A 53635-nucleotide genomic window follows, 5' to 3' on the forward strand; every position below is an offset into this window, starting at 1 on the left:
CTCCCACGATCCCACACCACTTCCCGACACGCCTCCTTGTAGTCAGTGAAAAGGCCACGGCACCACACACCTACAGAGGGAAGGAACCAGCACTTTTAATATTTGTTGTCAGCACCAGGAAGTATTTTGTCATTTACATAATCATTTTTGTCCTTTGGATGCTCTTATTTTATTATCTTTGTTTACACTGTACACACAACATCTATTGCATGTCCTCGAATTTGTCAAATGTATTGAACTGGTGATCACAGTTTGACAGCTATAGGCCTACAGCTTTCATGTTCGGAAGCGATTCACAATCAGCCCAGCTGTAGAGAAGACCCTCTCAGCTGGAACGGAGGTTGCGGGTATAGCATGTATATATAAGTTTAATTTGGCATAGTTTGCACTCTACACCGCACTCACTAACCTGGTCGAAATATTTCCACACATTACTCCTTTTTGACGCCATGTCTGTTGTGTAGGACTCTTCTTAGAGTGTAAATAATTACCGGACTATGACTGGTAAAATATGTTGAATGCCGGCAAAGCTAAATCTCTCCTGTCAAAATATCTATGTACTTTGCCGCCACACACGGTTGCCAAGCAGCGCTTATGTTATTTAGGCTGGCCACTCATGTGTCGCGAGTGTTGATAGGGGGCGGGGGAGGACGCTCATGAACTGTTAGCGCCGGAACCTCGCAACGGCTGCGGAGCGCATTTGCGCCACATTTGGGCCTAAGATGAGGTTTGAGTCTGCGTGATCTGTGTGTAGGGAGGGGCAGCAGCCATATCATTAGCTAGATCTGATGGATGTGGACATAAATGCGAGGTGAAGTATAACCGGACGCGACGAGAGAGATCAGCACCTGCAGCTCTGCCCGCTGTGAGGGACCGGTGAGCGGAGCAAAACACACCTTTAGACGTCACCTAACACCAGAGTTCCCGTTAGAATATTTTTTCGCCGGTCAACATGTCCGTTAAAGTTTAAATCTTCCGGACTAAATGAGAAAAGTGCCGGTCAAAGGTCCTTCTTTGTTATTTATTGTGCTTTAAAACAAATTGATATGATTCGATATTAAACAAACTAATTATAGTAGATTAACTACATTATTCAAAAGTTAACAGTAACTTACAATAACACGGGAATAATAAACGGAGCCGCTCTCTCCCTCTCCTGACAACCCGTCAGTATCAGCTCGCGGATCAGTAATGAGTGACCCGACAGTAAAACTAAACATATCTATAACTAGTTACGGTAGTTGAGAGGTAATTAAAAATAGCTACGTGTGATATTCTAACCTGAAGTGTGTGTTTTGTCCGCTCACCGCTGCATGTGATTATGCAGAGCTGCGTGTCGACTCGTCAGCAGCAGCTGATCTCTCTCTCCAGTCAGATTAGACTTCACTCGCGTTTATGTCCATATCGATCAGATCTAGCTAGTTCTAGCTAATGATAGGACTACCTGCTTATTAAAAGACACCTAAACAATAAGCGTCGCTATGCAACCGGGTGAGGCCGCAAAGTATAGCGCAGCATTATGCATTTGTTTACATGCCCACCGGAACCCCGAGGCATTACCAACAGATCAACGCACAATCAACCCATACAGGACATCTCTTTCTCCACATTAAGTGTTAGACATTAGAATTGACTATTCTTGTCTGTCACATACTCTTTTGTCTGTCACATAAGTGGCGCAAGTTGCGCAACTGATGTGGTATTGCGCTAAACGGAAATGATTTTGAACGGACACTTTGACCGGAGAGATTTAGATTTGCTGGTCTTCAGCATATTTTACCGGTCGTAGTCCGGTAATTACCGGCTAACGGGAACTCTGCCTAACACATTTAGCTATGGCACTATCGTATACATTGAATTATTCAATTTGATGTAGTCAACTTAGGCATCCCTTCCAAAAAAAAAAGAAAACAAATTAATAAAAATATTAATAACTCATATTCGAATACCTGAATAATTATTCGAATACCTGAATCATTTTGTATATTCAAATATTGGATTAATCGTTCCCATCCCTACTCCGGTGATTGCCAAATCTGGGTGATGCCTTCTGATATGATTTAGCATGTTTGGGGTGTGTTACCATTAGCATACCGCACCGCTGTTGGACAACGCAGCCACACCGTCCTTGTCCGATCCACCACCCGAAATGTTCCCACGGAAGCAGGTGGTTCTTCTAGCTGCTGTGTGTTATCTGAACTCGCCATACTAACTTTTCTTCTTGTATTTTGTTCGTTTTGTTATGTTTTGTTTTCTTCTTCTTCTTCATTTGTTGTTTAAGGGCGGCTGGCAAACAGCTTTTAGGCGCAATACCGCCCCCTGGATTATATATACAGGGTTCCTGCAGGTATCGCCAACTCAAATTTAAGACTTTTTAAGACCACTTTGAATAGAATTTAAGACCTATTTCACAGCAATAAAGTATGATGGAAAATTGCTATGAAAGAAGAAATACGTCCCATAATTACTTACAAACTAAATGTATTCATGTTCAACATAAGAACAATGACTGAACATAACAGCATAACAGTACAGAACTTTTTTAGCCAAAAAGTGTGTATGTGTGTTAGGGCTGAGCAATTAATCGTGTTTTAATTTTGGCCTGCCACAATTACGAAAACAACATAATCGAAAAAAACTATTATTTAGATTTGCTAGGTTGTGACAGTGCACTAGAACATATTTGATCTAATTCCTTTTAGTCTAATTTATTTTTACTTATCATATTTATATATGTTTAGTAGCTTGTGGAAATGCCCTCCAAAATATTTGTTGATCTTGTTTATTGGTATTTATTATTTGGATATTATTTATTTAAATGTTCATTTATTTAATTAATTTTTGTATTGGTCTTTGAGTTGAATTATACGTTCAGGGTAATCAACAGTTAAAAAGATACTGTTCAAATGATACACATTATGTTTTAAAGTTCAATAAATGGATGTTTTCAAAGTCAATGAATAATCGTGATATCAATTATTGACCAAAAATAATCGTGATTATGATTTTTGTCATAATCGAGCAGCCCGTGTGTGTGTGTGTGTGTGTGTGTGTGTGTGTGTGTGTGTGTGTGTGTGTGTGTGTGTGTGTGTGTGTGTGTGTGTGTGTGTGTGTGTGTGTGTGTGTGTGTGTGTGTGTGTGTGAGTGAGAGAGTGAAAAGAGCTATTGTTTGTTTGTAGCCTTTGTTTAACCAGGTGAAAGCCCCTTGAGATCAAAAGATCTCTTTTTCAAGGGTGACCTGCTATATTCAGAGCTCTGCTGCCTTGGCTACAATCTTTCATCGTTGCCGTTGTATGATTGGTGTTTAGCTACGGTATTTAGCGTCTACAGCACCTCCGCTTTTAGGGTTGACGTAGACCCAAACGTCGCCCGGAGGTCCCCCGGTGTTGTTGCGGGAGCTGCTCGGAGCTGCTGCACTAGCTAACGCTAAACTAGCTAACGCTACATTAGCAAAACAAACGCCAATTTATTTTGCAAAAGGTGCAGCGGGCTTCAAACACCTTCCCCTCCACTGGTTTCAACCAAGCACTAAATTTGATGTTTTCCAACCAAATACGGTTGAACTGACACTTCCCCATATTTATTTGTAAGTAGATTTGAAGATACCTGAGTTTCTGACAGAGAAACAGAAACAGACTGCCACTAGCTGAAGCTTGGTTGCTAGGTTAATAGCTGGGTGATCTCCAATAAGGGGCCGGGGGAAACAAAGTTAATGATTACTGGTTCCATGTTGATTTATTTCAATACAAATTGTTGGGGGGAACTGAAAGGCTATTACCGTCCTGGTTACTTTGCAGCCCGGACATTTTCCCCAAAACACGTTTAGACGCGATCGCAACAAAGAAGTACCTTTCAAATCCTATCATTTTTAAGAACTTTCTTATTTTTTTGGTCATATTTAAGACCTTTTTTAAGGCCTTAAATTCAGATTATCAAATGTAAGACTTTTTAAGACCCAGCGGGAACCCTGTATATAGTGTAGTGGATACTGCCCTGAATGACAGACTTTTTTCCCAATCGTAAAAAAAAAGAAGGTGTATTCGTCGTGTGATTGCATGCACCAAACCGTGACGGTACGGGATACCGTTACACCCCTACTAAATAGTGAAATAAGAAGAGCCTTGGTGTACTCAACACACACACCACAATAAGGGATTGGGTAGCATCAGCGCTTTGTATTTTAAGTAGGGGTCGACCGATTATCGAGGCCGATATTCCGCATTTTACAGATTATCGGTATCGGTCTTTTTTTTTATCAAATTGCCGATACAACTTTGGCTCTGACGCGGCCGTTTCTCTGGCTGCAGTCACCACTAGGGATGTAACGATACCAAAAACTCACGGTAAGATAATATCGCGATAACAAGTCCACGGTACGGTATTTATCGCGATATTGACTAATAAAGGGAAGAAGAAGAAAAATTCTGAATTTTTTTTTTCAATAAAACATTTTTTTACTCGGAAAATGTTTTTTTATTACATAATAAATCTGATTTTTACAGCATTTTTGTAGGATAGCAGTATTTTAAAGTGTCAAAAACAAAGTGACTAACAGACTGGAACAAGAAAACCAGTGTTTTTGTACCTACTAGTACTACCAAACAAAGTAAGCATTTTCTTTATGCCACTGCATCTCACAAATAAACAAGGACATTTAATAATCAGACCCTGCAATAAAATAAATCAAGTTTCACTTTAGTTTTTCAAGTAACTCAACTCAAACTCACTAGTCACTCACTCAGCATCATCAGACAGGTTTTTAGGCATATGAGAATGTCCACATTTCCAGGTATTTATAAGCTGGGATGTTTGGGCATTTACAATATCCCCTGCTCTGGAAAAAACTCTCTCGCTTGGTACTGATGTTGCTGGGACACCAGTGGTCGCGTTAACCGAATATTTTATTTAACAATGACGGAAAAATCTGAAAGCAGTCTGTCATTTTGACAGATTAGAACAAACTCGGAACAGCGCCAACGTTTCCCCGCAGCCAGGCTCTGGTGTTATGCCGTGTTATGCATGCCCTCCAAAAGGAAATTATATAGTTTCCAAACCGTACTTTGCCGTACAGATCAATACATGTCTGGGAGGTCTTGCTTTACGCTGTGCGCGTCCCGCGAGGTGCATGCACACACGGCATAACACCGCCCCCCCCCCCCCCCCCCCCCCCGCGTTGACAGTTCACGAGCATGCTCTATCGTGAACTTTTCAGACCCGATGGGTAATAAGGGATTATGACGGATATTTTACGATCCTGTCTGTCGAAATGACGGACAGCGAAAAAGTCTAACGCCAGGCTTATTGACAGGGCGAGATATAAATATATGGTTGGTACTTGTCAATGTCTCTAGGTGTGTAAATGTAGCCCTGTAAATACGATGTCCTTTTGTGTTATCTGTCGTTTTATTTTTCCATGTTGTAACCTACTTGCTGCCATGTTAGACAGGTCTCTCTTGAAAAAGAGATCAATGATCTCAATGGGACCACCTGGTTAAATAAAGGTTTAAAAAAAATAAAAAAATAAAAATCTTTTTTTTTTTTTTTTAAATCGCGGTAGATTTTGTCAGTCTCACGACGGTATTGGGAAGTTTATTTACCGCGGTACCGCGATATTCGGTATATCGTTACATCCCTAGTCACCACTGTTCACGAGCAATGTCCCGCCCACAGCACTATCTGATAGGCTAGGGGTGTGTAGCGTCTCGCAGCGGAGAAACTGTGACGCGCTGGGACGACTGCTAGTGGAGCCTTTTGCACCACAATCTGGTGCTGCTGAATTGGGACTACTAAATGAGTGAGACTCAAATATCAGAAGTTCAGAACAAGTTTTAGTAGTTTTTATTTTTAACTTAATTTACTTTACTCAGGGTCACAGAGAGGAAACCAGTTTTGAGATGTTGAAAAGTTCATTGAACATAAAAAGGCATTTCAAAGAAGTTGTGTTATTCTACATTTTGACACCAACATTTTCAGATTTTACTGCAAATGTATATCGGTTCCAAATATCGGTTATTGGTCTCCTTGATTACTAATAATTGGTATCGGCCTTGAAAAAGCCATATCGGTCGATCCCTAATTTGAATTACTTCATGGAAAAGTATAAAGTATAACATTCAGGATTGTCCTTTAAATCCAACAGTATATTACAAAAAAATAGACTTTAGGTGTCAGTGCTCAACGACAACTGTTTCGCCCAGGATTACAAGTCTATATATGGCTATGTTTATTATTAATGTCACGTTTTCAACAAGGATGCGGTGTCCCTCAAAAGGTTTCTCAGCATCCTCTGTGATGGAGGAGCTAATCATTAACTACTAAAATATATTTTATATTTGATAAGGCAAGATGTAATGATTGTTCAGTGGACCGAAGCTATGCAAACACTATCAGCTGCTGTGTGGTGTGATAACAGCCAAGGCATGACTAGTAAAAGCGACACTATGTCAAACATATTTCAGCTAGCATCTGCAGATGTTAGTTTATATGTGCTAGTTAAAATGGCATCTAAAACACATGACAAAACCTGTCTTGTGGTGTGTCGCTTCTCAAAACACATGACAAGTGAACTGTGTAGTATGGAATATAACTTTAAACTGTACATCGAGAGATACCTAGTGGTGTCCCCATCACCTTAACGTTGAATTAACCTTAAGCTTACATTACACTCGCTAACGTTCCAATAGCTAGCATTAGCATATTGATTTTCTCACCAACTTTATTCTTCTTCAGTCTCTCCCATCTGCTGCCGGGGACCGGAGCCGCTGCTGCCTCCGCCGCCGTGCACAGCGTCCTCCTCAATACACGCCACGAAGCCATTCCAGATTAATTCAGTCCCGAGTGCAGTCAGTCACCTTCAGGCAGAGCAAACATGCTGATAGTCAGGAAGACAGCTCACATGCCGGAGCCAAAATGGCGCCCCTCGCGGTGATTCATTTTCATCTTCCGACAGAAAACTCTACCTCGCAAACGTTCCGCTTTCTGTCACCAAAGGCTTTCATATTTTTAATAGATCGTGCAATTGTGTTAGAAACAAACGTTGATTGATATTTTATTGAATCTAATATGTCACTCAACTACACAGTATTATATATTTAAATCAACAAACCTCCTTTTAGAAAGACTCAAATGGCTCACGTGACAGCTTTGTTTACGTAGTGACGTGTACCGGAAGTTAACAGACTGACTGTAAACTCGCTACAAAGACAGATGCTAGCAGTGTGTGGTTATTTTCTGTCCGTTTATTTAACCTACGTGTACTGGGGTTGATATATTTGATTTGGCTTCTGTAAAATCTTCAAACAAATGAGAAACATAAGTGTTGTGTGAATGTAGCCCAGCGTTAGCCCGGATCAGCTGTCACACAGGTCATCCTGCTGCCGAGGAGCACAGGTGGGTTTAACCTGTTCTCAGCACAAAGCCAAGGAACAATTATAATTTAAACATTATTTCTTAACATTCGAATCTATACTTTAAAGAGATTGCTTGGTAAGGTTGAAGATTGGCTAATGGACAGATGATTGATGTATAATACCATATTTTTGACTGACAGAAAGGAATCCCTAGTATGTAAACGTGTCTTACCTGTGTCTTCTCCTAGTTCTTGCATGAGGTTGCTGTTTGATCACTGAAGCAATGGCCAGTCCTAATGATCTGCAATTCCAAGGTAAAGGCTGAAATTTAAATTAATCTTACTCAGATTGGCACATGTATGCAGGGACGTGCAGTGTTTCCCCTAGGTTTACTGCCTTGGCAGGGTGCTGTTCGAAAACAAATGTCGGGGCGCCCACATTTTTGTTATCCTCTGGAGCAGAGAGGAGCTGTGAATTATTGTTATCGATATCGTACAGTAACAAATGTATTTGGACATTAAAAAGTAATACAGTACAGTGTTACACTATACTGTATTACTTTAATTTAAACTGTATTCCCTTCTTATCATGTTGTCTACACTTCTTCCTTTCATTGATACATTTAAATCACCTGACTACAGCATATAACATACCTGCTGCAACCCTGTGCTGCTGCTGCTTCTCTCTGCCTCATCCTCTATTGCTGGAGGCAGCTCCACCTCATCTGATCTCTGATATGAAAGCAATCGTGTTATGATCATATTGAGCTATTGGTGTTAGTGTAACATTAAACAAGCAGTCTACTTGTCATACATTGCTGACGATACATTTTAAGTGGCAATTTGTTGAGTCACTGCCGCTAAATGCCGGTAGCATCAAGCTAGCAAGTCCTGCATTAGCCTCACATCAACAGGTGTAGACAGAACATCCAATTATCCTGAGCTAATTTACTGAATAAACCAACTCACATCTCAATACTGTAGTTCAAAACCGGGTTACCTGCTCCATCCGTGAGCTATTTTTAGAATGCGCACGCTACGTTCGTTGTCGCGTTCGCGCGCGTCCACCTGGGCAGGCTGTGTGTGTCCTTCTCCCGTGACGATAACGGCTTGCGGTTAAAAAATAATAATAAACGAATTTGAAACTTGGGGGGGACACAAACGGGCAGACAGCAGAGCTCGTGCCAATAAAGTAGATTTGTTTGACTTTTTTACACTTTGTTGTTCTCCTCCTTTCCTCCGCTCTTGTCTCTGATTGTGAGCGCGAGTGTGTGCATTCGTGTGTGTGTGTGTGTGTGTGTGAGCCCCGCCCTTCAGAAACAGAGCGGAGGGAGAATGTGAATACGCAAAGCAGTGTACACTGAAACATGAACACATTGGATAAATAACATGGCGTTTAGTTTATTTAATAAAAGAGCACATGTTCAATGGGAAAAGTGACCGTAGATAGATGACTTCAGTTGAAATTTGGTGCTATATATATTTATTTTTAAAGAAAAAACTAAATAAAAACAGCTTGAATTTCAGGCAGGGCGCGGGGCTCCGTTGGCAGGGCGCAGCGCCCCGCCAAGACAATGGTAGGGGAAACACTGACATTGCATAGACATTTTGGGGGGCGGGAGCAAGTGAGAAAAAGGGCACTTCCCATAATCATTTATAATTAAAAAAAATGTAAATCAAAAAGTTAAATATAGTTGCACATCTCTGACTTAGTGACCAATTTATTTTAATACCATCACACTCACGCAATTGTTTAATACTCAACAGAATTCTACAAAATAATCAGCTAACACAGAGACAATGGCCTTCTTTAGTATTCACTACGCACAATAGCAGACAACAAACTAGTCAAATTAATAGTTATTAAATGAGCAGCCAACATTCAAAATTATGAAGTTACTGTTTAAGGACATTATCGGCAAAAATATCGTTTTTTCATGTACTTGCACACTTTGTTATTTTGGTCTATTTTGCTTCCATGTTTTCTTTCACTCTAATGGAAAGAAAAGTTAAAAAAAACATATAAATAGTGTTTGCTTTACTACCATGTCTGTATTAATCTATAGCCTAGATTTAAAGCTAATCTGCATATTTAAACTAAAATAACATTTCAGGGGGAAATACTGACTTGACGTAAGTAACTATCTGGGGAAGTTGTGAGGTGATATGTTTTTTGTTTTATCCTTTTCACCTGCAATGCCTTGGTAACTGCATGCAAATTAGTGCATTTCAATTAAGATAAGAGATAAGATAGTAGACTACTTTATTACTAGTGTAGGCTACTAATTAACGTGAATTTGCATATCAATGTGGCAATTGTGATGACGTTATTAGATACACATTTTACTGTATTCACCTGTAGTGTCTCCTCTTAAGTACAGTAGGCTACATTATCCTGAATACCCATGATAAATTGCCTTAGCTAAACCTTGAGTTAACTTATCCATTAGCTAGTAGCCTACCTTAGTTAACTATATTTGTTTTTGTCTTTTGGCTAATTAGCTGTAAACTTGAGGCACTGGCAGTTTAGTAATTTGTTCATCACCACTCTTCCAACAAGCCAATAAAAGCCGGCATAACATGGCACAGTAAAGTGGGAGGTGCTGCTACCTGTCTTTCTGAAGTGACAGTTAGGGTGGAGGTGCCGCTACCTGTCTGTCTGAAGTGACTGCCGATGTCCGCACCGCTGTGCGCGAGACGTGGAGGGAGGGTAGAGAGAGCATTGGAACTTCACAGTCTAATCTCCTGACCTGATATTTTTATTTTGTATTCCATCAATATCTTTTTGGAAAGGGAAACTGTGCGCAAACAGCAGTAGGCTAGATATATATTCATTTATTGGAGAAAAAAAAGCACCCCATAAAAAGGGCAATTTCTCAGGAGGAAGAAAAAGGGCAAGGGGCTATGTGTGCACGTGCCTGCATGTATGGCTTTGCTATTATAATCCTTCCTAATGCAACCTTTAAACCAAGCTTGCCTCCCAACATTTTAAGGAATGTTTGGGGGCAATTTTGTTAAGTATGCATTTCTTAAATGAAAACAAATCTTGTACCAAATGCACAAAGAACAGTGTCATCATATGACTGAATGGAAATTAGTTGACAATGTGTTTCTTAACTATAGGCTCTCTCTGGATGTAATTCATGATAATGGGTAAATTAGATAACAAGTTTAAAAGAAGGAAACATCAATTAGATAAAAAATGAAAGTTATTTATGTTCCAAAAAAGTTACATTTTCCTGGTGTAAAACAGAAGTGAAATGTCAAAACAACGGGCTAAAATGCAGAGTCCAATCTTTAACAGATTAACAATAAAGGACTGTGTTTTGCTGAAAAAGACTCCGGCTAAGGGGGGGTCATCTCCTCTGAACAGTCAGGGGCGCAGTGAGACATACACAAGAAGCAAGGACACATGATTTGAATTAGAAGCACCTCAGTTCTGCAGTGGATTTATTGTCACCCTTTTTTTGTTTTTTACCCTGCACAATTTGCGCATAGTGTGCTCAAACCGACTCTCTGCCATTCAAATCTTTATTAAAAAAAATACAGCAACTTATTTGCACATGTTTGTTTATAAATATATACATTTTTAGTAGATTGTGCTATTGAAGACTACTAATTATTATGTATTAGTAATAATTATGTGTATTGTATGTGTGTATTATTTAGATAGTCCATAGATATAAATATTTTCTACTGTTTATTTTTAATTTTTTTATTATTGGCAAGAAAATCTACAATAGATTGTACAGTGCAATCAGAGACATACAGTATGTCCACGTTTTTGAGCAAGTCCACGAATCCATTATTTGTCAAGTCTGTCACCACCTTCGTGCAGCTGCTGGCGCCACTTCGTCCGGTCCTCCGCCAGCCTCTCCCAGTTGTCCGTCGCAATGTCCAGGGCCTTCATGTCACGTTTTACGACATCCTTGAAGCGCAGCAGTGGTCGTCCTCTGCCTCTGGAACCAGCGCTCAGCTCGCTGCGCGAATATATGTTTTCACATTTTTTAAATGTTCCCATTTTAAATGTTTTGTCATATTTTTAACTTGTGTGTTATACCTTAAACACACTTAAAATGCTCCTTAATGTAACATGTAATCCAATCGAATCAGTTACAGTGAACTCTAGTGGCACATTGGTCATATCTAACATTTATTTGACTGCTTAAGAACTCCAATTTACATTATCCATTTCCCAAATAGTTTGGACTATTTTTTAAATTAGATTAGTAATGTGTACCCTCACAAGTATCACTCAATACCTGTGTGTTGATGCATGTTTGTAGAGTTTGACGAAGCAGCAGAGCTGTTGTCTGCAGACCCCGGGGCCTCCACCCTCAGTATGTCTGCCTCAAACACCAGCACTACAGCAGCAGGAGGGGGAGGAGGAGGAAGAGGAGGAGGGGAGGATGTGAAGCTTGACCTCTCAGAGGAGGAGGGTGAGGAGGAGAGTTCAGAGGTGAGTAAAGTTTCCGTTGAGTCATGACACGATGACATGGGCTGCTGCAGATATTTGATGTTCGATGTCTTGATGTGCTTCCAGCTGTTAGGAGGACAGAAACCAACGGGTGGCTTCTGGACCTTTGAGTACTATCAGTCCTTCTTCAATGTTGACACAGTGCAGGTATGAGACCCACCTCTCTGCAAAAACACTCGCATGTCTATGATTATGGTGATTTTGTCAAGGTAAACCAAGATTAACTAAAAACATGTACATATTCTATCATAAAAATAACTTTTGTTTTGCTTTACGTCCTATCATGTGATGTAGGTCCTGGACAGAGTGAAGGGGTCACTGATGCCATTACCTGGAAGAAACTTTATAAAACACAACCTTAGGAGCAACCCAGATCTGTATGGTAATGTGTTATTTTATATTTCTCTTTTATAATTCTTTAAGATGTCTGGACTATGAAGGCCCTGTTTTAGATGTTTTTTTGCTATTTTAATAGTCATAGGCTACAATGATTGAGGTTAGGAGTGACACTATTTCAAATAAAAAATGGATAAAAGTTATTTTTGATTTCAAACCTTGGAATGACTCTGTACTGTTGCAGGTTAAAAGAAAAAAGACTGACAACGACACTGCATAGTTGCTGCAGCTCAAAGACAACACAGTGTAGTTTACCGTGAGCATACAGCTCAAAGACAACACAGTGTAGTTTGCTGTTAGCATACAGCTCAGAAAAAACACTTGAAGTTTATCGTTAGCATACAGCTCAAATAAATCATAGTGTAGTTTACCATTTAGCAAATAGCTCAAGTACAACACAATGTAGTTTACCATTAGCATACTGCTCAAGCACAACCATGTGTAGTATACCGTTAGCATACACCTCAAAGTCAACACTGTAGTTTACCGTTAGCATACAGCTCAAAGACCACACAGTGTAGTTTACCATTAGACTATAGCTCAAAGACCACCCAGTGTAGTTTTCTGTTGGCATACAGCTCAAAGACCATATAGTGTAGTTTACCATTAACATACAGCTCAAAGAAACCATAGTGTAGTTTACCATTAGCATATTGCTCAAGCACAACTATATGTAGTATACCGTTAGCATACACCTCAAAGATAACACTTCAGTTTAACGTTAACAAATAGCTCAAAGACCACACAGTGTAGTTTACCGTTAGCATACAGCTCAAAGACCACACAGTGTAGTTTACCATTAGCATATAGCTCAAAGATGAAACGGTGTAGTTCACCGTTAGCATACAACTCAGAGACAACATAACAGTTTATCGTTAGCATATATTATATATTGGCAAGAAAATCTACAAGAGATTGTACAGTGCAATCAGAGACATACAGTATGTCCACGTTTTTGAGCAAGTCCACAAATCCAGTCTTTGTCAAGTCGGTCACCACCTTCGCGCAGCTGCTGGCACCACTTCGTCCGGTCCTCCGCCAGCCTCTCCCAGTTATCCGTCGCAATGTCCAGGGCCTTCATGTCACGCTTTACGACATACTTGAAGAGCAGCAGTGGTCGTCCTCTGCCTCTGGAACCAGCGCTCAGCTCGCTGTATACGATGTCCTTTGGCAGGCGGCCATCTGGCAGTCTGCGAAGGTGACCGAGCTACCGCAGCCTCCTGACCTTCAGTGTTTGGAATATTGACTTGCTGCCCGTGCGCGCCAGCACAGCCTCGTTCGTGACCTTGTCCCGCCATGTGATCCCGAGGATGTTGCGCAGGCACCGCATGTGAAAAGCATTTAGCTCTCTTTCGTCCCGCGCGTAAGTTGACCACGCCTCGGAACCATACAGCAGGACGCTGACCACGCAACATTGGTAGATACGTGTCTTAGTGCGCTCTGTGAGGTATTTGTTGCTCCAGGCTCTGTTGCGCAAACGACTGAAAGACGTTGCGGCTTTGCCGATACGAGTCTGGATCTCCTTAGCTAACGACCGGTCACTGCTGATTGTTGAACGAAGATACGTGAACTGGTCAACAGTCTGCAGCACATGCTCGTTCACCATTACCGGCGACGCTGCTCTTCCCGCTTGGTGCATAACAACTGTCTTTTTTTATGTTGATGTTCAGTAAAAGAGCATGCTGCACTGAATCTGTCAATCAGGCGATGTAGACCAGCATCGCCTGTGAGACACCAGAGCTGCGTCGTCCGCGAATAAGAGCTCACGAACTAGCACCTTCCGTAACTTGCTTTTCACGCGCAGTCGGGGCAGGTTAAACCCATCTGACCGCGTTTGCAGGAAAACGCCGTCTTCGTCCACGTGATCGTTGAATGCATGATGCAGCACAACAGAGAAGAAGATGCCGAAGAGCATGGGTGCTAACACGCAGCCTTGCTTGACTCCACTGCGAACGGCGAAGCTGTCTGAAGTAGATCCTTCAAAGAAAACCGTTGCTGACATGTCCTCGTGAAGCAATTTGACCAGCCCGAGCAGTGTCGGTGGGCAGCCCAGTTTCTGCAAGATGGCGAACAGTCCTTACCGACTCACCATGTTGAACGCCTTCGTCAGGTCGACAAATGCCATGTGAAGTGGTTTGTTTTGCTCTCTGCACTTTTCTTGCACCTGGCGCACCGTGAAGACCATGTCTGTTGTAGATCGGCCACTTCGAAACCAGCACTGTGACTCTGGGTATACGTGAGCGGCCAGTTTCTGGAGCTGCACCAGCAGAATTCTGGAGAAGAACTTGCCAAGCATGCTCAGTAGCGAAATGCCACGGTAGTTGTTACAGTCCCCTTTGTTGTTTGTTCTTGTAAAGCGTGATTATCTTGGCGTCCGATGGGAAAGCGCCTGCTTGCCAGCATTGACAGAGCAGCTTGTGCATGTGTGGCAGTAAGCAGCTGTCACATTTGAGCAGGTCAGCCGGGATGCTGTCCGTGCCCGCAGCTTTGCCCTTAGCAGTGTGCTTCAGCGCGTTCACTAGCCCTGCCATGGTTGGCAAGTTGTCCAGCACAGCATTGATGTCAAAGCTGGGGGTTGAGGCCAAAGCCACGTCGCTGATGCTCCTTGGTTTGCCATAGAGCTCAGAGTAGTGCTCAACCCATCGTGACATCTGCTGCCCTGTGTCAGTGATCAGTGCTCCTTCTGCAGACTTCAGCGGACACACCTTCTTTGCTCTCGGCCCAATAGCCTTCTTCAGGCCCCTGTACAGTTCCCGCAGGTTACCAGTGTCTGAAGCCTGTCATGTCATTGCAGAGCTTTTTCCAGTACTGGTTAGCACAGGATCGAGCTGTCCTCTGAAGTTCACGCTGCACATCCTTGAGTGCAGTGAGAGAACTCCGTGTTTCCCGTTGCTTGTACACTTTGTGCGCCTTGTTCTTGGCAGTAAACAGCGAAGTTCTGGAGCATCTGACTAGGCCAATGTCCCGTCTTCTGACCAAAGCTAAGTCTAGCTGGTGCCAGTGCTTGGACTGTGGATGCATCCATGTCACCCGCCGACATTGCTTCTGCTGGAACCAAGTGTTTGCGATGCAGAGCCCATGTTGACTGCACAGCTCGAGAACTCGCTGTCCGTTTTCGTTGATTTTCCCGACACCAAAGCGACCAATTTCATCCGGCCATGCCATATAATCGGTACCGACGCGAGCATTGAAATCGCTGAGCAGCATCACGCAGTCCTCGGGGGGGAATCTTGTTCAAGACGCCTGCCAGGCTGTCGTAGAACTGGTCCTTGACCGCAGCTTCACTTGGCAGTGTGGGGGCGTAGGCACATATCAGATGTATTGGGCTGGCTGATTGCTTGAGCGTTAGGGAAATGATCCTTTCTGACACACCGACAGGGGTGTCAAACCCTTGCACCAGCTTGTTGGACACTGCAAAGCCTACGCCGTGTGTGCGGTGTTCATCTTTGGCTTTTCCCATCCAGAAGAAAGTGTAGTTTTGCTCTTTGATAGAACCAGACTCGGCGAGGTACGAACATTCCACCTTCCCAGCCGGAGATATACATTTGAAATTTCAGACATTGCAGTTAGGGTTGGGAACCGAAACTCGGTTCCAGATGAGAACCGATAAGAAAATGCCAGGTACCGGGTACCCAGGGGCGCCGCCAGGGATTTTGGGCCCCATGAAAATATATCACATTGGGCCCCAACACCAGGCAAAGGCCACGCCAACCAAGCACAATTGCTGTAACCACACCTCCAGAACCCAACCGACTCATTTATGCTTTAAATAACTCTACCTGTACAGGCTTGCATCTATCTTGTAGTCCAATACTAACCGCACAATATTTACTGACACTGAGCGGTGAAAATATAACTGCAGACTGCAAATTCTACTGCACCATTCCACTATTTGATATAACACTAACATTCCTGGACTGGGACAATAAGTCAGGCCGGGAATTATACACCCAGCCAGGCCACTACCAGTTTTCTTTTGTGCCATTTTCTTGGATTTATTTGTCAATATTTACAGCGTTGCTGCCCATAGTGATAGCCCTAAACTTTAAATCTACTACCCCAGAATAAACATATGGACATGGGTTACTATTTAAAAAAAATGTGCAAATCTATTTCGGAACCTATCCATGTGCACATATTTTAAGTGGAGGTGGACCTCAAATCCTCTAGGGGGGTCCGGGGGCATGCTCCCCCGGTAAGGTTTTTTTTTTTTAAATGTTGGCAGGGCCGTGGGAAGTAGGGGTGCTGAGGGTGCTGCAGCACCCTCTGGTGGAGGACAGGGGATCTGCACTTCCACAAGATATAATAAAAAAAAAACGAATTTTCAGCCTTGATGTAACAACATTCATAATTAAGTAAAGATAACACCCTTTTCACCCCGGTTACATTTTCCATTTGCCCTGTACGATGGGCGCTGTAAGTGATGAAAGTGGGGGATGTTGGCTTAGCAGGCTCCCGCAGCTCACAGCCAAAGTGAGAGAGATAGAGAGAGGGGATACCGCGGTACCGGCGGGGATTGTTGTTAGCTTCTGCTGCGCTAACGGATATAAGAAGCTGTTTCTACAATAATGTGGAGGGAGAGTCCTCTCCTGTCAGACTGAGAGGCTCAGTGAGGTAAAGGACTCTGAGGGCTTAGATAGTTCACTTTAGTCGAAGTTATCTCAGTGGGTCTCAAACGTTTTGATCACAATTTATGTCAACAAATATTTCCAAGGCACACCTTTATAGTTATTAGGATAAATAAAAACAGGTTTGAAATCATTCCAATGTATACTATAGGACAGTAAACCAAAAATATTGTTTAAAACTGGAGAGATTTTAAAATATACATAAATAAATAAATGTTAACTGGTAAAATAATATATGAATGAACAACACAAATAAAATAAGTTACATGTATTTGTTATTGGCTAAGGTAGGTTATTGGAAATGTTCACATACCTACTTATTTGATTAATAAAATGCAAACCGATCTTTTTCATATGGGTGTTTAGAGTTGTACCCCCTAGATCAGTCTCTAATTGGGCGCTCAAAGTGCACCAAATTGAAGCATTTTACTTTAAAATGTTAAAAAAATCTTCCCGGGGGGATACCCCCGGACCCCCCGAGAGGATGTGAAGTTCACCCCCCCAATTAAAACATGTTATAATATATAATAAATTTGAAGCCTTGTTATATAAGCTGTGCACCATGTCAATATATTTCTCTTTTTGCAGTGTATTGGTCTTTTGTAGAGGTTTTTCATTGCCAGCTAAAATCTTGCCTAGCAGCACATTGGTCAGAACCAGCCCTGGTGTCATCCCCACAGCACCCCCCATTTGAAACATGTTCCCACGGCTATGAATGTTGGAATTAAATACATCAATCTGGTGCACTTTGAGGGGGAAATAAAGAGACTGCACCCATATGAAACAGAACTGTATACATTTAAATAATCATAAAATTCATAAGTACATGGCCATAACCAATAACACACCATATCCAATATGAAAAAACATTGAAACTTGTTTATTTATTTGTTTTTGGTTCATTTATAGTTGTGAGTGTGTCTGGGCTCCTGAACCAGCCTCACCCGTCTCCCTCCTCTCCCCCTGCTCCTCTTTGAGGCAGCAGCAAAGACTACTTTTAGCTCTCAACAAGTTTTTAAAGTTTATCTTACCTTTTTTCACCTAGTTAAAACATTTTTTTTATTATTCATGCATATTTTACCAATCACTCCCCCCTCAAATGGAAATATGTGTTTACATAAAGGGTGACCAAACCGTTTGAGACCCACAGAGAACTTAGACTAAGTTAATTATTGATGATTGATGAAAGGATACTTAAACATTTTTTCTTAATGTTCTAAAAATGTTTGGGGCCCCTGTCAGTCACGGGCCCTTAGAATCGTCCTAACTTTTCACCCCCTTATGGCGCCCCTGTGGGTACCCATACAAAATACACACTTTCGGTTCTGCTTAACGGTTCCAAAACGCGGTAGACTCTCTATTCCACCGGGTCCGTCTGCGCCGCGGCGACCCGGTGTATTACAGCCAGGGTAAGGGAGAACTGGCCATATGTGTGTTCTGGAGAATCACAGAACGGCCGGCAGACAGCGGGCCGCTAACGGCCGGCTCGGTACGCTGACGGTCGGCACCGCCCTTCATTTTTTTTCAAACGGTTTAAGCTATTGTGCAATACATTTGTATTGCATGTATATTTTTTATTTGTAAAAATGTCAGTTAAAGCTTAGAAAAATAAAGATATTTCTCTTTCTTTTACAATTTTGGATTCGAAACGGGGAATCCATAAGAACCGGAATTGATAAGCAGAACCGGAATCGGAATCGATACATTTCAAACGATATCGATCCCTAATTGCAGTACCCATAAGGAGCCGTACACATGCCGCAGTTTTTGCGTGGCTGTGTCTTTAGTTGAAAGCCCAGTGGCGATCTGTTCATCTGTCATACTAATCGTACAATCAATAACTTTGTTGTTATTAGCCTCTGGTTAGCTAGCTATGCTAACGAATATAAGAAGCTTTTTCTACAACCAGTGAGGTAAAGGGACATCTTTATATGATCATTATAGTTATAAAAAAATAAGAGAATAAAGTAAACAGGTATAAAATACTATATAACAGTAAAAGAAAGTTGTTATTAAAAAAACAAGAATACAGTTTGAAAGGGGAGTGATTTCTAAAATATCCATAAAGAAAAATAAATCTGCTTACAGTTCAGTTTCATATGGGTGTTAAGAGATGTATCCATAGATCTCCTAATGTTGTGCTCTCAAAGTGCACCAGATTGATGCTTTTACCTCTTAAGCTCCACGGACCCGGTTCCGGGGCCAAAATCGTGTCATTTGCAGGAAACAACGTCTAAGGAACCTTAATATTTAATAAACTATGAATATTTTATATCCATATAACGGGGAAAAACTCATTTAACTGATCTTTTTCATTTTTCTTTTAAAAAAAACACACAATGCTAACAGTGAGCCTTTGAATTAGCTCAGAGCGAAAAATGCTAACCTATTACTGCACCGAAAATCACTCCTAGCTCCCTTATTACTTATCCTAGCTGCACATCCAACACATCGTTTATGATCGTAAAGACACATAATCTAACAGTGCCCACCTTAACACTGAAAGATACAAACTCGCTACGTTATCAACAAAAACGTACATCAAAACATGTGGCGCTAGGTAGCCTACAACACTAACATGGCTTACCTTGGTTATGTCTGGTCAAAACTGGTTTTCAATGGCATTAAAACGATAACAACGATGCTGTAGTTAATCCAAAGGTTAATATCCAATGTGGCTGTGTCCCCTTTGAAATGTTCTGATAATCTATAAGAAATAAAACTGCAATTCCGTTTTCAAACATCAGAGCAGGCCATTCCTACGCTCTGTAGAAAGATTGAATGCGCGAAGACGCCACTTTTTTTTTTAAACATGAGTGTGTTCTAGTGATGGGTTGTTCGCGAACGATTCGTTCTTTTTGAACGAATCTTTGAAGTGAACGAGAAGAACTGATTCCTCCCACAAAACTATTTTTTTGTTTGAGTCGCCGGCTTCCGCCAAAAGCTAAAGAGAAGCTGTTTGCGAACGACGAACTTAAAGAACTGGCGGTTCTTTTATCTTATATCCCATTCTTTCAAGAGGAGGGTCCCGTCAGGGCCCCTCCGAAATACTGGATGTTCCATCTACACAGAGTTGGACTCAGTTAGACAACTACCACAAATACAATGAATTACTTTACTGTTGGACTCAGTAGTATTTGGACTTCTACCAAAAGTAGGCTACTATGAAGTTATTTTACTGTGTACTTTTTCAGTTATTCTCTGTCAAACTCCTGTGGCAGGAAATCATTTTATCATGTGAAAACATGCAGTTTGACAGAGGATTGAAACTGTAATCAGAGCCCTCTTATCTGAGCTCACACACACACACACACACACACACACACACACACACACACACACACACACACACACACACACACACACACACACACACACACACACACTAGGGCTGAACGATTTTAAGAAAAAATTGAAATTGCGATTTTTCTGGCAGAGATTGTGGTTTCGATTTCAACCACGATTTATTTTCTTTAAATCAAGTTTCAGTGTAAATTAATTAAAACAATGAATTTCATTAAGATAATGCAAGAATGAAAACGGCTGGCAACAGATTTCAAATGCAAGACTGTTTATTAACAAAATATCAAGCATTAAAAAGATCAATGGCTCAGCAGCATCAAAATAATTGCACTTTTGTAAAATAACGTAGGCTACATACAAATTATAAATTATAACAACAAAGTGGAGCAAAAAAAGAAGTCTTACCTTAAAAGTAGTGCAAAATGGCTCAAAGGAGCTAGCTTATGAACATCAACATCAGCAGCAGTTACAGATATTCAACCCGTGTATTCAGAAACCTGTGCTTCTTCTTCAAATAAAGTGGCAAGAGGAAGTGAAATGTAAAGGTAGTAAAAATAAATAATAATAATAATCATAATTTAAAAAGTTTAAATTACCCTACATTTTCCTCATCAAGAAAAGATGTCAAACTGGTTAAATTATTTTACATCTAGTCTGTATACAAAAGATAAGTAAAAAAGAGTGAACATCTTTTTTAATGGAACAAAGACATGTCAGGGTAAGGTGCCGATAAGAGATTTCAGGGCAAAGTGCAGAAGAACAACAACAAAAATCAATAAATCTTCCCCTTCATCCCTTCAGAGATTTTTGGCCAAGAAAACCAACATGTCAACCTTTGCTGGCTTCAGACATGCACGCTGACATGTGACAATATTGCCACTGGCACTGAACAGTCTCTCTGATGGTGCACTCGTTGCTCGTATGCAAAGGTACTTACGAGCCAACTTGCCAAGCCATGGGAAGTTGACATTGTGCACTCTCCACCAGGCCAGTGGATCTTGCTCTCCATCAATGGTAGGAGTTATGAGGTAGTTGTCCAGTTCTGCTTTAATGGTATCCTCCAACTGCACAGTAGAGGAAGCAGGGACCACCTTGGTCTTAAAAAAGCTGCCCAGTGACCGCTTTCGTTTTGTAGAGGTGGATGGTGGTTCTTCTTCTGCACTCAGGGGCATGGTATGGGTTGTGACACAAGCCCTCTGCTCCTACAACACACAGTAATAAGAGGCATCAATGTTTTGCTATCAGTTTTGATTAAGACCAACGAGGCATTTTGTCTAAAAGTTTAAAATGTCAGTAGAGTATAGTTAAAAAAAACTAAAAATACAACTTTTTGTTTTATTTTGAAACAACAAAGAAAAAGGACAGCTTACCTTTTGTGCCACCTGTTCCATTTCCATCTTCACTCTGTCTTTGATGTATGGGACATTCTCTTCGCTTATGTAGCTTGTCTTGAATCTTGGATCAAGGAAGGATGTGATGTCCAAGAGCTCCTGTGTCACTGGGTCGCTGTATTTCTCTTCAATGTAGTGGAGAGCTCTTGATTTGATCTCCTTGGTGAGATTCGTGTCCTGGTCAGTTTCAGCAAGCGTTGCTGTTCTGAGGAGATGGAGCACTGGCTTCAGGTATGACACGCTTACGTAGTCCTCACCTGAGAGGGCGTCTGTGAACTCCTGAAGAGGACCGAGGGCATTGTTTACAGATTCAAGTACATCTATATCTTGCCAAGTGGGGATCAGGTGCCGCGTCTTCCTGTCTTCAGACAGAACCTGGCACAGTGCCTTGCTCTGCTCCAACACCCTCCCAATCATTTTCTGCCGGGAGCCCCATCGTGTCGGACATTCAGTGACCAGTGACTGTTGAGGTAGGTTTAAGTCTTGCTGTGCCTGTTTGAATGCCCTCTTCTTCTTCCAGCTGTGAGTGAAGACCGCAACCAGCTGCTTGCAAAGTCCTGTGGCCCGTTTGATTCTTTGATCATCTTTGACAGCATTTTCTAGTGGAAAACATTACATGTATTACAGTATGAAAAGCCATAAGGATAGCTCATAACACAGAATTCATAACATATTGATTACATCTGTTGTCATCTTGTATTAAGTTCAATTACGTTTTTTTAGCAGCAGACGTCAGGTGGTACTACCACAGTAAGTTATTGCCCATAAATTAATTTGTAATTGGTAATTAATGTACAAGCAAGGAATATGCTTTTTAGATATTCCACTAAAAAACTAAAAATCATTTAATTCGTAATATAGTGGCATCAGCTGTGGTTGCACCACCCTGACATCTGCTACTACAAAAACGTCATTGACCCATTAGTAAGGGCTTCAAAAATAGGGGAGACCGCCTTTGCATCTCTCGGCAATCCGCAATTAAACAGAAGCAAGCAGTATTGGGAGGTTTTAAAGTTTACCCATGAAAGGGTTCATTTTTCTCACTAGGATAAACAGTATGTTAAAGTAGCATTGCGCTAACAGTTGGTCAGCTAACTACAGCTTGACAACAAACCTCTCGCCGCTTCGTCCCTCCCCCCTCCCAACTGTGTTTGAGGGCAGAGTAATATAGCAGAGACTAGGGCCTCTGCGAGGATAATACGAACTCTCACACTTGTAGTAACTTTGTAAACATACACACTCGCACGAACACACATTCTTGTACTTACCAATTGCAAGATGCAGCCTGTGTCCGAAGCACTGCAGTCTGGTCCATTGGTTAAGTTCCATTGCTTTGATCATATTTGTAGCGTTGTCTGTTGTTATGCACGTCTGGGCCTCTTCTTTTAGACCCCAGTTGGCCAAGCACTCCTTCAGCCCCATGGCAATATTCTCCCCTGTATGGTCAGTGGGGAAGTATGCTGTCTGCAGGCAGCGGCTACACAACTCGAAGTTGGCGTTGACGAAATGCACGGTCAAACTCATGTAGGGCTCGTTCGTTCTGCTTGACCACAGATCAGTAGTTGATGCATAAAACTCCGTGTTTTCCAGATCATTTAGAACTTTGGCCTTACATTCTGTGTAGAGCTGTGGGATGGCAACTTGATTGAAGTATGTGCGGGAGGGCAGAACATACCTCTTATCCATTGTGCGTAGCAAACTTTTAAATGCGTCTTTGGTCACTGTGTTTACAGACACCATGTCCTTCGATATGTAAGTCGTTACGGCAGCGGTAATCTCCTTGTGTCTTCGGCTAGTTTTTTCATAAGGCGTCACACTGGCGAACGATGATGTTATTGTTGGCTGACTTGCCGAAGTATGGCTGCTGCTTGATGTTTCACGGTTCTTTTTCGCCATGCACTGCTCATACAAGTTCAGGTGGTGAACTCTCAAGTGGCGATGTAAATTGGTGGTATTGCCAGCCGATGTAGCCACTTTTACACGACATGTTTGGCACATCACCTGTTTCTGGTGTTCATCATCATCCTCAAATCCAAAATACTGCCAAATGACCGACGTGCTGTTTCTTTTTGGTATTAATTTAGTCGGCTCCGCTTCTGCTCCCGCTTCTGCCATGCTTGAAATTTAATGACGAGCTACACACTGATTGGGGTGGAGAACACGTCATCTGGTCAAGCGCAGGCTGCAGCTTTCTGATTGGTAGCTGGCACAGAGCCTTGGGCATTCATGTGAAATTATTGACGAAATTATTATTATTATGCACCAAGAAAAACCGCAGCTTTGACGATCCCAAAATCGTGTTGTCTGAGATCGCGATTTTCGGTCTAAAACGATAGATCGTTCAGCCCTAACACACACACACACACACACACACACACACACACACACACACACACACACACACACACACACACACAGGAGCGGGACATCCTCCTCAACCTGTCCGCCATAAATGCCTCAGAGGACGGATACCTGAACCGTAGCATCCAGCTAGCTTAGCCGCTAGCTTAGGGATAAATACACACAGCGTTGTATTCTCCTCCCCCTGTTGGCCCTAAAAGCTTCAGAGGGCGGATACCCGAGCTCTATAGCGTCCCGCTAATGTGAAACACACACACAGCGTTAGCGGGACATTGTCCTCCCCCTGTCGGCCCAGAAAGCTTCAGAGGGCGGATAGCTGGGCTCCGTAGCGTCCCACTAGCTTAGCCGCTAGCTAAAGTTAAACATAGATGGGTACATAAAATATGAATAAATTGTCACCGATGTAGAGGATATATGAACTCGGCCAAATGGAATTTAATGCTTTGGGATTTAAGTTAGGCCACATAGTAAGTGCATGGGTTTGAAAGTATAACGTGCTAGCCTGCTGTAATACATCGTATAGTCAGGCACAAATGATGAGATTTATTACAATTTAAAATTTAAATAATATGTAGCCTATTCCCAGAGCATAATTCATGGGGCAACAAGGTGAAGTGTAAAATGTGTTTTAATATCATACATTTTACGCCAGCAAACTTCTTGTACGGAATTCGGCAGTAGTGAAGACTCACTGAACAAATTAAGTACAAAGACGAATCGTTCGCGAACGTGCAAATCACCAGAACTCGTTCGCGAACCGGTGAACGAATCAGTGAACGAATCTTTAAAGTGAACTGAATCAAAAGATTTGTTTCCCCGAAGGGATTCGAAATGCCCATCACTAGTGTGTTCGGGACGATTTCCCTTCGATTCTATTGGCTCTAACGGTCAGAAAGAGACGTCACATGTCAAAATCGAAGAATGGGGGCCAGAGATAAGGAAAATCCACCCAAATGGCCCCAGAAGAGGTTTTTTTTGCTAAGTCCGTCTAAAAAAGTAAAATATCACTTGTTTTGCATCAATCTTGATACAGGGTACTTATTATATGTTGTACTTTGGATTCCTAAAGCTTTTAGTCTAACCCATCATCCAAGGTTAGTTTTCACTGTAAGTACAAAATATTTTTGGGACGGACACTATAATTTACAGTTTTTTACCATGTTCAATCTGAATTTTCTTTAAAAGAAAAAAAACATCTATATTGATTCTGACTTTTCTACATCCAACTCAAAGGTTTATCATTACTTTGAGAAAAAAGATTATTAATTTAACCATTTTAGAAGGGAAGATATGGTCATTTGTTCTGGGAATGTCATTTTTGAGCCTGAAACCTGAAAAACAGGCTTGGGGCTTAAGAGTTAACTTCAACATTTATTAAAAAGAAAATCTTCCCCCAGACCCCCCTAGAGGAGGTTAGGTCCCCACCCCACTTAAATAATGTTCACATTGATAGGAAACTAAATTGCACACATCTTGTTTCCATATCTTTCTGTTGTGGTGGTTATGCCACAACCGTGCATGCATACGCGAGTCGTGGTAAGATATCTGGATTAACAGGTTGCTTTTTCTTTGCACAGAATGAAAGAAAGGCCAAATGAATGGGCTGTGATTTTAAGCAGAGGCCAATCATTTGTATGGCCCTCGGAGGATGTTGAAAAAATGTAAATGGCCCTTGAGAGGAAAAAGGTTCCCCATCCCTGGTTTAGTGTTTTTCTTTGATTGGTAGGTGAGATTTTAACGTCCATGCTTGCTGCGACCACCCCATCGAAGAAATAGACGTGGCGGGTCAGAACATAACTGGCCAGGGGCAGCCTGGCTTGAGGCGGGCGGTAGATGACCATTGGGGCACGATGATCCCTCCCACTGACGCAGAGGACCCGTGGCGCTCCGTCTTATGCCAATCTGACTGGAGCTTATAACTCGTAGACTTTCGCTCTGCCGTGTTGTTTCCCCGGCGCCTTTACAACACCGCGATGAAGTGTCCTCTCCATTGCCCTTGCACGGGAATGAGGGCTCCAGCGTTGCCCAAGCTGCAGGAACCACACTTGGCCTCCGCTGGCAGGACTCCAAGGAAAGACAGAGGTCAATACGTTGGCGCAAGCATTGGCTGCAGGAGCTCATCCGCTCTTTGACAGGTTTTATATTTATCGCAAATACATATGAAGTGATGCAACGTAATTAAGATCCCCGCATTTGTTGGGAAACATACTGAGGCAAAGAGTACAACCCAGTGGCTTTTTTATTTTGGACAAAACACAACAACAACCTTATATATGCTAATAAAAATCAAAAGGCACAGAACATCTTCCAAACATCTTTTTGTTTCTTACAGCTTTAAAGGGCCAAGTTCGGGACTCAGATTTAGGCTGGAGGAAGATTGTTTGATCATGATGAGATTTACAATATTACAGAAAGTCTTCATGAACAGTTGTGTTTGTTTATAGGTCCGTTCTGGATTTGTGTGACCCTCGTGTTCTCAGTAGCGATCGGCGGAAACCTGTCCAGCTTCCTCAGTGAGAAGGGGAACCCTTCATACCACTACAGACCTCAGTTCCACAGAGGTCAGTCCTCAACAAGGTTACATTGACCTCAGTAGTTTTTTCCTACTTGTATTGAGTCATGCTGAGCCTGCAGTCTTTGTCCTGATTTTTGCTAACAGTGACGATAGCTGCACTCGTGATCTTCATGTATGCCTGGTTGGTGCCCGTTGGTTTATGGGGTTTCCTGACCTGGCGGCAAGGGGCTGAGAGGCAGATCGGAGGCTATTCATTCCTGGAGACTGTGTGTGTCTACGGCTACTCCCTCTTCATTTACATCCCAACCTCGGTAAGTCTATTACCTTTTAAAGTTTTGCTAGCAGGTTCAGTGCTTGTTCAGGATTACTTCTTGGTTTACTGTAGAATGTAGTGTAGAATTTACTGTAGAATGCACCACAGCAACTGTAGAAAGTAGTGAAAACCTCTATTAAACCTGATGTACTTATATGATTCTGTTTTCTTCAAGTTTGTATCTTCTTGGTCGAATGCACTTATTGTAAGTCGCTTTGGATAAAAGCGTCAGCTAATTGTAATGTAATGTATCGTGTCGAAGTGATATTGAAAAGACTGTCACTCAACTGTCTGATCTGCTCCATTGTTTGATGTTCATGAGAAACACAAAGACAAGAGGGCTGGATACCTGGATATAATTAAAATAATGATGTGCAGAATCTCAGGAAATGCTTGGACAGATTAAGAAAAATATGAATTATTTTATCAGTATATTAGGCGAGTAGTGTTATTTTCCTTTTTAAACTGGGTTGTACACTAGTTGTTGTACCCTACTGGAGTGGTTACACAAACTGTATCTCACTAGATAGCAAGTAAAGTCAAAAAGGTTGTCACTAGTTAAATAGTGACCATGATATTTTTCTCACTAGTTGACTAGCAAAATACATTTTTGTCTCACTAGTCTGGCTCCAACATGTTGGGTTTTTCCTTTTAACTAGTTAAGTGTTGCCCAGTACTAGTGAGCGGCTGTAGAACACCGGTTCAATAGTATTGGCCTTTTTTATTTGTTTGTGACTAATTGTGGTGTTCAGCTTTCTAACAACAAAATTACCTGCTAGTTAACATGTATGTTCAACCAGTTAAACTAGTGACCAAAACTCACTTGTCAATATTTATTTAGTGCACATAAGTGCTTAACTCAAGTTAACGAGTCAACATCTGTGCCTTGACTAATAAACATGTAACAAAGTGTATGCAACTAGTTATCAAGTAAAGGCAAAATTAACCAAACTAGTGCAAGTAGTGAATATTTTGACCTATACAAGTTAACCCGAAAAAAAAAGTCTCCAGGCCATTTTGACCGAGAGAAAACTTTAGCGAACATAGCCAAGCTTTCTGCTGGCCAGGCAGGCGAGGTAACTGCATTACCACGAGTCCACAACAACACACATGCCAAACGTGAAGTAGATCAGTCCGAAAGCTGGCGAGATAATCAAAACTCAGTCACAGGATGGTTGCAATGTGCTGTCTTCTCCAGGTTCTGTGGATCATTCCCTTTGAATGGTTGCGCTGGACACTGATCCTGGTTGCAATGGTGATCTCTGGCTCAGTTCTGGTCCTCACTTTCTGGCCGGTTGTGCGCGAGGACACCAAGGTGATGGCAGTGGCTACAGTGGTGACCATAGTGGTTTTGCATACGCTGCTGGCTGTCGGCTGTAAGGTGAGTGACGGCTTCATACGGCTTACACATTCAACCTTGACAGAATAATATTACATAATGATAACAATAAATGTTTATGTTTTCTTTCAGATGTACTTCTTTCAGACAGAAGTCCATGTTACATCAGCGGCGCCTATTACCCCCACGATTAACATGACAATTGCCACGAAAGCCCACTAACCAACAGGGTGCTGGCAGCGAGGAAATGAAGGAAGTGTGTGTTGTTTGGAACCACATGCAGCTATAAAATATGTAGAAGCCGGGGGGTTATGTGATATGTTCTATAGTAGCGTGATGAAGCGCTGGGACAGGAGTGTGGTTGTTTGTCTCATTTATCCTGAGTTGGGTCTACTGGGACACTGTAATATTTCTACGTTTTTACTGTGATGTTTCAGGATGTGGTGCAACGTATTAGTCCACATAACACTGTGATTTCCCCGAAGATTCACACAAAGTTATTATTTAGAAGAATTAGTTAGAATTACTCATCAGCAGAAGGGAAAAATATCCAAACCAGTTACAATCAGAAAACCATGCAGCCAGCAATCATTACTTCTTAGGAGTTATCAAAGAGACAACAAGGTATCCATCAGTACGTGTTAATGTTATTATTGTTGGCAACAATAGGATCTCGTAAAAAAAAGCTATGATAAAGAACCCTGTTTTACAAAATAATTCACCAAAGCTGTTGAAACTAACATTGGTGAGGACAGGGAACTGCCACCATGATTATTTGATCATTTCATGAAGCAGGGGATTACACATTTATTTTTGTAGTTGTTTAGTTTACAAAGGATTACAAATAATTTGAGAAAATGCTCGTTCAACATTTTCCAAGCCCAAAATTACGATTTTGGAGGAGGAGGTCTGAAATATTATTTGCTGGATAAATCCCAGAATATTGTGTAAACAATACTGGGGGTTATTATCATAATAGAAAAGACACAGGTTTTTCTGATAACATTAATGATAGCTTTGTTCTATTGATCCAGAAGCCTAAAGCTAAAGTAACTAAATGGAATTCAGCTATCATTAATTTCCCTATTGAAACTTATACACGTATCATTCAAACTGTAACTACAGGCTACCAAGTAATTTTGAGTTTTAGATACCAGGAGTTTCTGACATTATTGCCACCTCCCTCGTGTATTAAAAAAAAGTGTTAAAAAAACAAATGGCTGTAAGACAACCAACAATGGCATTTACATCCAATCAATTCGACACATTTTAAATGAGCAAATTAGATAATCCGCCAATCCGGGCTAGTTAAATGATGAGACTGCAAGGCTAGAAGCTATGCCTGAATGGTACGTTTTTTTGCGCTGCTGTGACATGTTAAAGAATATAAATACTTGGGTAAACCCATGAACTCCAGCCAAAAGCAGTTAAAGATAATGTCTTTTTCTGACCAATTACCTTTAAAACTACTTAGTGCATTAGCTTCAGCTGTATTTTGTGTTAATTGCTAATTAGCCAATGTTAGCATGCTAATTAAGATGAACATAGCAACATAGTAAGTTAGCATTTTTCATTTATGGTAAGCTGCTGCTAACATTATTTGAGCTAACTCAGTTAGCCACAGAGCTTCTAGCATGGCTGCTGACTTTGACATGAGCTCAGTTAGCCACAAACCTGCTAACAGGGCTGAAAACTATTCTCTGTTAGTGAATAAATGACATGTCCTTAATAGTTTCTATCTAATAAATAATCAGATGGTGCGAGTTAAGAACGTTTCAATGAACTAAGAGTGATGCACCACCTCTCCAACCTGTAAGGAACCTTCACTTACAAAATGAGTTTTTGTGATGATATTGTAGTTAGGATTCATTGTAAATTGAAAAATGTGTTTATGTTTGCAGAACTATTTATTCCCTACTGTGATGCTGTTTAGGGATTTTTGTTGTTATTAAACGTTGTGCTTCATCCGGTATTTCATCTTAATTTAATTAATTTGACAATAAGACAATCCTGAGTTCTGATTGGTTAGTACATTTCCTTTTGTACTGGAGAGCCAATGGGAAGTCTCAAATAACACATATTGCCACCTACATCAGCATTTCATCAAACTAGTTTAAGTAAAAGTGCACGTTGTAAGCCTCACAAGTTAACTAAGAACATGGGTCAGTATATTTTTTGGTCATTGGATTTTCTTTTCACAAAAGATATTCAAAAAAAAAAGACGACTGGATATTTGATTTTTCGTTTTAAAATTGAAATACAAGGCGTTTTTCTTTATCATGGTCAAAAAGGGATTTACTAAACTTAAAAAACGGGATGATTTTCATTTTCTACTTCTCAAAACAAAAAATAAAATCACTAGAAAATAGAAACAAAAAAACTACAGTTTTTTCATATTCTGCTACCGGAAGTTGCCTTAATAAATAAGAGCGCAGACGAAACTCACCGAAGTGATTTCAAAACAAAAGCACTCGTATGCTGAAATCACACTTGTAATCACTACAGTATCATGTTGAAGGAACGGGAAGGTTCTAGCTGCGGCCCCGGACAGTGGAGGTTGAACCTGTAGGAAGTTGTACTTCCAAATATGGTCAGAAGAGAGCACGCCCAACCACGTGAGACGCTGACGCAAGGATATTTACGGAGACGAGGGCTGAAGTCGAAGGTTGCGGTTGGATAGTTTAAAAATCAGCTCCTAAGTTCTAACCCTATCTCCTATTCCTTGACCTCTGAGTGAAACGTCACAGGGTTAAGGGATAGTGGATAGGAGAATTCAAAAGGATTTAGGACTAGAGACTGCGGTACTTTAGAGAATCCGAATGCACTTTCACTATCCGACGTGTTTATGTTGCGCCAGTGGACGTCATTTTGTGCCTCTGCTGCTGTGGGGGAACTATGGAAACTACAGTTTTCTATACAGCGGACTACAACATGGATGTATAATAAGAACGACGGACTCATCTAGAGACTGCACCGTGCTCTGATGCTGTGCTTTATGCTTTATGAACAACAGAGAAACATATTCTTCACGACCAAAGTTGGAATTGAAATAAAAAAGTGAAACTTATGCTCATCACCCTCTCCCTCCAGTCCACATTAATACAAATGATCCCAATACGTATGATTGTATGAACTATGAAAGATCTTAAAATCAATACAAATGTATTTATTATAAACGTTAGTCTTTAACACCTATATCACCATTCAAACATCTTTTTAAAAGTTGAACAAACCCCACACAGCTCAGTGAAATGTTGACTTCATTTGATCATTTCAGTAAAAACTAAAGTTCATATTTCTCTTTTTGATTATAATACTGATGAACGTTAAAAAAAAAACACTTTGGCAACTTACCACATACGTTTTAAAATGCTTAATAAGCACCGTAACTTTCATGGTATAACTTCTCCGTCATAATCGTTTGTGTCCGTGAACGGCCGACTGTTGTGTGACGTCAAATGCTGCGGCTGCAAGGCATTGTGGGGCAGCATTTTCTCCTCTCCTTTCGGTTAGGGAGGTTCAGTGGTTCCTAAGCCTTATAAAGGAAGTTTGAAACCTCCTTTCCTATCATTCTAGAGAATTCGAACGGCACTTATCATGGCTGCCACTGAGGGACTTCCGGGTCATTTCATGTGGTTAGGAAGGTTCCTAAGCTAAATGGACTATGCGACTGCAGCCGAATAGTCCATTTAGCGTTTTCAACCACGGTTGCGTTCGGATAGTTTAAAAATAAGCTCCTAAGTTCTAACCCTATCTCCTATTCCTTGACCTCTGAGTGAAACGTCACGGGGTTAAGGGATAGTGGATAGCAGAATTCAAAAGGATTTAGGAGAAGAGACTGCGGTGCTTTAGAGAATCCGACTGCACTTTCACTATCCGACGTGTTTATGATGCGCCAGCGGACGCCATTTTGTGCGTCTGCCGCTGTGGGGAAACTATGGAAACTACAGTTTTCTATACAGCGGACTACAACATGGATGTTTAATAAGAACGAGGGACTACTGTAAACTCATCTAGAGGTTCTGCACCGTGCTCTGATGCTGTTGTGTTATGCTTTATGAACGGGGGCAACAGAGAAACATATTCTTCATGACCAAAATTGAAATTGAAATAAAAAATGAAAGTGATACTTATGCTCGTCACCCTCTCCCTCCGGTCCACATTAATACAAATGATCGTATGAACTATGAAAATATCTTAAAATCAATACAAATGTATTTATTATAAACGTTAGTCTTTAACACCTATCACTGTGTACATCACCATTCAAACATCTTTTAAAAGTTGAACAAACCCCACACAGCTCAGTGAAATGTTGACTTTATTTGATAATTTCAGTAAAAACTAACGTTCATATTTCTCTTTTTGATTATAATACTGATGAACGTTCAAAACAAAGCACTTTGGCAACTTACCACATACGTTTGAAAATGCTTAATAAGCACCGTAACTTTCATGATATAATTTTTCCGTCATAATCGTTTGTGTCCGTGAACGGCCGACTGTTGTGTGACGTCAAATGCTGCGGCTGCAAGGCATTGTGGGCAGCATTTTCTCCTCTCCTTTCGGTTAGGGAGGTTCAGTGGTTCCTAAGCTAAATGAGGTTATAAAGGAAGTTTGAAACCTCCTTTCCTATCATTCTAGAGAATTCGAACGGCACTTATCATGGCTGCCACTGAGGGACTTCCGGGTCATTTCACGTGGTTAGGAAGGTTCCTAAGTTAAAGGGACTATTCGACTGCAGCCCACGACTCACATGTGGGTATCACTTCCTATGTGTTTAATGTAAGTCTTTCCCATTGGCTGGTACTAACAAAAAAAGAAGAAACAAAAAGCAACAGCACCACCCGCTGGCTGGAGTAAGACAGCGTCTTTAGACAGCACAGGCATAAAACACGATTAAACATGTTAGTAGCAGTGGCGGCCGGCCCATAGGGGCGCCGCCCCCTTCTTCCCATATTAAAAATAAAAAAATATATATGTAAAAAATATATTTTTTATATTTGTAATAAACAAGTTACATATTATATAATTTGTATCAGTAAAATGTATAATCTACAATAAAATCTTGTTTAAAATTGTGTACTGATAAGTCACATGTTTCCTGCCTGGACATAGCGTGTATCATTACCCTCTCTCATCTGGGCGCTATGCACAGCACCCAGACGAGAGTGCAGCAAGTGCAGCAGAAGCCAACTGTTGCTATCTTTAAACTATGCCGCCGAAATATCATTTCAGCCAATCAGCGTCGTCAAATCTGATGGTCACAGGGTGCCTACGTCAGCGCCCGGTGCAGTTTGTGAGTTGTTTGGACTCATATCCAAGGAGACAAAACAGGAAGCTGTCATACACTCTGGAAGCTATCATTAGCAGCTAACATGAAAACTCAGTTTTTGACATAAAAATTGAATTATGGATTATCAATACTTATTTCAAAGTGACAGATACATTGGATTAACCTATGGATTAACCTTCAACCGCGTTTCTCGTTTTTGATCAGAATAACAGCAAAAGGTGAGCATATATCCGTGTTTTGCTACCTAAAGCTACGTTGTGTGATGTCTGTATTTGCTTCCCCTGTCGCGAGTTCTGATTGCTCAGTGATGATACTTATATTTCTAGAATCTGTGGAATCTCAGCTTGTTAGCTAAGCTTGTTTGTGCATATCCGATAAGTATATCGATTGATTTATACCTAGAGTGTGTTAGCATTTTTTCGCTCAGGGCTCATTTAGACGCTTCTTGTGAGACTTGTGTTTTGTTTCGGTAAGGTTCATATCATCAGTTAGCTGAGTTTCTTCCCATTAAATGAGTAGGACACATGAATAGTTTATTACATTTTAAGAAGCCCTGAGACAGGTTAAATGGGAATTAAATCATTTTAAGTAATTTTGAGTGTTCCCAAAGCCCCGGTGTTCTGCAGTTTGTGTGGGCCTACTGTACTGTTGCACATTTTATACTGTATAAACCAATGTCCTGGACAAGGTGTTTGGACATTTTGGAAGATTCATAGCTAACCACACTGAAGATTATGGAGGTATTGATCTGTCTTCTCATATTTTTAAGCCTCAATTTATTCTCCGCACATTTTCCCGTCAAGTTAGTTTTTTATAAATCGCAAACAGTGCGCAGAAACTGGCGTACGCCATCTTTTGAGCAGACACACCATTTATAAATGAGGCCCCAGGCCTTTATGGAATTTGCTTAGTGCACAGAAAAGTCAGCAGAGCTTTGGTCACTTTTCCGCACTATGCTTATGTAGTAAGTTTACGTTTTACTATTGGCTGTGTCTAAAATGAGCCGAATCCCCAGGAACATGTTTAACCAGACGGTAACTAAGACAGTAACACTTCATCCTGAACTCACTGCGGGGCCTGTCTTCATGGACCTGTAGCATAACACCCTGACAAATACAAAAATACAAAGTATGTTCATTAAGAATGCACATACTGTCCCTCCTCTGTCTTTCAATGTAGTCAAACTTGTTGAAGAAAAACAATAAGTTTAACGTTACAGAAATAAAAGCTTACCCTCCTAATTGTAGACGTAACTTCATAAGTTAAGTCACTCCACAAAAACTGCTCTCCTTGCTGTCTCTGAGGAACTGCACACTGCTAAAGCAGCCTCCCTCTCCTCTCTCATCATCCTTCTGGACCTGTCTACTGCATTCGACACGGTGAATCATCAGATCCTCCTTCGCACTCTCCAGAAACTTGGAGTTTCAGGCTCTGCACTTTCCCTCCTCACCTCATACCTCAAAGACCGTACCTACAGGGTAACTTGGAGAGGCTCCGAGTCCGACCCTTGTCAATTAACTACATGGGTCTTTCAGGGCTCTGTTCTTGGTCCCCTCCTCTTCTCCTTGTACACAAACTCGCTCGGATCAGTCATTAGCCCGCATGGTTTTTCATACCACTGCTACGCTGATGACACCCAACTAATTCTGTCCTTTCCCCGCTCAGAGACCCAGGTCGTCGCACGCATCTCTGCTTGTCTAGCTGACATCTCTCAGTGGATGTCTGCTCATCACCTCAAGCTCAACCTTGACAAGACTGAACTGCTTTTCCTTCCGGGAAAAGATTGTCCCGCTCTTGACATAGCAATCAACATCGGCAGCTCTGTTGTTTCCCCGACACAGACTGCAAGGGATCTGGGTGTGATCCTAGATAACAAACTGTCCTTCACTGCAAACATCGCTGCTACAACCCGCTGCTGGAGATACACTCTTTACAACATCAGGAGGATACGTCCCCAGCTGTCCCAGAAAGCAACACAGGTTCTGGTCCAGGCTCTCGTCATCTCACGCCTAGACTACTGCAAATCCCTCCTGGCTGGTCTACCTGCATGTGCCATCCGACCTCTGCAGCTCATCCAGAATGCAGCGGCTCGTCTAGTCTTCAACCTTCCAACATTTTGCCACACCACCCCGCTCCTCCGCTCACTTCACTGGCTTCCAGTAATTGCTTGAATCCACTTCAAGACACTGGTACTTGCGTATCATGCTTGAATGGATCTGGCCCTTCCTACATCCAGGACATGGTTAAACTGTACACCCCAGTGCACTTCGCTCTGCATCAGCCAAACGGCTCGCTGCTCCCTCGCTGCGAGGGGGACCCAAGTTCCCATCAGCAAAAACACGTGGGTTTGCTATCCTGGCTCCAAAATGGTGGAATGAGCTCCCCATTGAAATCAGGACCGCAGATAGCTTGCACATCTTCCGGAGGAGACTGAAAACTAATCTCTTTCGACTCCACTTCGAGATATAGAATTACTAACAAAGAACTGCTCACAGAGCACTTATATACTAATAAAGGACTGGCTTATCTATAGCCAGTTCAGTGTGCGAAAAAGTACACGTCCCACCGTCCGGGACGTGTTATTTACAATATCGGACAAGTAGATATTTCAATTGACTTGTCCGGCGGACAAGTGACGTTTTTCGCCCTGATTTATTGATAAATTCAGTTTACAAAAGGCAGAACTCATTCGCAAATTGTCAGTGTCCGCCATTGTTCGTTTAGAAATGTTAGTTTCGGTTCTGCTTGTCGATTCCTAAGGAAATGCATCTCGCCTTTTTCTGTACAGACGGGGGCTGGGCGGGGCAGCGCTGGAAGTGTAGCACAGTGGCAGGGTTGGGAAGCAAAACTCTGTTCCGAGTAGGAACAAATAACAATTGTCCGGTACCGGGATTAATAAGAGTTGTGAGGATAGGAGGCGAGGCCGAGCCCCGCGGACCACAGCTCTCTCTCTATGCTCCGGATCAGCTGTTCGCTGCATGGTGCAGCTCAGCGTCTCTCTCTCTTTCTACACACAGCGGATCCGCTGCCCGTTTAACAGCCTCATCTTTTTCAAACTTTCTTATGTTCTTTATCTGACACGTAATGAAGGTTATTAAGCGTTTTAGCTCATGTGTTGTTAATATTGACCGCCATTTCCTTTATGAAGTGAAGCAGCCTCCCTGTGTCCTCGCGCTGTCCTCACATCCCCGGACCCCCAGACTCGGAGGAGCACAGGGATGTCAGTGTTGTTTATGAAGCAGGGTATAGAAACTACATTATTTAAATGAAAATACTATTTATTTACTTTTACAAACAGTGAGCAGCTGGGCAGATGCAGCATGTAATACACATGCATAAGGACATGTGTAAGCGTGCAAGCGTCTTTGAGTTGTAGAAAAGTGAATAATTAATTATTACTTATTATTATAAGCTATTATTATTAGCCTATTATCATTATATTTAAGGCCTAGCGCTTTTCTACATAGGCAGGTATCAGGCAGGTTGCAGTGTAACATCAGAGGAGACTGGGCCAATTGTACATTCTCAAACTGCACCACTTAGAACTAACTAAACAATGCAGAGATTATTTTTATATAATTGTATTCAATAACCATAATAAATTAAACAGTATGAAGTGATTTGTAAATAGGAATACAGATTTGACTTAATGTTTTCATAAATATATTTTTCTCCCACTTTATCATGGGACTTATTTTTACCCTCTCAAAGAACCGAAAATAACCAGAATCGAAAAGCAGAACCGGAATCGTTCGAATCCAAACGATACCCAACCCTATGTGTGAAAATGTAAAATACGATGGCGAAGAAGAAGATTCCAGTGGCCCCAATTTTTGTCCATTCTGGACAAGTGAAAAATGTATTCGGACAAGTAAATTGCCAAACTCACTTGTCCATGGACAAGTACTCTCTAAAAACTTTTTCTCACACTGCAGTTGAGTAGCACTTGAAATGTTTGGCTTTATGAAACCTGATGTACTTATATGATTCTGTTTTCTTCAAGGTTGTATCTTCCTGGTCGAATGTACTTACTGTAAGTCGCTTTGGATAAAAGCGTCAGCTAAATGCAATGTAATGTAATAAGTACAACTTGAAACATTTCTCCCGCTTGCTGCTGGGTGCAGGTGAAAGCAGGTCGACATTTCTGTTTACATCGCTGACATTTGTCACAGGTAAATCTTCTTCACTCTCAGTAAAGTCATTGTGTCTGATACATGTTATGAGTATTAAGAATAAACCTATTTGTGTGTTTCCACATTGCATGTGTTCATTCATAGTCCATATTTACAGCGTGCTACAAATGAAAATGCCTACAACTTTGACTTGAATGTCTTGTTTATTAACCAACCAATGGACAGTGTTTCAATTCAGTTCATGTAAGCCAGGGGTGCCCACACTTTTTTGGCTGGTGAGCTACTTTTGAAATGACCAGCTAACCGAGGTCTACCAACCAAAAATAAAAACCCAAATTGCAAGGGTTGCTGAATAACACGTTTTATTTTTACATGGGATAACTACAATAGGGCTGCAACAAACGACTAATTTGATTATCGATTAATCTATAGATTAATGAAACGATTAATCGACTATTCGGACTACTACTGTGTGCCTTGCACAATTTCTCAAACGCTCTTATTTAGCCATCAACTTTTAGATTTAGTTTGAGGTTGTTTTAGGCATGTGGAAACTAACAATGAAGACAATAAAGATGAATACTTGATTCAAAAATACATATATTATTAAATTAACTTAACTTTTTAGCTTTTTGCTTGTTCCCGCACTCATTTTGTTGTTTGTCTCTCCCGGCACTTGACTGATTTTGTATCGCTTTGCATTCTGTGTTAACAGACTGGAAAGCAATAGGTCGCTTTTTCTGTCAATCAAGTCAACTCCTGAATTAAGTGGCAGGGAGGCCAAAGGAGGAGGGATCAAAACCTGTTTTGTCTATTTTAACGGAGCTGGATTTTTTTTAATTTATGAATGACTCGCGATCTACCACGATGCCCCCGCGGTCGACGTACTGGGCACCTCTGATGTAAGCCTTACACACACATTCCTCTTTTGAGCGTCTAGTGATTATGGCCTGCATGTCTTTCTGTTCTAACTCAGCTGTCAGCTTCTTAGCAGTTTAGACAAACATCAAATTAATAATGTAGACTAGTTGGACAAAATAATGCTTAACAACTGTTCCATTACTGTGTGAACTGTTTTAGGGGTCGACTGTATGATATATCGTTCTCCCGCTTGATGCTGGGTGCAGGTGAAAGTAGGGCGACAATTCTGTTCACATCGCTGACATTTGTCACAGGTAAATCTTGCAGGTATGCAACAAACATGACGTTGTTGTCACCAGTCTATGGTTGTCACACAGCGACAAGCTGGACACTGGATTTGCCGACACAGCACAAACCGGAAGTCGTACAAACCGGAAGTCAGCGAAATAAAGTTATGCAAAGAGCTTGCATACTTGTATTGTCTAGAAATGCATATCTGGATGTGAATGCAGGAATAAACGTATCCTCGTCAGACTTCTGGGTTCCAGGGCAGTGGCAGCGCCAGGGTATGGCTGGGGTAGGCTACAGCCAGAGGCGCGGGAAGGTATTTTGAGTGGGGGTGCTGAGGTGCTGGACTCCAGTGAACACTATTACGGGCACTATAGAGCACGCACAAAAGAACTCCCTACACGCAAACACACAGTAAACCCGCGACTGTTACAATGAAGGCTCGATAATCAGCTCACGGCATATAGGCAGGGGTAAAGTGCACTTTGAGAGCAACATTAAGAGATCTATGGATACATCTCTCAACACCCAGATGAAACACAACTGTAAGCAGATGTTCTTTTTCTTTATGGATATTTTACAAATCACTCCCCTTTCAAACTGTATTCTTGTTTTACTGCCATATAGTATTTCATAACTGTTTTTCCTTTATTCTCTTATTTTTTTTTAACTATAATGATTATATGAAGGTGTGCCGCGGAAATAATCTTTTGAATAATTTTTGACCAAACCGTTTGAGACCCACTGAGATAACTTAGACTAAAGTTAACTATCTAAACACTCAGAGAGTCCTTTAGCTCACCTGAGTCTCTCAGTCTGACAGGAGAGCTCTCCTCCAGCTTGTTGTGGAACAAACAGCTCCGTATGTCCGTTAGTGCAGCTAGCTAACCAGATGCTAACAACACGGTCCCTGCTGCTGGGTTATGGCTAGAAAGGATCCGTCTAATGTAAATATGACGTCACGTTCTCGTTCTAACTCTCGTTGTAATCGGAGCGGCTCGGAAGCGCAGTCACGTGGCTGAATGTTTACGTTTGGGATGGCGAGAAACTAAACTATATTAAGTATGTAAATACTTGTTAGCGGTCTTGCTGTTGAAAGAAGAATGACAACACTGTAGATCAGCAACACTATGGTTTATTTTGTATTCACAGGCAAGTCAACGTTGTTGCAGTAAAAGTCCCAAGATAGCTCCTGGTGCAATAAAATGTATGTTGCATGTTACTGCTGTAGATGTGTTTACCTCTTTTATATCCCGTTGGGTAGTTTAATCTTCAGCAATGCATCATATTCTATAATATCATCATATGTGTTGCTTTGTCTCTGTCGTATCTTTCAAAAGTAAAGTGAAACAGCTGTTTTCAGCTTTGTGATGATGCATTTTCCAGCTGATCCAAGAGGCTTTTTAAACACCTTACTTGGCTTAGGAGGGAGGGGAATTTTCTCAACACATAAAGGAACACTTTATCCTTCAGTTTATCACAAACGTTACATCAACACATTCGGAGATCCTAATTTGAATCCAGTCTGTAATTTGATATTAAGGTTTTAATAATGAAATGAGGTCATGAATCGAGTTCAAGGTTAAGATCATCTTTATTATCCTATGTACAAAAATTAACATACAACATTAATATAACAGTAACGAATAAAACAAAATAACATTATGCAACTCTGATCTTCTTGCTGATACTTTTCAAAGTTACTTTTACATTTGCTCTACTTCTCCTGCTACTGTTTGCTCTGCTTTCAACTTCTCTTTCAACTCTGCTCTTTACTCTGCTTTCCCTGTTTCCTCTGTTCTCCTCTCCTCATCTTCTCCTCAGACTATCCTCCTTTTGCTTTATCCTCTCCTCTCCTGTTCTCCTCTCCTCATACTCTCCTCCTTTTGCTGTCTCCTCTCCTCTGTTCTCCTCATCTCCTCTCCTCCTCAGACTCTCCTCCTTTTGCTGTTAGATATTTAGATTGTAATGACAGCTTATGATATACTTTTTATAACTACATCAATCACATGCAATGGATTAAAAACGTTGTTTTACTTACCACCTCTTTACAGCTCCATTCATCTCCAAGCTTCCAACATTCACCTGGCGGTGGTGCCTTGGATGAAAACAACTTTTGATATGATACAATACAACAACAATAGTTAACACCTATCCACAGCAATAAGCACAATGAGAAGACTAATGGTCTCTTTTATACCAATTTCTATTGGAGTGAAATGAACTGTGCCATGTCACATAGGATTGGAATGGATGATTGGCTGTGTTTTGTGAATATAGAGGAGATGGCAAAAGTAAATATACTTTGTTCTTACCTAAAGCATCTATCCTCCTTTTCGTACCCCTGCCTGCTCCTCCCGCATTAGACTCTGGGGACTTAGCTCTTAAAATCTTGTTCAAGCTGTCCACTCTGTAGTTGGATCTCATGACCTCAGCTTTATGACCCACCCGGCCTGAAAAAGGGTGTCTACGATGGCTGGTACTGAGAGTTGTTATGGTCCTCTTCTGCCTTTTGTGTTTGGGGGGCGTGAAGGTGAGAGGAAGACTACTGTCATGTGGGGTGTGTTGCTTTACGTCCTCCAAAAGATCATTTAGTCTTGATATCACTGTACACATGAACGTCTCATCCTGTAGGTGGTATGTGTGCTCAGTAATTTCGCGCAATAAGGTCCCACACACTGCTGTCGTTTCCTATCTCTTGAGGACTTTGAGTGGTTACCACTGCTCTGATTACAACGAGAGTTAGAACGACGCCTCTTCTCGATCTTCCCGCGATTTTCCCGCGTCCCGCCCACCCCGACCCTTTCCGATTACAGCCGAGCCGCTCCGATTACAACAAGAGTTAGAACGAGAACGTGACGTCATATTTACATTAGACGGATCCTTTCTAGCCATAACCATAACCCTCCCCCTCTCTCACACACACTAAATGCGCTATTTCCGCACACACACAGAGCCGCGAGCTTGAATGACACAAGCACTTTTATTTCCATGCAACTCTCTGATTGGTCTGGTGTCTTGCCTCTGTTGCATTCACTGAACACGGGAAATTACAGTCCTGCCGTCCTTTCTAGTGTCTTGATGAGGTTCACGTAAAGCACGGTTAATGTATTATATTATTGAGGTAGAATTGTCCGGGCCTACAGAAAAAACATTCGGGGCAGGCCAAAATATTATTTTACCAACAATGTGGAATTTATTGGCAACATATTACACAGATTATGCACAGCGGGATCAGCAATAACCGTCAAAATAATAATTCAGACAGGGGAGCTCCGCACCCCCTGCCTGCCGCTAGGGGGTGCTGCAGCGCCCTCAGCACCCCCCTTCCCGCGCCCATGGCTACAGCCATACCAAGAAATGGCTTAGCCCCATCTTAGCCCCACCATGAACAATGATTTTTTTAAGTCAATTTATTGAACATGTCAGAAAAAAAACATACAACAATAATAATAATAATATTACGGAGCCCCTAAAGGGACAGGAAAAAAAAAAAAAAAAACAGAGAAAGAAAAAAAAAAGTCAGGATAACGGGTTTGTATCTCGTGCGCACGCGAATGTTTCTCGTGCGCACGAGAAAAATTCTCGTGCGCACGAGATACAAACCCGTTATCCTGACTTTTTTTTTTCAAAAAAATATATGAGAAATAAAATAAAGTCAGGAAAACAGGTTCCTTTCTCGTGCGCACACGAAACTAATCCGTTATCCTGACTTTATTTTTGAATCCACTTCCTATTAACCAGTGCGCCAAGGAGGAAGTGGAGCACACAGTAGACCAACATTTCAATTGAAATAACAGTGGAAAGGTATATTTTAATCTCGGACTTCCTTATAAAGACATTAGGGTCCTGCTTGCACGTCGTCACCGTTACATTCTCTCAGAACGGCATATTCCGGTCGTATTTTCAGGTAGCTCATCCAAGTCCAACCCATAAACAATGGCAGGGGAGGTGGACATATTCACGTTCCTGAAAAGGCGAAATATACCCGATAATATCGTCAATCAACTGAAAGATGACAAGGTAAGTTATTCTGCAGTCTACATGTTGCATGCACTTACAGCTAAATGTAGCATTACACTGTTTTCAGCCTATAGGCCAATTCGTTCCTCATTTAGCTAACTTGCTAGTATGGTAACGTTGTTTACATTTCTTCTGCTTTCTCCAGATCGACATTAACGTCATAAATGTCATGACTGATGAGGAGTTGGGGAAATATATTGAGAGATATGGTGACCGACTTGCACTCCGAGCCTTTTGTCGGCAAATAACGGGGACAAACGAAACAACTGTTAAGTCGGGAGAACGAACAACAGTTAAGTCATCTCTCATGGAGAAAATAAGAGTCAGACTACAGGGAAAAGGGGAAAAGGCAGACCCTGATGTCGGCCCTGGTGTTGGAAATAAACATGCTTCCAAAGACTCGCGGTGAGTGGAAATAGGATGGCTCAACTTTCAAAAAGGGAAATATTACCAGGTCCGTACAAGACAGGGAGGTGGGACGCGGCACATGTCTGTCCAGAAAACAATGACCATGGAGGAGCTACTGGATATTGGCAAAGCCTTGTTTTTTCCAAATGGGAAGTCTCCCAAAGGACCGCTGAAAGACTTCAAGTTTGACGTTCGTGATTTTAGTCACTGCCCAGTAGGCCCTTGAAAACACAGTGCAACAGCTTTACGATCAAACCAAACTACGAATGCTGCGCATCTACACCTGCTCCAAGGAAAAGGATAAAGAAGTTTCTCCTAAGGATGCCACAATAATGCTCTCTGACTCCGACACATCTTCGGACTTCGAGCCCACAGACCATAGGCCAATCAAGGTGTGCTATTTTGGTCTTTTTCCACTTTTGTATTCAGTCAAAAACATATTGTTGTGGAAGTCTTTAGACATAATTGTACTAAACAGGTGAAAACGTTTGTTTGGAATGTGAAACTTCAATTAAAGTACATACAAGTAATATATAGCATATGTGTAGGTGCACTGTTTAACTCTAAACAAATATGAAGGTGGCCCATTTCAAAATATAAGGTTTTTAAATGTGAACGTATTTAGTGTAAGCCGATTAACTGCACATTCACCTCTTACCCCCTTTTCCCCCCAGATATATCTATTTACTAAATGTAATGTGCAATCCATTTGTAACATTCAAAAATCCTAAAAAGATAAATATATCTATTGATTTTCTCAGTCGGAGTAATAGTTGAGTTAGAGCTGCTCAGATGTATAAATATTGGCTCTTACATTTCTATTCACTTCTTTGCAAATCCAAAAACATAAATAACAAAAAATGTATTTAATTGAACAGCTCTCCAGTCTATACAAGTCCATCATCTGCTAATCTGCTCATTTCATTTTTAGACCAGGAGAAAGCAGAGACTGTCTGTGAGGAACCAACCTAGGAGATATCATCCCTCGAGGATCGGAACAGATCATCCAGTGCATTGCATTGAGAGATCCTCAGATTCAGATCCAGCACCCAACGACTCAGTGCAGGAAACAAATGAAGAAGTAAGCCTCCTGTATAAATTGTGTCATTTTTACAACAATTGGTTGATGCAGGAATTTGAAAAGAGCAGTATTGCTTTGAAAATCTCCAACATGTTCAAACATTCAATGTGGCTCTTTTTGAAAACCCTAGAACTATACTTTTAACTGAAATCAGTTTGAACTGACATTTTTCAAACAGTTATTCAACCAAGCATGTCATTTTATCTAACTCTGAAGAAGGATGTACAGAAACGGTTGATTGATGTTGTTGATATGGCCCTCTAGTGGCATTTAGGTATCATCTACAGGTGACAACAGCTTAGTTTAGAATAAATCACAGGTGTAGTGTAAAATAATACGAAAATGGGGTTGAAGAGACTGCATGATCACGTGTACAATCACGTGTGTATATGTGTATCAATGAATGTTATTTAATCTGATCATGCATGCATGCACTGTTATAATTATAACTTTATTTTTTTGTTTCATTTAATTTGACCTAGACAAGAGAATCAAGCAGACCACCAAGACTTGCCCCTCCTGAGATGATTTCCACAGAAGTCATGTCTTCTCCATCTTTGGATGATGCTGGCAGTAATCTTTGTCAATCCAGGAGCAGGCATGCATCTCAAGAGGACTATTTGTTTCCTACCTCAAACCAAGATGCAGACGAGTCAGACTCCGCTCTTGCCCTTGCCATTCATGCATCTATGGAAGACTTTGAAGTACAGGTTGGACCTATTTCTGGATATTATGGTGATGATCTGGACGACACTCTTTCCTGGAATCCACATCACCTCAACTCTTTGCAGGTATATTGTAGGAATACGTTTTTTGTAATAGTGCTGCAAAGTGTTACTTTTGTTTTAATTAAAAAGAAATCATCAAATAATGTTTTTGTCTATAAAATGTCCAAAAAAGAAAATAATTGCTATTACAAGTTCACACAGCCCAAGCTGATGTCTTAGATTACTTGTTCAGTCCAACCACAATTCAACAATTGAAAGATATTGAGAATATGTGAGATAAAACATCATATTCAGACCCACAGAATGCTTTTGCATGAAAAATAAATAGCTGAATTAATGCATTGCTTGTCAGGTTGATGATTAATTGTCTGTCAACTAATTTATTCACTTATCAATTTGTAATCACACCTAATTAAAATGTGTTTTTATCTTTCAGCATTCAACACTGAATGACGATGCAGCATCACCAAGGGGATCTGAAAAAGAAGTCCGCTATGTGAAATTCAGACGGGTAAACATAGTTCAGGATGTTCTAAATGTCTTCATGGATCCGAAAGTAATGGAAGTGCAACTGATAATGGAGTTAATAAATGAGAACGCTTTGGACTTGTGAGGGGGTCTCAAGAGAAGTGTACTCCGCCTTCTGGGAGCTTTTTTTGCAACAGTGCGAGGGGGAAGATGAGCGAGTGCCCAGACTGCGGCCAGATTATTCGGAGAAGGAATGGCAAACTGTTGGTAGAGTATGGATAAAAGGATATATGGACCACAATATCATACCAATCAGACTGTCACCAGCTTTCATTCTTTCATGTTGTCAAGGAGTCAGTTCTGTGGATGAAGAACTTTTGATGATGTCCTTTCTGAGATATCTTTCAGTGACCGAGCGAGAATCAGTTGAGAAAGTGCTAGAGGGAAACCTGGAAGAAATAGATGAGGAGGACTTACTGGACCTCTTTTCACGAATGGGCTCACACTGTCTGCCCTCTAAAGACAACATACGGGCTGCAATTGTAGTCATGGCGCACAAAGCTCTTCTTCAAGAGCCAAAGTTCATCATTGACTGTTTCCACTCCAGTATTCACAATGCTGTGCCGAGGCTATTAACAAAAGAGAGCATAATGGAACTGTATGAGAACAAGAGGCCAACAAACAGGAAAGTTGCCCAGATGATAAAGCCGTCAAATGAAAGCCTGAATCCACAGGAACAGGCAGCCCTTACTTACCTGCTACGGTATGTGAGAAGCCTTGACCAAAGGAAACTGGAGATCTTCTTGCGCTTCTGCACAGGGTCCTCTGTGCTATGCAAGGACAGCATTGAAGTGACTTTTAACAGGTTGTGTGGGTTAAGTCGCAGGCCTGTGGCACACACATGTGGAGCAGTTCTGGAGTTGCCATGCACTTAAAGCTCCTACCCAGATTTCCGTGTAGAGCTAGACAGCATCCTGTCCGGTGATTGCTTTACAATGGATATTCTGTAGTGGTTGCAAGGGATCTCATACATTTCGCTTTCATATTGGCACTTTGAATCCTGTGGCATTTGCTGACTTGAAAGAAGTTCTACATATTGCATTTAGCAGGTAAATACTGTTGCTGTTCAAGCACTCAGGTTAAGTGTTTATGACTGACATGTCCAACACGTAATGCATTCAAAGTTGTTGTTTACCCTTCATTTTGAAAAACTCCATAGCACCTTATACAAGTTCCATGTATTGCAAGTTGATGAAGGGAGTAAAAACACAAGTATATTCAAAATTGTGTTGTTGAATAGATTCATTATTTTACAGTAAGGTTCTTTTTCTATAAGGATTCTTTCCAATTTTTGCCAAATTAGTTTACAGAATGATAAGCACACAGTTCTAAAAGTCCTTTCAGCATATAGCTGATGCCTGTGCCAAAATTCTTACTGTACCAATACAAGAAACTGAAACAAGAAACATGTTTGGCCTTGTTTTGTTTATTTGAAGCTTTTACTGTAACAATTGTAATCCATCATTGTTCAATAAAAGGTGGAATTTCTCATTGATGTCATCCCTATTGTTTTTCCTATGTTCATGTGTCACCTACCTAATAACTGATGTAAAGGCAGCATATTATTAAATCTGTTATTACAGTCCTATACACAACAAAGTGTCTACTTCCATTAGCACCATTAAGAAAAGGCAATACTCTAATGAAATTCCTCTTATGCAAGTATAAATATATTTCCTGATCAACAATGACAAAGATATTACTGTGACTTCCCAACTAAATATCTCGCACAGCAGTGATTGTAGAGTAGTCACTTCTGCAGGTGCTTGAAAGACGTAATAGTGGGTACATAGTATACTATGTAGTTCCAAAATGTTTGAACCTTGAGTATGAAAACAGTAACACTAGTAATAAGTAGTATCACTATTGTGAGACGTCAATCTGAAGAAATTCCTTTACACAATCCTTTTCTTGCCACTATGCTTATTTTTTGTACAATTATTAAACATTTTTTACTATACATTCAGTTCAACTAACCTTCAATACTCAGAGGGGTTTCTGAGGTTATTATATTTCTTTATTTATAGTTCACCTGTCGGATAACATGAACACCAAGTATATACACTCCTGCTTCAAAGTTCACTCACAAATGTAAAAATAAAATTTGATCAATTGTGAGATTGGTTTCATTTAGTTCTTTTCAAATGTAGTTTCATCTGAAGTCACAGAGAAGATCGGATTGTATTCCTTAAATCCAGGTACAAATCCAACGCTTGATAAGAATCAGCAGGAAGATTTAACTGTGACTCCATCATCAGAAGGTTGCAGATGTCTGTGTCACATGGCACTGCTGGTCTGAATGTGCAGTTACTCCGACACAGCTGTGCGTCTGCTCCTTCCACTGGGGAAATGCAGTCCTCAGTTGTGTAGAGTTCTGGGAACATGTACATGACTTTGGGCCGACCGCTGGGTACTCTGTCATTCTTTGATGGTCTGATGACATGTGAATCCCACACACAGGTGGTCTCATCCAAATCGTCCTGGAAAACAGTTGATAAGGTAGTATGAAAACAAGTTCACTGATATCAGTTATACAATTTGATATTTTCATGAGGTAATTAGATGAGAAGGCTTTAAATAAAAAAAGGATATTTTTTTGATAAACAAAAAGGGAAAAATAAAGTTAATTAATCTTAATAAATAACCACATTTTCATTGTATGATGAAACTATCAGTAGAAGTAGGATTCCTGTTTTCATACTCAGGTATCTCTTCTACCATACTCTCTTTCATTTGCATCCCTTAACATTCTTTTAACATCATCTTGAAATTAATATTTAACGTGCCTGACTTCAAATAATAATAATTAGAATAATAACAATAATAGCAATGATAGTGATACTTATTATTTATTATATTTAAAAATAATAATAAGATTGCAGCTAGAGATTAGGTGGACAACGGTTCTCTTTCTTCACTCGTCACAACTTTATGGTGTTGTTCCACAATGAGTAAACCTAGAAGAAACACTTATTCTCTTGCCTACACTGCTCTGCTGAATCGTTCAATGTTGCTACCGTTTCTTCTCTTGTTTACTCACACCCTGTGGCGAATACTAGCAACAACAACAACGTTTCCAAATGAATAAAGCTTAGAACACAATGCTTTTTGCTTGATGTATGTTTCATGTGTTGTTTTAATAGAAAAGTGTGTTGGGACTAGCTTAATTGTAAGTATGCACTGATTTATTGATAGATAATAATTTCATAATGTTTTCTAAATTGTGTGTGAGAAATCTGCTTTCCTCCTAAATCGATAAGCAATATCTGTTTATTGAAATGCAATAACAACATATGTAAACTCAGCCATATTCATAAAAACAGCCATGCAGTGTCTGCTAATTAGAGAATGTATACAGTATGTGCTTTGTTTTGTGTAGAGAAGGTCGTTTGAGTTCAATATAAAAACATGTCATACATTTGTAGCTTACCTGAATGATGCCCATGAAACAAAACTGAAGTACACTTTTGTCCAAAAATGCACCGTCGAATAGACCCCGATTCTTCAGATCTGTAAACATACAGATGTAGAACTCCATTGACTCCCTCCGGAGGAAACCCCACCAACTTTCTATCCTCTGGTTGGCCGTGCTTGCCCCTTCGATGTAACTGTCAATAGCAGAGCCGTCCTGTATATTGCGTCGGACAAAACGCTGAAAGTCCCTGACTTTAACGTTTTCTGTTCCCTTGTCGCCTCTCACAATCCTCCGACAACCTCCCAATTTCTCGACAGCCTCAATGTAGTAACCTCCAACAATTTTCGGGTTGCTGCTTGTGGTGAATGCATTCATCCAAATGATTTTTCTTGAAAATCCGTCAATGCAGCCGTTGATAAAGATTCCGAATGGCTTCAATTTATCGTAGGAGTCTAAGTGCCAAATATAATTCGGTCCTTTGGAAAAATAGCTTCGTCGATGGAGACGTCTGGATGCTCTGAGTTCAACACCCCGTCCCCTTGGATCTAGTTCTTTGAGGATTAAACGTACATCTTCTTTTCTGACGAGTAATCCATTCTCCTTGCATTTTGTGAACATCCACCTATACCCATGAAGTTGGCCAGATGTTTGTAATTGTTCAGAGATGAAAGTAATTACCGTCTCAAAACTGGAGTATTTCTTGCGCCAGGACAGACGACATGACTTTAAAATCCGTTTTAAATGCCGTTCGGAAAGAATGTAACGGTGACGACGTGCAAGCAGGAACGTAATGTCCTTATAAGGAAGTCCAAGATTAAAATATACCCGAATTAAACTTTCCACTGTCATTTCAAAACGTATACATAGAAGTCTGCATTGAAATGTTGGTCTACTGTGTGCTCCACTTCCTCCTTGGCGCACTGGTTAATAGGAAGTGGATTCAAAAATAAAGTCAGGAAAACGGATTACTTTCGCGTGCGCACGAGAAAGGAACCCGTTTTCCTGACATTATTTGTTTTCTCATATATATTTTTATGAGTTTATGTCCCTTAAACCGTTATTCTGACTTTTTTTAAAGATACTTTCTCGTGCGCACGCGAAACGAAACCGTTTTCCTGACTTTTTTTTTTTTCTCTCTCCCTTTTTTTTTTTTTTTCCATGTCCCTTTAGGGGCTCCGTAGATACTAACCCGTTATCCTGACTTTTTTTTTTTTCTCTCTGTTTTTTTTTTTATTTTTCATGTCCCTTTAGGGGCTCCGTAGAAACGAAACCGTTTTCCTGACTTTATTTTTTTTCTCTCTCCCTTTTTTTTTTTTTTTCCATGTCCCTTTAGGGGCTCCGTATAATATATATATATAGCCTATATAAATTATATTCTTTTTTTCCCGCACTCATAATAATAATTATAACAAAGTACAAAAAAAAGAATAATACAAAAAAAAGAAATAAAAATAATTCTAAAATAGTCTGTCATGTTCAACAGGGGCAAGAAGAAGCTTAAAAAAAAGTTTCTGGTCCTACCCCCTCTAGCATACATGATGTTAAAGTAAGCTAAATAAAGTCCGCCAACTCGCGCGGAGTAAATTGCACAGACAGCAGTTAGTAAGATTGATTTCAGTAGCCACTTGTCTGGAAATACCGAAGATTAGAAACGGTTTTGAAAACTTTTGTCACGTAGTGATCGTCTTCTCAATAGAACATCTTTGATAATGTCTTCTGGCCAATCAGAATCAAGATAACGGCGTATAGAGAGGCGAAGTCCCTCCCCTTCCGGGAGCCTCCATGGGACCCCGGAAGCGGAAAATTATACATTAAAGTCAATGGAGAGAGAAAAGTTATCTTTTGATCCCGTTTGAATTGTGCCACGAATAACACATATGATGTTTGTCAATCTTACACAATCATTTCCATGTAAAAAAAAGTCACAGTTTTTCGTAAAACTGTTGAAATATAAGACTATGAAAAATACGCAACTAGAAAGACTACAAATCCTCAATCGCATTCTGGGTCGCGTAAGTGATGTCTTAGGCGATAATGCTCAGAGACTGGTTGGACTTGCAATTAAGGCAAAGAAGAAGAAGAAGATCTCATAACTGATTTATTCCCTCCAATAAATATAAGAGAATGCTCCAATAAATTCACTTTTACAAGATGCCTGTGTGCTTTGTACCAGGTTGTAATCACAAAAGTGATCATACCACTTGCTCGTTCTATCGCTTCCCGTCTGGTGAAGGGACCAGGACCAAACATATCAGATGATCACCTGGCCATCATCATGGACATCAACATCCCCATCCCCGCCCAAAAGCAAAAACGCACAATAACCTACAGAAACCTCAAATCCATCTCACCTTCATCAATCACTGCCTCCATTACCTGCAAGATGTCTGTCTCCCCCCCCCCACTTTCTGAAAACCCATCTGAACTTCTGGACTATTATAACAGCACGCTCTCCTTCTGTCTCAATGAACTGGCCCCCACAAAAACAAAAAATGTCTCTTTCATACACCCCGCCCCCTGGTATACCCCCGAACTCCGCCAAATGAAATCAAGGAAACGTCAACTTGAACGCCAACACAAGAAAACCACACTAACAGTCCATCTTCAAATCTACAAAGACTATCTCCAGCAGCCCGGTCTAATTACTACTCACAACTCATTCAGTCTGGCTCCAGCAACCACAAGCGTCTCTTCTCCACGATCAGCAAACTTCTCAAACCCTTTGACAACGCCACCTCGTCCTTCACCACCGAACAGTGCAACTCCTTCCTTTAATTTTTCCAAACCAAAATCAGCAACATTTACAGCAATCTGACACCCTAATCAGCAACCCCCACCTCCCCTCCTGGCTCCCCCCCTTCACCTCACAGCCCCTGTCCCACTTCTCCCCTGTGACCCCCATGCAACTGTCCCACTTCATGACTGGAATTAACTCCACCTGCAGACTTGACCCAATGCCCTCCAAATTTGTTAAAGAGAGCCTCCCTGCCATCTCCCAGCTCATCGCCACCATCATTAACTCCTCCCTCAGATCTGGATCAGTTCCCCACTCTCTCAAACTGGCTGCTGTCACACCCATTCTCAAAAGACCTGGACTCACACCTGACATCATGTCCAACTTCCGGCCCATCTCAAATCTCCCCTTTCTGTCAAAAATACTTGAACGTGTCATTGCCTCACAACTAAAATCCCACCTCAGCTCCAATGACCTCTCTGAGCCATTTCAATCCGGTTTCCGATCAAAACACAGCACAGAAACAGCTCTTCTGAAAATCACAAAGGACCTCCTCCTCTCCTCTGACTCCGGCAACCTGAACATCCTGATCCTCCTCAACCTCACCGCAGCATTCGACACCATCAACCACACCATCCTGCTGTCCCTCCTCGAATCATCAATCAACATCACTGACACTGCACTCTCCTGGCTGAAATCCTACCTCACCGACAGACATCAGTTTATCAACATCAACAACTGCACCTCCTCCACTGCTCCTCTGTCCCAAGGCGTCCCCCTGGGTTCGGTGCTTGGCCCCCTCCTCTTCATCCTTTACATGCTCCCCCTTGGCGAAATAATTTGTCGCCACAACCTTCAATTTCACTGCTACGCTGATGACATCCAACTTTATATCTCAACAAAAACCATCACCCCCACAACACACTCCACTCTCACCAATTGTCTCTCAGAAATAAAAGCATGGATGTAAACAAACTATCTCCAACTGAACAGTGCCAAATCAGACATCATCATCATCGGCCCCCCATCCCGTATCAAATACATCCAGAATTTCAACTTCACCATTGACAGCCACACTCAATCTCCCCCCCTCACATCCGCAACCTCGGAGTCATTTTCGACAGTCAGCTCAAATTCAACCACCACATAAATCACATCACCAGGACCGCCTTTTTCCACCTCAAAAACTTTGCCCGTCTCCGCCCATCACTCTCCTCCTCTGCTGCTGAAACCCTGATTCATGCATTCATCACTTCACGACTCGACTATTGCAATAGCATCCTCTAGTCTATGGCATACCATCCAACCTCCTCAATAAACTCCAACATATCCAGAACTCTGCTGCTCGCCTCCTCACCCACGCCCGCTCCCGAGACCACATCACTCCCATCCTCCAGAACCTCCACTGGCTCCCCGTCCGTCAAAGAATCCACTTCAAAGTCCTCCTCATTACTTACAAAGCCCTCAACAACCAGGCCCCCCCCCCCCCCCCTACCTCACAGACCTGCTGCACCACCACACCCCTTCCCGCTGCCTCCGCTCATCAGAAGCCAACCTCCTATCCATCCCCACCCGCACCAATCACCGGACCTGGGGGGACAGAGCCTTCTCCGTCGCTGCCCCCTCCCTCTGGAACTCACTCCCACAACTGTTAAATATGTTCTTTATTCTCGCGTCCAGGAGAGAAGCTTTAAAATGAGACTAAATGGAGTCTCTGAAAAGATTCAAATGGGATACTTTAATTAAAAAAGGCGCGGTAGTGTTACAGACAGAATATTGTTCCGTCAGACAAACAGCTGTGATCCGGTTCTCCTGAGCAAGAAGACAGCGGATCTCTCCTCCGGCGCTGCTATATATATCCTCTGCTGGCTCCTCCCCGCCAGCCGGCTCACCTCGTCTCCAATGTCCGTTATTGCATTTAAACAGAGGATAGGTTCTTTTCACATTCAATATATGCTTAACACGCCGTTTCTCCTCATATTCTCTTTCATCACTTTTCATTTAACACATTCTAAACGCTGTAATCAATACTCTAAACAATACTTCTCGGCTCGTTTGGTTGCCGGTCA

The 53635-nt window shown here is 41.3% G+C and overlaps 3 protein-coding genes across 4 annotated transcripts; 2 read left to right on the forward strand and 1 right to left on the reverse strand.

Moving 5' to 3' along the window:
- The first annotated feature begins 7139 nt into the window (after positions 1–7139).
- On the forward strand, positions 7140–30036 carry yipf2 (Yip1 domain family, member 2). The gene is made up of 9 exons (XM_079645878.1): positions 7140–7389; positions 7598–7663; positions 11635–11807; positions 11892–11972; positions 12120–12207; positions 26349–26465; positions 26564–26730; positions 27931–28113; positions 28204–30036. The coding sequence occupies exons 2-9, from the start codon at positions 7633–7635 to the stop codon at positions 28291–28293; spliced, it is 930 nt and encodes a 309-aa protein (XP_079502004.1). The 5' UTR covers positions 7140–7389; positions 7598–7632; the 3' UTR covers positions 28294–30036.
- LOC307016665 (E3 SUMO-protein ligase ZBED1-like) lies at positions 12214–26328 on the reverse strand. Its single transcript, XM_079645877.1, has 3 exons — positions 22812–26328; positions 21523–22142; positions 12214–21354 (listed from the first exon to the last, which is right to left on the reverse strand). Exons 1-3 carry the CDS (start codon positions 23656–23658, stop codon positions 20950–20952), a joined length of 1872 nt encoding a protein of 623 aa, XP_079502003.1. The 5' UTR covers positions 23659–26328; the 3' UTR covers positions 12214–20949.
- Positions 30037–42280: 12244 nt separating the features above from the next.
- Positions 42281–46905, forward strand: LOC307016667 (uncharacterized protein). Of its 2 annotated transcripts, XR_013801862.1 has the most exons (5): positions 42281–42672; positions 42818–43472; positions 44012–44161; positions 44644–44952; positions 45326–46905. XR_013801862.1 is itself a non-coding variant. In XM_079645879.1 (4 exons), exons 1-4 carry the CDS (start codon positions 43347–43349, stop codon positions 45500–45502), a joined length of 762 nt encoding a protein of 253 aa, XP_079502005.1. In that variant the 5' UTR covers positions 42281–43346; the 3' UTR covers positions 45503–46905. The 2 variants fall into 2 exon arrangements, 1 of the variants encoding a protein (XP_079502005.1); XM_079645879.1 differs by having other exon boundaries at positions 42281–43472.
- The last annotated feature ends 6730 nt before the right edge of the window (positions 46906–53635 follow it).

The sequence above is a fragment of the Notothenia rossii genome, assembly GCF_949606895.1.
Source record: "Notothenia rossii genome assembly, chromosome: 8".
Classification (NCBI taxonomy): Eukaryota; Metazoa; Chordata; class Actinopteri; order Perciformes; family Nototheniidae; genus Notothenia; species Notothenia rossii.

Excerpts from the sequence above, each read along its gene's own strand:
- yipf2 (XM_079645878.1), top strand. The coding sequence starts at position 7,633 with ATGGCCAGTCCTAATGATCTGCAATTCCAAG. Across the intron at positions 26,466-26,563 it reads CAGACCTCAGTTCCACAGAG|TGACGATAGCTGCACTCGTG; the intron begins GTCAGTCCTCAA and ends TTTTGCTAACAG. Across the intron at positions 28,114-28,203 it reads TGCTGGCTGTCGGCTGTAAG|ATGTACTTCTTTCAGACAGA; the intron begins GTGAGTGACGGC and ends GTTTTCTTTCAG.
- LOC307016665 (XM_079645877.1), bottom strand. The coding sequence starts at position 23,658 with ATGGCAGAAGCGGGAGCAGAAGCGGAGCCGACTAAATTAATACCAAAA. Across the intron at positions 22,143-22,811 it reads CAGGCTGCATCTTGCAATTG|AAAATGCTGTCAAAGATGAT; the intron begins GTAAGTACAAGA and ends GTTTTCCACTAG. Across the intron at positions 21,355-21,522 it reads TGGAACAGGTGGCACAAAAG|GAGCAGAGGGCTTGTGTCAC; the intron begins GTAAGCTGTCCT and ends TGTGTGTTGTAG.
- LOC307016667 (XM_079645879.1), top strand. The coding sequence starts at position 43,347 with ATGCTGCGCATCTACACCTGCTCCAAGGAAAAGGATAAAGAAGTTTCT. Across the intron at positions 43,473-44,011 it reads CAGACCATAGGCCAATCAAG|ACCAGGAGAAAGCAGAGACT; the intron begins GTGTGCTATTTT and ends TTTCATTTTTAG. Across the intron at positions 44,953-45,325 it reads ATCACCTCAACTCTTTGCAG|CATTCAACACTGAATGACGA; the intron begins GTATATTGTAGG and ends TTTATCTTTCAG.